Here is a 72089-nt window from a genome sequence, read left to right on the forward strand (position 1 = left end):
CCTTCAGCATGGACTGTGTCCTTCCCATCACCACCACAACAGCCACAGAAATGCCAACAGCCCCATGAAGTGGGGCAGGAGAGCTATGTTTTTAACATTTTCTTTTAGTTTATCTGCTCTCTTTTAATCCCCTGTTCCATATTTTTTTCTTGTGAGACCCTTAGTGCTTCCCTTAACCTAATATGCAGGACAAAAAACAAAACAAAAACCCCAAACTACTGTATGCTGCCCTGGGCTCCTTCTATTGGGGAGGGGAAAAGTGGGATATAATTATTTTAGACAGACATAAAACATTGGCGTAAAACAAAAACAGGAAACCAGAGAGAAGTTTCTGCCAAATTTTAAAGATATACCTAACAATAAGGTTGTCTATTCTTGCGCATCTCTACAGCAAACTGCAGAAAATGTGCCACCTTCTCTATAACTTCATAAGAACAACCATTAAGGAGGTACTGCACTTTGACAGAATTGGAATATCCCCTCTTATTAGTTAGAATTGGCTCCAAATATTTGAAACAAATGCTGAGATAAATAGAGCAATGAAAAAGGGTCTCGATACATCCCTGACTGCATGGACAACATCTGGTTGAATAAGGGGTATTACTATATCTCCCAAGCAACACTTCAGAAGGCATCACATTAAACTTTGCCAAAGCATAGGCACAACCTTTCTCTGAGTTTTCCAGGGAATAAAAATATGAAGCGATCTGCCCTTATTTAACTGAGATTGAAAAATTCAGGGGAGAACAAACCTTGGTTTCCAGATGGTTTAAGTTCTAAGGTTCTATGTCTAAAAATCTCTGCTTTATCTTCCTATATGCCTCAGTGTGTGGATATATACTCAGCAAGTCCAGAGAGAGGCCAATAGGCTCTTTTTTCCCTCCTGACATAGGTTAACCAATTGGAAGACAGTCTCAGAGAGTATCTACTGAAGAAGACTGCCTGGCTCAGAGTGATAGTATACTAGCAGCGACTATTTAATTGTCATTAGCCGTGCCCTGGTATCCATTAACATCTGTCCTGTTTCTAAACAGTGGCAGTATTTTTCTAAGAAACTTAGATTGGGCACTTTCCAGGGAATAATTCATTCCTCCAATACAAATTGGAACACGTACCATACAAAAGTTGTGCAACAACATTAGCATTGACTACTTTTGGTAAAGGAAAGCAAGTCTCTATCTCCTTCTTGTGGGCTCCCTGAGGTAGCTGGTGGACCACAGTGGCTAACAGGATGCAGGACTGGATGGGCCTTTGGCTTGATCCAGCAGGGCTTTTCTTATGTAGTGTAGTTGAAAACAAAATTGCTAGAAGTAACTTAGCATGGCTTTTTGCAAGCAAGCAAGTCTAGGGGTAGCACAACCTGGAACGCTGCCTGATGCTATCTTGTTTCCTCAACTTCTACACTACAACCCCTTGCCCACCCCCACCCCGCAATGAGCTCCTTCATTAATTCTGCCCCTGTAAATAAGATTGGTAGTCCCACATTTCTGTGTTTGAGGACGTGAGAAGCACGATAAGAAGGGGAATGATCTGTTTCTCACTTGAGCAAGCAGGAAGCAGAACTCGGTAGTGGGTTGGAGGGAGGTGGTGGCAGCAGCAGATTCAAGGTGAAATGTACCCTGAATCTGCCATCCCGAGCCCCTTGCAATCTGCCACTGATGCAACCTTCATCAGCTGGCCTCATGGATGGGCCGACCCTGATCCAGTCCAACAAGGGCATCCAGATATTTCTTCGTTAATTCACATTGGTTGCTAGTGACTATTCTTTGCTGCCAGAAACCAATGAATGCATTTCATGGGCTATCCTGGGCCCACTATCTTGTGAGGAGGCCCTGTTCAAATCAATGGGGTTTATTTCTGAGCACACATGCAGAGGATCTGGCCAGAAGTTCCATCTTTTGGAAGGAGGAGAAGCAAAGATAATAGGACTGTTCTTTTGAAGTCACTTACCGTTCTGTAGAGAAGAGCATCAGTCAGGTTTTCAAGTTTCACATACACAGAATGTGTTGCTTCATAATCTTCCCAGCAGCAGCTTTTATCAGCTGATATCAAGCACATTTTTGTGTTTTGCAGGAGGTGGTGAACAGCACTGTATTTAGTGGCTTCGGTAGGTGTGCTGTGCCTGGAGCTGGTTCCACAGAAAGCTATGGAGGAAGTTCTACAAGCACAATTGGGACCCTCATGAAGGCTGCCGCGGCATTTCTCTTTGCTAGTCTTGTATCAGCTTGGGAAAATGAACACTTCAGGTACATTGTCACTAAAGGTCTGATTCCTCTCAGCCTTACTTCGCACATTATGAAATCCCAACACAAAAGGCATATTGGAATGAATTAGCCTTATCTGCAAAATGTTGCTGTATGTATTTGACCATAAATTCAGTTTCTTGGATACATATTAAGCTATGAAACTGCTTTATATCAGTGAGACTGTGGGTCCATCAAGGCCCAGGTTGCTTATTTTGATTTGCAAAAGATCTTAAGCAGAGGTCTTTCTCCGCCTCTGACCCATGATCCTTAAAATGGAAAAGCCAAGGATTGAACCTGGGACCTTACATTCAATGCATGTACTCCACCCTTGAACTACAGGACATCCTGATAGCATATGTAAGTATAGGATCATACATATTACATGTCATATTTTAACAGATTCACTTGTACACATATGCAAGATATTCTATGTAGGAATTTTGTAACATGAAGTGGACTCGCTAACTAGATTCAGACAAATTTTCTAGCAAGCAGAACTGATGTTCTCAAGAGTAATAACTAAGTTTAAATCCTAGCTGTCAACATAAGAGATTTAAAGTCCACTTTATGTTGTTTTCTTTGACAATCCGGGTATATATGCTTCATCTAGCAAAGCTTTATGAAACAACTTGAATTGGGATGTTTTGCACCAAGACTACACACGAAAGAAACAGTTTCTCTTGCAGCCAACTGGTGTTTCCAAAATAATTTGTTTTGCATTCTCCAAAGACAGATAGGAAATTATTCATTTTTACTCAACAATTTATTGTATAACACACTAAGGGCACAATCTTAATTTGCACTGGAACAGGCAGGCTGACTGGCCTGCACTGAATCCAGCGCAAGGTAGGTGCGGGCTGGGGCACAACTAGGAGTAAAGGGATTTTATTTTCCTTACCCCATGTTGTGCACCAGCCAGCCATATGGGACTACTCAGATCTGCACCCACAATTTTGTGGGCTCAAATACAAGTGGCCCATGTAATGCTGGGGCCAGGGGACAGAGTCATGGCCTGTGCTGCCATGGCCAGTCCCACCCACCTCCCAGGCCCAATCAACCTCTCAGTTTGCCCTCCCCCATACAAAAGCCCCCTCCCCGTTCCACCCTCCTACCACCTTCTCCATCCTTCTGTGCCAGCCTGCCTTGGCCAGCACAAACTTATGTTCTCCAGGCACAGGTCCGGCGCTGTTAGGCCAGTGCATGTCCTTGCACTGGCCTAACCTGCTCTCGAGTAGCCACGAGCATGCTTTACGGCACATTTGCAACACTCAGCCAGTGCAAGAAACATGCACTAGCTCAGGGGTATGCTAGGATTGCTCTGCTTCTCAAATGGGCTAAAGCAGTGCTTCCCAAACATTATAGTGACTGGACCCACTTTTTAAAATGACATTTTATTGCAACCCACTAGACAAGAGAGAGAGAGAGCGTTATTAATACAATGCATTACAATACAATACAATACAATACAGGTATTTATATACCGCCTTTCTATGTCCTCAGATTTCTCCTCGGACTTTATTCAAGGTGGTTTACATGGGCAGGTAATTTAAATCCCCGAAGGGATTTTTACAATTTGAAAGGTTCTGTCTTTCAAGAAACCACAACAATCAGATGTTTCTTTCTTGATCTGGCTGCACATTCTGGCCTCCATCCTCCCACGCTCAGAGCAGATGGAATAACTCGGCTCAGCTTGTCAGCTGCTTCAAGGTTGCACGGTGCTGGTGGCTTCAAACTGGCGACCTTTGGATGTTATCTTCAGGCAAATGGAGGCTCAACCCTCTAGACCTTATTAAGTTATCCAGGTCCTGTGCTCTCAAGGCTGCTAGAGATGTTACATATAGCATGTGTATGTAGAAATTTGCTAGATTCTTCCCTAGAAAGGACTGTTCCTCCAAACCTTCCCAGTCATTCCAGGCTACTCAAAAGGCTGAACTGAAGTGCAAAATGTGCAGTTAGGGACTTTCAGGTCAGACAAAACGCTGAAACTGGGTTCACACATGATTACAGCACACCAATTACTAGAGAAAATTAGAAAATGTGACATTTAATTTGGGGGTAGAGTATGAAGATTACCTCATACCATCGGTTAGAATTTCAGCTAATTTTCTTCTGCATTCCAGGCAAGGGTTTTTGAAAAGTATTTTTTTTTATGTTTCAAAAACTTTTTCCAGCCTACCAAAAAGTGATCCACTGGTTGGTCCAGACCCACAGTTTGGGAAAGAAACTGAACAAACAAGAGACCAAGAGATCTAGAACAATTAGATAATCATAAATTGGACAAACAAGAAAGTGAATGCTGTTAACAATGTCAAGGAGAGTCTGATACATTTAGATCAAAATTTCAATAACCAAAGTTTGGTTAATTGAGTTTCTAAAGAGGTCGATACAGGTGACTCAAGAGGTTCTGAGAAATCTCCTTGCGGTTCTGCTTTGGTGTGGTGAACAAATTTGGTGGACTGTAGGGACATTTTCAAGATCAGCTATGAATGAGCTGCTATTACATGTCATGGAACTGAAAGCTTCTTCACATTTCACTTACAGAAAAAGGCCCTTCTGGAGCTTATCCTGAAATCTACATAGGGGTGTTTTTAGATAACAAACAGGCCGTGGGAGGAGGGGAGGAAGAGAACTGTTTCCCAGGGTTAAAGCGCCCTTGACGGAAGCAATAAGACAAGGGCCTGTTCTGCCAGGGTTGCATAGGAATCCTACCCCAAATTCTAGAACAAATCCAATCGTCTTTGCTTTACACTTGCTTTCAGTTCTTCATAATTCCATAAGCATTCCTTCTAATTAGGTTAGATTTTTAAATAAGCCGAATGGAAGTTGTTGCTCTCTTATTATTTGCACTTTCTCCAATTTGATTCATTGATGACATAGTAAGAGTCGCTTCCAGGGAAGAGACACCCCTATCTTGCAAATAATGGCTGGTCAGAACACTACTAAGATGCCAGCCACAAGTCAAACAAGTCTGCAACACTGCTCCAGATATAGGGAAGGTGAGACAAGCTGTTCACCTCATTAGTCTTCTGGTACTAGACACATACATTAAGATACAGCCATTGTATCCAGAAGCCTAGAGATCTGCAATCCCCCAAATGGTTGGCAGTTTCAGATCAAGTAGCTGTAACTGCCAAAATTACAGAAGCACCTATATTGAAGTGCCCATTTACCATACGGTGGTACAAGCATGACCTTGACTGCAACCCATCAATGGCTGTGCCTGTTCTTGTGTAGCCTGTGCAGAAGCCCTGAGGTGTAACAGTGCCCCACTGCCCAGGGCAGTGACATGATGTCACATGACACTGTGGTGCAACTTCCAGGTTCTCCCTGGAAGAGGAAGCACTTGCTCCAGTAGCTTCACAACGTCCCTTCCCCCCCCATTTCTTCTCCTGTGGAAGTTCCCTTTTGAAGAAGAAATGGTGGGGACACAAAGCCACCAGCACCTCCTCCATAGCTAAGGCAAAGCCTGAGGGGCAGTCATGCGCCCCTCCCTTGGCACAGCGCCCAAGGCAGGTGCCTCTCAGGCTCCACTTTAATTACCCCTTTGCAGAGGCCACTCAGCAGTGTGAACTGCAGAACTTCAAAGAAACAGTCAAACAGACTCCCTTTTCGCATGCAGCTTTCTCCATTGTCCTTGCAGCTGTAGAGCTTTCTAACTTAGAGAGTTTGGGGGTGCGGACCTTTTTGCCTCAAAATGCTTCTGTAAGACCCTCTTAGACTGAGTGATTGAAGACTGATAATACTTTTTTTCTTTTAATCTATGATTTTAATCTTGTTGTTGACATGCATTCTCTAATAAAATGTATATTGCTGTTCTTTGATTGAAGCCTTTCTGAGAATTTACTGAATACACACAGTTGGGGGGTCTTGGATTGGTCACTTACAGAAAACCTAGGTTCCCATGTTTCCACCATAGTAAGCTGCATAATTTCAGTAATTTCTGATGGACATTTAGACAAGTTCAATCAGATAAGTGAATGTCCTTCAAACAAAAAGAAACGTGATTAACATGCTGCAAAAATGCAAGATCCTGCCTTTTACTGTTAACATGTGACGCAACCTTTGGGAATGCAAGTATGTTTCGAGATCTTAACCTGAATCTCATCCACTGCACCAGAGTGACCCTAATGGCAAAGGGATACAGAAGAGCCCAGTGTTAACTCACCATCCAGATGATACTGGAGGTCCAATCAGGGGGGAAAGAGCAATAGTAAATAAAGAGCGCTGTGCATTAGTGTCACACAACAGAAAGTACGAATATTGATGTTCCCATAGGAGAATAAATCCAGAGCAGAATCAGAAGCTTAACAAAATCTAAGCATTAACACCATCCAAGTTGGTGGTGTTCAGTGACAGTGGTATTATTTGGCCCTGTAGGCACATCAAGAAAAATAAAAGGACCCACAGTGCAGCCTATGTTATGCAGAAAGCTAGAATCTTTTTGGAAAAGTGCACTTTAAAGGACAAGATAAATATCCTGTCCTTTCTAAGGACAACACAAGCACAGACAAAATGCTGAGTACTGCAGAATCCTTCTGGTAAGCAGAAGAGGGAACAAAGAGATGCAACTTAAATACAAACAGAAGAATTAAAGCTGTTGTTTTGGAGGTACACACCCTACCCTTGGGTTAGCTAGCTCCATTTGTCTACTTAAGAAATGCACCTCAGCATAGTGTGGACTCAAAGCATTTGTATTCCTAGCTCAGCATAATTATAATTTCAGCAAACAGCACACTTCACAAGTTTGTTGGTTGTCATTTCATTGACAAATTGATCAAACTGGAAGAAACCAACATCAGGTGCACAAGAGGTACAACATCCCTTGCTTTTAAAGGTCTACTATCGTATTTTAGGGCTGCAGTCCTACATGTATTTATCTGAAAGTCCTATTGAACTCAATTGTGCATAGGCAGGCCTAGGATTGTGCTGTAAGAGGCACAAAGTTCTTAGAAATCATGTGCGAGCTCCAGCAGCATAAACATGTAACATGACTCTACATGTCTGCTTTATTGTTTTGGTGATAAAGCGGGAGTCTGGGGATGGCGTCAGGTTATAAAATGGGCTGAATCAATATGGGGGTAGTGAAACTTTACTGCTTCACCTCTGCTCTGGCCCCACTCCCAATCAGGTCCTGCATGCATTCTTTTAAATCAGTGGTCTCCAAACTGGAGACTGCTGCGCAACAGGAAAGGTGTCCCTGGTACAACCGGCACTTACCGTTCTGCTGGGGAGCCATCCTTCCCTGCCTCCAATCTCCTCCAAACTGAGCTCCAGCTTGCTGCGCCTGGCCAGAAAACTGGGTGCAGTGGCTGCTGGAGCGACAGAACTTAGAAGTGGTGGACAGGAGCTCAGTTTGGGACAGATTGGCGTGAGGAAGGATGGCTCACCCACTGAACAGTAAGTGCTATTCACGGAAGGGAGGGAAAAGTCAGGGTTCCGGATCCAGCCCATAGGACAGGGGCTGGAGAGCCCTGTTTTAAATGAAACAAAACTTCCACTGGCTTTCAACTGAAGTTCCCACCCCATTAAAATCCCATGGGAAGGAGGCACAATTGGGATCAATACTGAAGCAAAGTACTACAACCATCCCACCTCCCCCTGAGGTTTTGGCCCTTTTTGCAGCTCCATCACACTCTATTTTACAGATTTAAAAATGACAACAAGCAGTGCCATGTTACACATTAATGTTAAGCCTGACCCTAAAAAGGAGCACAGCTAAATTCTTGGACCAGGATCTATACATGACTGTCAGCTTACAACCATGAAGAATGGACTACTTTAGGTACAAAAGGAAGCTGTGCCTGTAATTAAGTGTGCATCATGTTTCAAAAAGAGGCAAGTAATTAAGCACAAGCTTTTAAAATTTGATTCCTATAGTACCTCAGGTTTAGGCTGCATCTTTGAAAGAGGATACAGTTCAACTACACACTTTCAATTGGAAGTAGATACCTCTCTGCCTCATGGAACAGTCACTTCCACTTACAGTACACTTCCAGTAGCTTGCCACCAAGTAGCCAGGATTACACTAAGCAGCTAAACATCAACTTGATGCTTTTGTTTAAATTAAGGGCACAATCCTAACCCCTTTCCAGCACTGACACAAGGGCAATGCAGCTCTAAGGTAAGGGAACAAACATTCCCTTACTTTGAGAAGGCCTCCATGAGTGACATCCAACTGCAGGATGCAGCACATGTCCCATTGGCACTGCTATGCCAGTGCTGGAAAGCACTGACATAAGAGGTTTGGACTGCGCCCTAAAAGTTTAATTCAGAAGGCAGATTTAAATATTGTGGGTTGTCTACAAAGGTGCCTTGTGTGAGTCTAAAGGCATTTCCAATTGCACAAGTCAACCCTAAATTTCTGCCTATTTCGCTGTACTCCATACTACACTGCTGACACAGAAGAGTCAATTTTTTGTGTCCACAGGGGACATAAGTTGTACTGCACAAGTGGAGTTCTTCCTGTGCTATTTTGGACATAACACCTTTTAGAATTTATTTTGCAGCAATTTTAATAAGACTCTCTTTGTAATGAAAACAATTCAGAATATATACAATTAATATAAAATTGTGACAATATCAGGAGTACCACATAGAAAAAAAAGCATTGATCAGTGGGATCAGGATGTTGTCTTCTGTAAAATTCCCCTACACATATAAATGAACAAACTGCAGAGAGAGTGCATTTAACTTAATCCACTCATTTCAGTGATGTTCATGAAAAATGTGATTTGACTGCACAGGCTATTCAGTGACCCTGGGTGCTCTCCTCATTGGATAAGACAGTTCTTGGTCTTTTTTTAGTTTTGGGTATTTTGGATTTTTTATGGAGCTTTGAATAAAAGAGTTTGTGTTCTATTGCACACACTTCTTCATGAACGACAGAAGGCTGCACTCTTAGGAGGAAGGAGAATAGATTTAATACAAACTGGTAGGAACAGGGAAACTTGGACTCTTCATAGTGTGCCAGATGACCACATACTCTATAAAAAGGAAGAGAGAGAAAAGAAAACATCACAAAACTGTTCTGAATAAAAATGTTCAAAAAGAGAACCCCATTTAATCAATGCTAGTTAAAACTCACCTGGTCTCATGACTTTCACAACCAAATGTTAGCATATTTATACAGCACTTGTAACCTGCAAAGCGCTTTACAATCTTTGGCTATATGTGCCCTTCACAGAGTTGTTCTAACTTTGTGAAGCCATATTATCTCTGTTTTACAGATAGGTAAGTAACACCCAGCGACAGAAGCTTATGCAAAGTCATGGATGCGGGAGGCCAGCAACACAAGGGCGCAGTCCTAACCAACTTTCCAGCACTGACTTAGCTACAATGCAGCCCCCAAGGTAACAAATATGCCCTTACCTTGAGGAAGCCCCCCTGACTGCCTCCCCACTGCAGGATGCAATGTACACCACACTGGCACAGCTATGTCAGTGCTGGAAAGTTGGTTAGGATTGCGCCCTTAGTCACACAAAGCAGTGGAACAATAGCGTCTTCTAATCCAAGCTGCAAGTAGGCTGTTCTGTGCAACAAGGGATTTGTGTCCATTCACTTCTGCAGCAAGCCACCAGAATTACTCTGCTGCTACCAACTAAGTATGGTCTCTTGTAGTTTGGAGCAGCAAGATTAAAAAACCCCAAACCACACAGCCAGGTCCAAGTATAAGATTGTTTTGCATGAACAGCAGTCACCAAACCTTCAGGATTAAAAGAAGAAGCTTTCACCCCTTCCCAACTGTCTAGCCTCACGTGCACAGCAATCACCTTTAGTGCTTCTGATACATGTGATACCCAAGTCTAACATTTTCATATCAGACAATTAAGTTTATCTTAGGCACATTTCATGAGCCTGCAGATGTCTCTCAGTTCTTATTTATAAAAGGGAAATAATTAAGCAACAATGAAAACATATTTTTGAAAAGTTTATCTAGCACGACAATTGTTTTTAAGGAACAGCTTTCCTGTTTTCAGAGTCTTGGCTCTACTTCCAAATTTAAAACTTAGCTACAAATTATGGCTGATACTGTTAAACAAGTAGCAATTAAAATGCATATGCCTCAATTGAAGATGGTTATAGTGGCTTGTGATAGCATGTGAAACACATAAGACGAAATACATATTTGCAAGGGAAAGAGGTCTGTAATACACATTCAGTGCTTGAACTCAAGCAACAGAAGCAGCTTCAAAGTGTATTTGGTAGCAGCCCAAACCACATGGACAGGCAGTCTATAGCCTCTGGCCACAAGGTAAGTCTCGCATTACCATAAGAAGTCATGTGGCACAGAGTATGTGGTGCACGCAATGTCAGTATTCTTCTGTCCTTTCAGTTTTGTAAGATTTCGTAATAGAAATTCTCTCTTGCTCTTGAACACATTACCAAATTTTAGCACAATTTTTTTTACTTGAAAGTTCAAATTGTGGTATGTTTCTCTGAAGCACTAAATGAATCCAATGGATGTGCAAACATTTTAGCAAAATTAATAGATAGCAAAGCACAATAGACACAAGCCCGCACATTTTGCAATTTTTCTACACAACGTGCTTTAAGTATAAATTTGTTTTTAAAACCTATGCTCCAAGTACACATTTTCCACAAGAGTGTCAAATACTTACTTTTCCCTGCATAGTTTAGTTGTACACAACCAATACTTTCTGTTTAGAGTTGTAAGCACATTGCCTTTTTCTTGTAAAATTCCATCCAGACTGTGGTCATGAAAGCAACTGCTTTTGGTCCTTTCATCAGTCCAGCTGAATTGGAAACTTGAAGGTTTTGGCTTCTCAGTAGGTTCCACTAAGCCAGATAATGTACGAAATTGCCTCTGAAGGTCCACTACCATTTCTGTATAAAGGAAAACATAAACACACATAAGTACCAAGATGAAACTCACAAACACAGACACACACACACACAGGGGGAAAAAAGTTCCATAACACATACCCAAATGATGTTTAAGTTATTTATAAAAGATCTAGAACTGGTGGTAACAAAAGCCATAATAGTTTCTAAGGCAGCGGTTTTCAACTGTTGTGCCACGGCACACTAGTGTGCCGCGAGGCAGCCTCAGGTGTGCCGCGGGACCAGAGGAGGCAGGCAGCAGCCGAGCGCGGGAGAAGCAGTTGCTTTGACCTTCAGCAATAGCAACAGCAGCAGCGGAAAAAGGACTGGGCTGCTTGCATCTCCTGCTGTGAGCAAGGGGAAGGCTGCAACCCGATCCTCATTTACCTGGAAGTAAGTCCTGTTGACTATTATGGGGCTTACTTCTGAGTAGACACACCTAGGATTGAGTGCCCCGCATGCTGATTGGGCAACCAAAGGAGCCTGGAGGAGGTCTGGGCGGAGTGAGTGAGAAGGAGGGAGCCAGGGGCAGGCAAGTAGGTAGGAAGCCAGGGAGTCTGCTGAGGCCACCAGCCTAAGAATGGGCTGGCTTGGCTCAGGGTCCATGAAAGTCCCTTCTCCTTGCCACAGTTGCCTGCAGCTCCCCAAAGTGAGTAGACTTGCTTGGGATTGGGCTTTTGGTAACACTTTTTCTGAAATACAGGAGCAGGTGATTGGCAGTGGGGGGAGAGAATGTGAGACAAGTGATTCTGGACCTTGGGAAGGTGGGGATGAGTGAGGGGAGGGACAGTAGGAGAGGTGCTAACTGCAATTATGAGAGAAGGGGGGAATGTGCCTGTGGGGTGGGGGAGAGGAGGAGAGAGAAGTGCCAATTGTCTGCTCCTGTATTTGAGAAAAAAGAGTGCAACCAAAAGCCCAATCCTAGGCATGTCTACTCAGAAGTAAGTCCCACAGGCACATTCCCCCCCATGTCTCCCCCAGTCTTTGGCTGCAATCCTAACCACACTTTCCTGAGAGTAAGCCCCATTTAACAATATAGGACTTACTTCTGAGTAGACCTGGTTAGGATTGTGCCCTTTGTCATGTAATGATTTAATTGTATTAATTACATTAATTAAAAATTAATTGTAATGTAGTAATTTAATGTAAGTAAAAAAAACTGGGAGTGTGCCTTGACAATTTTAGTGCCTTGACAGTGTGCCGTGAGCTGAAAAAGGTTGAAAATGGCTGCTCTAAGGTATGTGTTTCATAACACACACTCCTAGACAGACTCTCTAGAAGAGTTACAATGAAGAAGAAATAGGAATATGGGCTCCTCTTAAGAGCATTACACCAACTCCTATTTCCTCTGTGTGCACATTACTTGGAGAATGGCATGATCTCTCCCTTTCCCAGGGTGTCACTGCTCACCTTCCTGCAGTAGTCTATAGGAAGCAAAGTCTGGAAGAACTCTAGAATAACCCAAAATGATTTCACCAGGTGCTATCCTCCTGGAGAAAGATATATGATATTACTACCACTATAATAAAAATTAGGGCAGGTGTACCATCTGAGGCCCCAATCCTATCTAAATTTCCAGCACTGGTGCAACCACAATGCAGCCCCCAGGTAAGGGAACAAATGTTCATATACCTAGAGGAGGCCTCTGTGCTGTACTGCCTTCCCACCACAGGATGCAATGCACTCCCCACTGGCACAGTTGCACCAGCACTGGAAAATTGGATAGGATTTGGCCCTGGGTGGAGTAATTTTACTCCTACTTTGCTGTCAAAAAGGGATTTGTTCCATTTTTCTCTCTTTACAAAACCAATTGCAGTTCATGCATTCCACTAAGCTGGTTCTAAAAAAAAACCTCTTTGTGGACAAGCTATTTTTAATTCAAATCATGTTAATTTTGCAGGGGGGGGGGGCGCGACAAAATACTTTACACTTACGTCTTTTCTTGAGAACATTAGACTTATCCCGGGCAGTAAACAACAGTGGCTTCTCACATCTCCATAAACGCCTAGAGATTAAAACATTGAAATGTGAGGAGGAGAGACACACCCGACAGCCAAATATTCCCCCTAAAGTAGTATCTTAGACTAGGATGCACAGATATAGAATGGCCTAACAAAGATGCTAGTTTGGTTTTTTCATTCCTTCAACAAATGCCAAAGGAGACATCTTTTCAATCAATACTACTTGTATTAACTGGTGAATAGTGGAGAAAGTACAGGCATGTTTCTCTACATGTTTTTACCCATTCAGAAGAACTGTTTGCTCATTCCATTTTAGAATATTTTAAAATACTTTTGGAATTTTAAAAATTAGTTTAAAATCTGTACAATTGTCCCTTCCTATCCACAGGGGATTGGTGCCAGTCCCCCCTCCCCCCACAGATACCAAATTCCACATATCCTAGAGGCCAGCACACAATCACCTACCTGATGGTTGCCCTCCAGAGATCACGGTGGCCTGTGGCCCACTCCATGGGCCTTCCCCAGCTTCAGAACACCTCCCAGATGCAACAGGAAGCTACTTCTGGTCCTGTCTATGTGGCCCTCTGAGCTGGGGCTTGGCATACATGGGTGCTGAGCCCATGGATAAGGAGGGCCCACTATATATTGTCTAAACAATTATCTTTATGCTGGGTTTGTTCACTAAGTGGCAGTAATTGGCATTATTAGAACTGATCCTATCAAAACCTGTTCAATTCACTGTTTCCTCATAGGATAAATGGGGAGCCTGTAGTCAAACCGATTCAGCAGGTAGAAGTCTCAAGGATAAAGGAAAAGAAGATCTCCTGTATTTCGCTGGTCATGCTGAACAGTGATGTCATAACTTTTACTGATATATTTTTTAAGCAGAATGGCATTACAGGGGGAAGAGCCCACCAGAATATATCAGAATGTTTACAAAACAAAAAAGAGACTTCTAAACACAAACTTCTGGTACATACTAGGGATGTTGCAACGGGCAGCCCAATCCTGAGCTGTCCCGGGTGCCCAGGCTCGGCGGCACCAAGAAGGGCTGCCACCAGATCCTGGACACCCCGGGCTGCCTTGGGAGAAGGGGACTTTCGAACACCTCCTTCCTGCCCCCGTTCCTTCCCTTGCCTACTGTGCCGGGGCTTGGCGGCCCTGGAGACTGTCGAGCCGTTGAAGCTGACCGACCGCTCCACGCTAGCCCAGCATTGGCCAACGCTGGGCTAGCATGGATGGGAGCCCGGCGGTGAGGCTCGCAAACGTGCTGTAACAGTGCTCGGTGGCATGGAGCCGTGCCGCCAAGCACAGGATTGGGCTCCGAGTTCACTGCCTGATGCTGCTTCTGTCCTGCTGTGCCTCTACAGTGGTTTGCACAAAAGTGCATCTCCCTCCAAAAAAAGCCCCTTACCTCCTTATCTCATTCCTTCCTTGCATGGTTCTTTTCCAAAAACAAAAATTGTGGGAGTTCCTGTTTTATTTAAAAGGATCATGCAACAAATGAACAAGATGAGAGGACGAGAAAGTAGATTGCTGCTGACCAGACAGTTTTTTCAGGGGTGTGAAATGTGGCTCCATTTCCCCATCTTGCTTTTCTTGCTCCTTCCTTGAATAGTCCTTTTAAGTACGTAAAACAGTAGTCCTGCACTTCCTGTGTTTGGGAAAAACTGCATAAGGAAGGAACAAGATAAGGAAGCAGATTAAGGGCACAATCCTAACCAGTTCTACTAGGCAGTAAGTCCTATTTTGTTCAATGGGGCTTACTCTTAGGAAAGTGTGGTTAGGATTGCAGTGTACAGCAGTTATGTCTGTGGTGGACTGGAAGGAGATAGCAGCACACTCAGGAGGAAGGGCACCTTTCATCTACCATTCTCCTACTACCCACACTCAATGTAAGCTGCATCTTCGTACATGGGCCAGCCTGGACCATACCTTTTAATTCAGATAAGTTTAAAGGGTATAAATGTGCTTATTAAATAAATAAATAAATAAATAAATAAATAAATAAATAAATACTATTCCTTCCATTAACTATTCCTTCCTTCATTAATATTTCTTTTTGGAAGCTGCTTTGAGTCTAACTAGAGCAAGGCAGAACACAAATTTTTAGAATAAATTTCGTTTCCTTTTTCCAAGCAAGCACAGAAGAGGCCAATCTCTGAACACCGTACCTGATTCTTTCTTCATTCAACTTCTTTTGCTCCACATCCAGTGCACTCTTTACAACCATGTACCATTTTTTGATATCAAAAAGTGGACAGCCTGAAATAACAGTATTTGTTTATTGTATGTTAATTTGTACCCCTTGCATGGGACTTAAAGCAGCATTTTAGCTTCATAATAACCATGCAAGAGTGTTGAGGCTGAAAGGTAATGGCTAACCCAGGGTATCAAAGTGAGCCCAATACCCAATACTCCAGGCATTACATCACTGTTCTTCAGCCTTGGGGTCAGGACCCCAATGGGGTCAAGAAGCCTCAGTTGTGGGGTCATGGCAGCTTACAGGAGTGAAAAAGACCGAAGATCACTGGACTAGAGCTGGTAAAGGGGGGGGGGTTAGCTGGTGTACCCCTCCAGGTACCAGGAGATTGTGTCCCAGCCCTGCTCATGTTCTTAGCAAATGTGCTAAAAGAGCTTTCACTAGTGCCAGGCTTCATGGTAACTTTTTCTGCTTTCTTATAGGGAACAGTGCTAGGAGGACATTATGGGGGTGGAGTGGGGCAGGGATGGGTGGGTGGTCCTGAGAGGGGGCCAGGATCTACAGTCGGGTCCCCAGTCTCACATTTAGGGCACAATCCTAACCAACTTTTCAGCACTGACATAGTTGTGCCAGTGTGGTGTGCAGTGGATTCTGCCATGGGAGGCAGTCAAGGAGGACTCCTCAAGGTAAGGGCATGTTTGTTATCTTACTTTGGGGCTGCATTGCGGCTAGGTCAGTGTTGGAAAGTAGGTTAGGATTGCTCCCTTACTTACTTACATTATTTATTTATTTGGGTTGTGGCATGAACAAAGTAGAATACCACTGCATTACACCATACTCCACAGCCTCTATTAAAACAGTGATTAAAGCTCAGCATTTACTTCACAGTATGCTCCATGATATATAGAATGCTTCAATGATATCAAGCACTAAAGGTATATTTGTGTGGGCAGCAACTAATGAATCGTATTTATTCTAGCTCTTCTCTCGGTGAGGATTCAGCTCATATGATCTGAATTGTGCACTGCACCAAGCCATTTCATCTGCTGTATTACAATGTGATAAGATGCCCTACCCCACCCTAGGGTACCCCTTGGAGGGAGAAGGGCTACTACAGGCCCAAATCTGGAAGACAGTGGTGTTGGTGAAGAGAAAACCCAATTAGCTGTATCCATAGTTAAGGCCAGGAGGAATCTGTGCCAGATTACCAAATAAAAAAATGAATGGAGAGGGGAAGTGGCATGATCTGGGCCTATTCTAGATCCCTTTACTTTTACTGTGACTGAGGAATAGGTCGCATTACATTTCCACTGGCCTACCTGAATCTCTCTTATATGGGTGCCAATGGGGGCTCCCCCCCAGCGTAAATAACTGCAGGGAGGGAAGAATTTGGAATGGAACTGTGGTGGAGCCATAGAATTAAAAAACCCCTCTCCCCATGCTGGACTAGATGGGCTCTTGTCTTGAACCAGCAGGGCTCTCCTTATAATGCTACAATCCCAATCTGTGCACTATCTAGTTTTAGAAAAGCAAACATGTTACCTTAGCACTAAGCAAGTGCTTAATATAACATGCAATTTGACCCACAATCTTTGTCAGCTTGCTGTCATTTAACTTCACACCATTTTGTGTCTGTCTAAACCTAAGAAACTACGGTCATTCCAACAGCGCTTGAGAGTCATATCCAATGTTCCATTTCATGCACATACCATTTGCACTTCCTTTCATTCATTTTTATGACTCAACAGTTGTTCATAAATTCCTATAGTTTCCTAAACTAGCCTTTATAAGATTAAAAGACAGTAGATGCTATGCAGTCTATTCTAGGGTTCAGCTAAAATATTGGGTACCTTTGTTGCTTTTGTTTCTCTCTTCAACATAGTTTGATAGAAACCTGAAAATATAGAGTTGTTTGAGTCACTGTTTACTGAAATCAAAATCTACATGTTTAATTTTCAACACTGTTTAAAATATGAACTATTCTAATAAATACATTCAGAGGCCTTATTTCTAACCTCAAAAATTCAATGGGCCAATTCAAACATCCCTCCTGGAGGTCACCCAAGACAACTTCCTAAATTTGCACTGAGAATGAATCAATTAACTCACATGAAATGTCCCCATACCAGCACCTGCTGCCATCAAAATGTGACACTGGCAAGGAAAGTCACGTGATTGGTCCCATGCAACCATTACAACCTGCCATGGAACACTGACCCAAAGAAGCAGTCAGACTCTTTATAGGGAAAAGTAGTACTCTTATACTTAACAAAGTCAGGGCCAAACTAGACAATATGACTGTTATGTGACTGGGGCCTGCAAATTTGCTTTTCCTAAATTAAATGGTAGCCACATAGGGCCCAACATGGATCAGAAGATAATGCAACAGGGAAGAGGAAGGTTTAACCACTTTGTCCCCTGCATAATCCTGATGTGAATCAGTCTCCTCCCCTCCCGTCACTATCTGTCCAGGAGGAAAGCCTCTGCTTGTGCTATCTGCCACTCCGGAGGCAAACAGAAGCCACAGGGTCCCTGATTCAGATCTGAAGCATGAGGGGAAAAGGCTTAAGGTTTCCTACTGTGGTTCCAATCCAGATCAGTGCCTCACTTGTCAGCTATTTCTGATTATAAAGAAAACCATACAGACCTCAAGATATACTGATTATCTAATAGCCTTTTCAGCCTTAAGTTGCAGTGCATTAGTAAACTTTCTTTACCAACATAGTAATGAATGCTTACCATTCATATTCGTCATCCAGCATGAAGAAAAGTTTCAGCACCACTACAATAACAGCTACGGCAAGGACATCATATTTCACCTTCTGGGATGATTTCTTCCCAGGATGAAGTGTCAGAAAGTCTGTTTCACCAACGCCAATCTTCTTTACTACTCGGCAAGTCCAACTGTGCATATCATCTGGATAAAGACAGGACAGTAAGTTGAGGGCCAATTCAACTGTTAGGAAATTCCTCTATAAACAGCATTCACTGCAAAGTAATGACAATATTTGCATGAGGATCACCACCTATTACTATCTGCATACAGATTATACCATGTGTAACTTCCACACTAACTTCCACGTGGAACTGCATTCTGTGTTGGAATTTTGTCATGCTTAAAGCTGCTCTAATGATGCAATGGAGGCAAATCCAACTGAAAGAAAATGAGCACATGCAAGTAAACATGTTTAGGCCACTTCTGCCCAATGTTGCAGATACGCAACAGGGACTAAATGTGTACACCTGTCGGCCGGGCAAAAATGGGTTAAGATAAGATTGCAAAAAACATGTCAAACAAGATGGAGGACTACAATCCAACGTCTTGGAGTACAGTACAGTTTAGGTCAGCAAAAGGATTGCTCAGTCTGCTCTTTGAAGCACAGTGCCAATTCATGCTCCAATGAAACAGATGGGGCTTGGCACAGAGCTCCCCCACAAAACTGAAATTGCTTTAAGAAGTATCACCTGACCATCTTGCAGCATATACCGAAGGCAATTTATTATTTTAAAGATACATTTGAAACAGAACAAAGTGACCCTTTATGCAGCAGACACCGTCTCTTCAGTGATGAAACTTTGGTTTCATCACTGCAATATTATATGCACTTAAGAAAGAATAGGTTCCACTGAACTCAATGGGAATGGATTTGCATTTTAAGTAGATGTGCATAGAGACTGGCCTGCTAATTACTTTGGACAGGATCAAGTCAAGCACTACAAAACCCTGTTGATTACAATGGGAGAAATTTAAGCATATGCTTAATGTTCCTGTTGAAATCAACAAGAATTAAAAGTGCTTTGCTTTGGCTGAATGGCATCCTTCATGCATAGCAGAAATAAGGCTGACCAGTACTAGTGCCTGTATTTTAACAGTAAGCTTCCTTTTAAAGAAAAACATTTTCATTTTTACTTTTACACCAATTCAACAGTGGATGCATCCCTCACAATGCTGTATAGGTGTTTTCAAATAAGTAAGAACACAATTTCTCACTTTTCCAGTTTAGCAAGGTTGTCATGAATCAACTACCTCATCAGATTCCACAGACGTTATCACTAAATATATCCTGAAAAAATGTATAGTGTTCACCTGCCTATGTTTTAGTATAGGAGGCACCCCCTCACACATGACCCCATTTAAACTTTCATTCTTTACCCCTACCCATATACAGAATTTTGAGCATGAAATACATTTACTCAAACCACTACAACCATTCGAGCAAACTACTATGAAAAGGGTTTAAAGACTAGTATAAGTAGCCATGAATTCAGTGAATTTTGGGGCCACATGTAATGCAGTATTCCCATTTCAAATTTCACAACACTTTTCCTTTTGCTGTTCATGAAAATATTTGTTGCTACATATTTTGAAGAGTCTGATTTATATCTGCTAAATACTTGTAAATGGCTGTTACAGATTTATTTGACTAAATTTATCCAACTAATGAAGGTTAAAATGATAGACGAAAATACATTAATATATTGCAACATGGAGGGTTAATTTAGAGAAGAATGGCTAAATATACATAGTAAAAAGTGTTTATACAGTAAGGTAATAAACTCTAAAATCAGAAGACAAAACACATTAAGCAGTACAGAAAACACAGTAGTACAGAAAATACCATTGTTCCAGACTACTGGGATTCATAAGTAAGTATCCCTACTTTTCTAAATGAAGCGATTAGATGGGTTCACAGGGGTCAGCTAAAAGTGATTTTTCTGCATATCTGCTAACATGACTGAGCACTGAAGAGGATCTCAGCCTTCTTCTGCATAGCTTGCTCTTAATCATCAGGCAGAGATGCATTTCACTGTAACACTAAGGGCCCAATCCTATCCAATTTTCCAGGGGTGGTGCAGTCATGCCAATGGGGCATATGCTGCATCTTGCAGTTGGGGGGCAGTCACAGAGGCCTCCTCAAGCAATGGGGGCATTTGTTCCTTTACTTTGGGGCTGCATTGTGGCTGCACTGGTGCTAGAAAATTGGATACGATTGGGCCCTAAGCAAGCAGGAAAAGTAACAACCTTTTTGTACGAAAAAGAAGGTGAGTGTTGGTCCCAATGAACATATACAAAAGCTGCAGTGAAATAAGTAATTGTGGACATCATCCAGAATAGGGGAGAAGCCATAGCTTAGTGGAATAGCATATATGTAAATTCTGCATCCAGTCCCTAGATATCTGCTGCTGAGGAATTTGAGTACATCAGAACTGCTTGAAGTCAACAAAGTACTTAGAACATCAGTTGCAAAGGAAATAAAAGTCTGCCTCCACCACCAGCATTTTGAAGACTAAGTACATAATTTTTTACTTGAAAACAAATCAGTGAAAACTGTTGGACACATCAAGGTTCGTCCCACCATACTATGGTTACCAGGCAAGTTGGCTTCCATCAAATACTTCATGCAGAGAATATTTGGATGAAGAAAGCTGCCCTCTGCTATATCTGGAAAACAAGGTAGCTCCACATGGATTGCCAGGGCATGTGCTTTTCCATGAACATCTGCATATGAAGGCCAAGACTGAAGAACAAAACAGGGAAGTGAATGTTAAATTAAGATTTAAAACTCTTGCTCCAATAATACTTTCGCTTCAAGACTATATCGCTGTTCACTAAAAACACATTTTAATGTATACAGAATTTTGAGTTCTCAGCAACTCCACAAAGCAACAAATATTATATGAGGCACAAAGAACATGTTGCACCTATGTGAAAGAGCTGACACATCTGCCTGTAACTTGGACACCCAGAGTAATACATGTTCGATTCATTATAGTTGCTTAAAAATATTAAGAACGTTTTTAGTGACCATATTAAGAATGTGGCTAGTTGCTTTGTGTTGGGGTTTAAAGAGGGAAAACATCATAACATGAAAGACCTCCTGCTGTTCTCTCCATCTGTTGAGAATGTGAGTGCATTTGCACATATTTTGCTGGGAACCATGCTCCCTAGGGCAGTGTTTCTCAAACTGTAGGTTGGGACCCACTAGGTGGGTCGCAAGCCAATTTCAGGTGGGTCCCCATTCATTTCAGTATTTTATTTTTAATATATTAGACTTGATGCTCCCATGGTATGGGACTGCATTTGGGGAAATGTGACAGACTGTACTTTTAACAAGCTACTATGTATATGCTTTTAACAATGATAGTCAATGGGACTCCTGGGTAAGTGTGGGTAGGATTGCAGCCTAGGATGGTGACAAATGTTCCTGCTTGATGATGTCACTTCCAGTCATGACATCACTTCCGGTGGGTCCTGGCAGATTCTCCTTCTAAAAAGTGGGTCCCAGTGCTAAATGTGTGAGAACCACTTCCCTAGAGGACCAGGAGCAAGCAGATTACAGGTGGGTGTCTGTAGCAAACACATGCTTAAGGTTGTAAGCTTGAACACACTTACCTAGGAGGAAGCCCCACTGAATACATAAGACTTACTTCTGAGTAAACATGCACAGAGCTTGGTATGACAGAAATAAGGAAGGGGTTGTAGCTCCTTATAAGGAAGAGTATTTGCTTTGCATGCAGAAAGTCTCGGGTTCAATCCTTGGCACCTTCAGGTAAGGCTGGAAGAGATTCCACCTGAAGCCCTGAAGAGCCACTGCTCAAGGTAGATACTCCTGTGCTACATGAACCAATGGTCTGACCTGGTATAAGGTATCTTCCTAGGTAAAGGACTATGAACACAGGTATTACTGAAAGAAGAAAATAATCTAGGAGCATGAGAAAACAAAGTAGTGCTACTTATAGCATCTCAGCATTATTCTCCTTTCTAAAAACTCATTGAGAATTCTGGCAATAAAGCATCCATATAACCAGAACAGTTTTATTTTCTTGTCACTGCAATGAAACACAAATTCTTAGAGTCCAACAATAGTTCATGCTAAATGTAATTCCAGCAAATAGATGACTCATGCATGTCAATGTTAGTAAGCTGTGCTATGCTCACAATCCTTCAGAACAACAAGTTTCAAAAAAATTATCTTTCTGCCTGAAGGACTTTTCTTGAAAAACAAGAAATACATGCATTTCAGGACTGTTGCACATCACACTTTGCACAGACCTTCAGACAATTCAGGACAGTAGTTGGGAAGAATTTAAACACAAAAGCTAAAGGCTGAAAGCAATAGGCTTGCCTTGCTGTTTTATACATAGTAAAGGTCAGCATAAATTTTTACATATTAAAGAAAAATGACATTAAAAATTGCTTCCTCAAGCTGCAAATGAGACAGAGCACCCAACTAACCAATTGAACTGAATGTATGGGCAAGATTTCGTTCCTATAGGCACACCCCTGTATCCACAGGGGATAGATGCCTGCTGCTACCTTGGATATCTGAAAGTGAACCCTACGCAAATCCCTCCCATCATGCTCTTGATACACATCTTTTTTTTTTTTTCTTTTTTTTCGCAAATGCTTTGCAAAAGGAAGATTTCTCTTCCTTTTTCTTTGGAACAGGAAGCAGACAGCGAGAATCTAGTCTTATAAATGCTAAAGGTACACTACAGGACCTGATAGTGAGAACACTAACAGAAGTGGACAGCAGAGGAAAGCAGCAGAATTGGGCAGGGGGAGAGTGGTGACAGGGGTGGGTAAATCAGTTCCAGGAAGGAGGAAGGATCAGCAGTGGCAGCATGCGCTTCGCCCTTCCCAAGCCTGATCTGCCAACAAGGATCCACTCAGATATGCACCAGCTATTTAGCTCATGAAGGGTTCAAGTAGACCCACTGTGCAGGCTGGGGTTTACCCCAGGGCAAGGAGACGAATGTCCTCTTACCTTGAGGAGCCCAACAGCCTTCCAGCTTCCTCCATATGATGTAGCGTGGTCTGCAGTGAGGAGGGGGAGTTGGATAGGACTGGGCTGTTACTCCAAGGAAGATGTGTTTACAGCTACATTTTGCTGCAGGGACCTTCTTGATCTCTCAAATAGCAAACTTGGCAGTTTTCTAGCAACCAGCAGGACTGCCTATGGACAAGGTAAGAATTTCTACTGACTTGGGTGACTCTGCAGTTATGCAGAAAAAAACCATGATTTTGTAAATAAAAGAGAGAAAATAAGCTCCACACGCACACAATTGACAGTGACAAAGGGCAGCAAGCCTGCTTAAGAACCATTTAACTTAGAGGGGAAAAGAGACAGTGGTCTATCTGATAATCTGACCAAGGAAAGTAGCATGCAAACAGCAGAAGTATATTCATAACTATAGTTATGGCCCATAATTTATGGGTTATGTTTATCCCAAGACAAATATAGAACGCAACTGGTGCAATCAGTGTTTTTGAACTGTAGTGATGTGTGCTGAACATCATCTTGGTACTTTTTTTGAAGCATAGAGATGATTTGTATACAACAGAGAGAAACCGGCTCTAGATGGTCACTTTTCTCCCTTCACCACACAAGGTAAAGGAAGAACTCTTCTGGATATATAGGTCAAGGGAGAATTTCCCCATGCCCCACTGTCCTGCTCAGCTCCAGGACTAGCTGGGCAACTTGCTATGCAGCCAGCCTTGAACCTCTCCCCATCAATCCATAGGTCCAGGACTGGTTGCATAGGCCATTTCACCTTTAGCCTCAAACTCTCCAATACAGGGCAGGCAATAGGTTCTGTACTGTACCACTCAGACCGGGGGCTGACTCTCAGTTCATTGGGAAGTTCCCTAACCATTCTGATCCCCTATGAACCAGTCAATTAATAATTTCTAGCAAAGCATACAAGAGCTACTTGTTAAGGCAAATCTATCACATATGCAAGTGCACATACTCTATGGCAGTCATTTTCAACCACTGTGCCATGGCACACTAGTGCGCCGTGGATGTTCTGCAGTTGTGGGCCGTGGATGGTCTGCCATAGACGGTCTGCAGGTGTGCTGTGAGTTTGGGGGAGGGTCATTTGTTAGTAGGGCCACTGGGGGATGTGAGCCCCTGCTGTCAGTGGGTGTGCCTTGTCAACTGTCAAAAGACTGATGATGTGCCTTGACAATTTTAGTGCCTTGTCCATGTGCTGTGAAATGAAAAAGGTTGAAAATCGCTGCTCTATGGTATTAGAAGCAGCAGAAAAAGTAGCTAGATGTGTGATGCAACAATACAAGTGCAACCAGTTGCCCATGACATAAGGGAACTGACAATACTGCTAATGACTGTGCCAAACAAAATTTACAGCCAAACTGGTACATGAAACACAGGTGACCTACTGACTCAATATTTTGTTGATCAACATTTGTAAAATGCAAACCAGATTAAAATTTCTAAGTAATTTCTCAACTGTTTTGCATTTTGCTTCAGTTTGCTAGCATTTACATTCTTCCCCCCCCAGCTTACGCATCTGATGAAGCATAAAAATCCTCTCCCAACCATAAGCCAGGCCCTCTCATAGGATACCTAACTTCTTTATCTTTTTGTTACCACACACACAGCTGATTCTGAAATTCAGCATTTTTTCCTGCTAGCCTCTCGGTCTAGTAGCTCTTGCCTCACAGACATTCAAACTAGTTTCATTAGTTTCAAAAGACGCACATTTACTGACTGCTGAACTCATTCTGGCTGTCCAGTTATTTATCATGACATTTTTTCATCAGAGCCAAAATGGATAGGATCAGACAGCACATCTTTTAAATTGCACTTTAATGCAGGGATTTTATGAAGATGTTTGATACAATGTATTTTTCCCCAAATAATTGCTACTGTCATGCAGTCCTCCCATTGTATTCTCTTTTTGAAAAAGAACATAAGAACAGCCCCGTTGGATCAGGCCATAGGCCCATCTAGTCCAGCTTCTTGTATCTCACAGGGGCCCACCAAATGCCCCAGGGAGCACATCAGATAACAAGAGTCCTGCATCCTGGTGCCCTCCCTTGCATCTGGCATTCTGACATAGCCCATTTCTAAAATCAGGAGGCTGCACATACACATCATGGCTTGTACCCCATAATGGATTTTTCCTCCAGAAACTTGTCCAATCCCCTTTTAAAGGCAACCAGGCCATATGCCATCACCACATCCTATGGCAAGGAGTTCCACAGACCAACCACACGCTGAGTAAAGAAATATTTTCTTTTGTCTGTTCTAACTCTCCCAACACTCAATTTTAGTGGATTTACCCTGGTTCTGGTGTTATGAGAGAGTGTAAAGAGCATCTCTCTATCCACTCTGTCCACCCCCTGCATAATTTTGTATGTCTCAATCATGTCCCCCCCTCAGGCGTCTCTTTTCTAGGCTGAAGAAGCCCAAACGCCATAGCCTTTCCTCATAAGGAAGGTGCCCCAGCCCAGTAATCATCTTAGTCGCTCTCTTTTGCACCTTTTCCATTTCCACTATGTCCTTCTTGTGATGTGGCGATCAGAACTGGACACAATACTCCAGGTGTAGCCTTACCATCGATTTTTACAATGGCATTATAATATTAGCCATGTTGTTCTCAATACCTTTTCTAATGATCCCAAACATAGAATTGGCCTTCTTCACTGCCGCCGCACATTGGGTCAACACTTTCATCAACCTGTCCACCACCACCCCAAGATCTCTCTCCTGATCTGTCACAGACAGCTCAGAACCCATTAGTCTATGAGTGAAATTTTGATTTTTTGCCCCAATGTGCATAACCTTACACTTACTTACATTGAAGCGCATCTGCCATTTTGCTGCCCATTCTGCCAGTTTAGAGAGATCCTTCTGGAGCTCCTCACAATCACTTTTGGTCTTCACCACTCGGAAAAGTTTGATGTCGTCTGCAAACTTAGCCACCTCACTGCTCACCCCTGTCTCCAGGTCATTTATGAAGAGGTTGAAGAGCACCGGTTCCAGAAAAGATCCTTGGGGCACACCGCTTTTCACCTCTCTCCATTGTGAAAATTGCCCATTGACACTCACTCTCTGTTTCCTGGTCTTCAACCAGGTCTCAATCCAGAAGAGGACCTGTCCTCTAATTCCCTGACTGTGGAGTTTTTTCAGTAGCCTTTGGTGAGGGACCGTGTCAAACGCCTTCTGAAAGTCCAGATATATAATGTCCACGGGTTCTCCCACATCCACATGCCTGTTGACCTTTTCAAAGAATTCTAAAAGGTTTGTGAGGCAAGACTTACCCTTACAGAAGCCATGCTGATTCTCCCTCAGCAAGGCCTGTTCGTCTATGGGTTTTGAGAGTCTATCTTTGATGAGGGATTCCTCCATCTTACCCGGTATAGATGTTAGGCTGACCAGCCTATAGTTTCCCGGGTCCCCCCTCTTTCCCATTTTAAAGATTGGTGTGACATTTGCTATTCTCCAATCCTCTGGCACTGTGGCCGTTTTGAGGGACAAGTTGCATATTTTAGTCAAGAGATCAGCAACTTCATTCTTTAATTCCTTAATAACTCTTGGGTGGATGCCATCAGGGCCCAGTGACTTATTGAGCTTTAATTTATCAATGAGGTTTGAAACATCTTCTCTTTTAACCTCTATCTGACTTAATTCCTCGGTCAGGAGGGGCCGTTCGGCAAGGGTATCTGCCCGAGGTCTTCTGCCGTGAAGACAGATGCAAAGAACTCATTTAATTTCTCTGCCATCTCTAAGTCTCCTTTTATCTCCCCTTTCCCTCCCTCACCATCCAGTGGGCCAACCGCTTCTCTGGTGGGTTTCCTGCTTAACATACTTGAAGAAGCTTTTATTATTCCCCTTAATGATGCTGACCATGTGCTCCTCATAGTCTCTCTTGGCCTTCCGTATCACCTTCTTACATTTCTTTTGCCACAGTTTATGTTCCTTTTTATTCTCCTCATTAGGGCAAGACTTCCATTTACGGAAGGAAGCTTCCTTGCCCTTTATGGCCTCTCTAACTTGGCTGGTTAGCCATGCGGGCACCCTCCTGGACTTTGTAGTATACATTTCCACTGGGCCTCTATTACTGTTGTTTTAAGCAGCCTCCATGCACTCTGGAGAGATTGGACTCTTTTTACCTTCCCTTTCAACCTCCTTCTAACCAGCCTCCTCATTTGAGGGAAGTCCGCCCGTCGGAAGTCAAGGGTTTTTGTTAGAGAATTGCCTGGTATTCTTCCCCCAACGTGCACGTCAAAATGGATCGCAGCATGATCACTGTTCCCCAATGGCTCAGTAACATTGACATCTCTGACCAGGTCCCGTGTACTGCACAATATTAAATCCAGAGTCACCTGTCGTCTGGTGGGCTCCATGACTAGCTGCTCTAAGGCATAGTCATTTAACATGTCAAGAAATCTGGTCTCCTTTTCATGACCAGAACACAAATTGACCCAGTCTATATGAGGATAATTGAAGTCCCCCATGATTACAACCCCGTCCCTCCTTGTCACCTCCCTGATCTGTTTCCTCATTTCAAGGTCCCCTTCCGGTTTCTGGTCTGGAGGATGATAGTACGGCCCCAGTATTACATTGCTCCTCAGGCCTGGTAATTTAACCCACAGAGATTCTATGGTGGAGTCGGACCCGCCTTCAATTTCTACTTTGCTGGATTCTATCCCTTCCTTAACGTAAATGGCCACCCCACCTCCAACACACCCCTGCCTGTCCCTCCTGTAGAGTTTATAGCCCGGGATTGCAGTATCCCACTGATTTTCCGCATTCCATCAGGTTTCTGTTATGCCCACTATGTCAATGTTTTCTGTAGTCACCAGACATTCCAGTTCTCCCATCTTTGCTTAGAGACTTTGGGCATTTGCATAAAAGCATTTGTACATGGAATGCCCCAGGATGGCTGCTTATTAGCTCCTTTGCCCCTGCATCCTCTCACTGTGCCAAACCGTCTACCACATCCCATCATGCTACCATTCCCAATTTCTTCTCCTACTCTGGCTTTACCTTGTTGTTCTCTGGAAAAAGCATTCCAAAACCTTTTTTTCTCCAACAATATAGCTGCCAATTGATCATGGTCTGATAACAGTGCAATATTGCTATGTGAAGATGTACAGAAGGGAAAGAACCAGAGTGAGACAAATCTTTAAACACTACAAAACCTGGGAGCAATTAATTATTTAGATGTTAACCCAACTTTGCAATTAACACAAAAAAACAAAGGGCTGATGTCAAAAACCAATTTGCACTCATGCAAGGGAAGGGGACAAGTTTCAGTGACCCCATCCTTCTCTTGGCAGCCCTTCCCCCAGTGCTACATCCCATCCATCCCCAAGTAGTGTGTTTTCAGGGAGAACAAGAACTGCTTCACTATTCCCTTTTAAAGTGGATTGGTGTGCTATGTCCTGAGAACCAGTAGAACAGGAAAAAATGGGCCATACCAAGGGCAACAGTGGCTCTATCACACCACCTTCCACACTGTGGAAAAGAAAATGCATTCACGCCACTGTTCCCTGGAGCACATGCACATTTCTTCCTGCCCTAATACTGTCTCTGGTAGAACAGGTTGGGCAGATTTTTGGAGTGCTTCAAAAACACCTGCTGATCAATGATGAAAGCAAGAGAAAATAAATGAGTACATACATCCCAAGTACTGATAGTTCTATCATAACAACATTTTTCCCCTGCAAAGAAGAAAAAACCCACCCAAACTATCTGTCTCCAATCCACCCCCAACCTGGCCTGTTTCCAACTGAATAAGGTGAGTGTTTATTCTTTTAAAAATACTACATTTGTTTAAGGTGTATTTTTTTCCATGTCTTATACGTTGTTGAGTATTTTCATTGGTTTTAAACACAGAAAAAAGGGAACTTAACATGAACTGAATTGTTACTGTTCATCATCAGGCATTTTGGGGATCATATGCACTAGAATTTTCTTGCCTTCACTGTGAGCTCTTGAGAAATACATATGAGCAATAACATCTTGTTACAGTCTTACGTGACAATTTTAATAATACGATTGTCTCATCCCAATTATGCTTCTTGTGCTTTGACTCTGTTCTACATTTAGCTCAATGCTAAAATATTGTAGTTTTCTAACTGGACTAGTTTTTAAAGTTTCTCAAAATACAAAGACGAATACAAGGGAAGTAAGGAAAGCTTAGGAAACACAGAGTGATGCAAAGGGTGGACATGTATCTTCTAATTCTAATGCCCATGAAGCACATGCTCCTGGTGATGTAACAATGGAGGGTGTGCCTGGGATTACTAAAGGACAACAAATGGCAGGAAAGAACAAATATGTGGGTGAAACGCCTACAAGCTTAACTCGGAGAGCTGCTTAATATCCTGAGTTGCTGCAAGGAATAAACAATTCATGAAGACTGCAACACCCCACAATGCAGATAAGATACTGACAGTGGAAAAACTTCCCAGATCCTGTTAATACCAGAAGCAACCAAGACCTGCAATGCAGATGGAATTAAGTTCTCTTGGGAAGAGAAGCTTCAGCCATATACATCAACGTTTAGCTGGCACTAAGAAGATTTTCAGAAGTTCTGAATCTAGGACAGCAATTTGGACAGCGCAACATGAGCGGTTCAAATTGTCCTTGCCCCACTCCCTAACCACCCACACTTCAGCTTGGAACAGTTATTACATCCTGATCAGAGTGCATCATCATAAACATCCAATCATAAAACTGATAGATCCCAAAAGGTCATCAAGTTCAATTGCCAACCAGCAAGCATGGCCTTTCATGCGGACACCAGTCTCCCACAGATCACTTCATGTTGTTGCTAGGCCATAGTGTGCCATACATAGAGTCCATGTACTATAGAAAGGTGCCAATATAGAAACCAGGGAGACAGACCAGGGACAGATTGCACTTGCTCCCGGTGTGGAAGGGATTGTCACTCCCAGATTGGCCTTTTTAGCCACACTAGACGCTGTGCCAGAACCACCTTTCAGAGCGCGATACCAAAGTCTTTCTAGACTGAAGGTTGCCAATACAATATAGAAAATAGCTCTAGATTATTCAAGCAATTATATATGTACTCAATTTTGCTAGAGGATAAATGCAGCATTATTCAACATGAATAATACTTGGCCGAATAGAGCAAACCTTTGGTCACCACATAGTCCTGTGTGACAGATGTGGAAGAACAACATTATCAAAATGACAAATAGATGGGGAAGCATATATTACAATTATTAAAGCATTCTAATTCCATTTTCTCTCCCTCTCTCTCACACACAATATTAGAATACAGAGTCAAATAGTAAATTCAGTTTAAATTTGATCGACATTTCAGTAAGCCTCTTCTCTTTCTCTGTTAAGCAATGCTTCAACAGGTAAGGACAAGCCAGAGTTTCTGTTACACAACAACAGATTCCCCGATAGACCTGATTATAATAAATGTCAGAACTGAACTTCCTCCTCAGCTCTTTTTAAAGAGCCTCACCCTTGCTTACTGTCATTTCTGAAGTTGTTTCAGGAGTGAAACGAAAATGCTATGGGTACACCTGCTCATTTCATTATTTCTGGAAGCTATTAAAAAAAATGAGTGAATACAAGATGCTCAAGTGCCCCCAAATGTTAACCCGACAAACAAGAAAGTTATTTATAGAAGGAAAAATGGTGGTGGGAGGGGGGAATGAGAATGTACATGCTTTGTCTAATACAGGTAACACAGGTGCAACTGGTAAATAGACCTGCAAAAACATTAAAACAGTCTTGAAACCTTGATTGTCCTTCTGGTTAAATGAAAGCGAATGGTAGTATTTTTCAAAAAGGAAAAACGTTTTTAAAAACAGCCCCCACACACATTAATTTTTTTAATACCCCCTGCACCCATTACATATTTGCCTTCCTTTACTGTGGCACCAAACACTCCTGTCTCTTCCTTTGCAAATGCTAAGCTGCTTGTCATGTTCCTCTTCTGCAAAGGAATAAGTTCACAATAAGTTCTGCAAAGGAAGAGACAGGAGTGCTTGGAAACACAGTAAGTATAGGTTTCCCTTTTATCCATGGTTTTGGTATCTGGGGGGGGAGGGAACATATCCCTGGCAGATATGGGGGGGCACCTGTATACTGCTTTTCAACAGAGTTGTCAGAATAGTTCACAGAGTAGTTTACATAGTATAATAAATAAAATGATTCCCTGTTTCCATAGGTCTCACACTCTTTAAAAAATACAGAAGAGACACCAGCAACAGCCACAGGAAAAGACCCAATGCTGGGGTGAAGACGGACAGTTGCTGTCTCCCTGTTGAATATGACACCACTTTAAAAGATGCCTCTTTGCCCAGTTACCGGGGTGTGCCAGTTATCATGGGTGCAAACCTGATTCATTTGTTGACTCATTTTGTCTGTGGAGAACAGTTGAGGAGCACCCCACCACAACCTAAAATGCAGGAATGGGGTTCTTGCTGAGGGTGCAGAAGACTAGATGGGAGAGGCAGGTGGGAAGCAAATCACAGTTAAAGTAGGAGTCCAGGCATGGAAGGACCATGTGGCCCTATCTTCCTGGGAGTAAATCCAGGAGAAAGGAAGCACAAGGATACCAGACTATGGGCCACAATGCTCTCCTAGTCAGCAACAATGCCAAAAGCCTGTCTGGAAGTCACGACCTACTTGTGAACAAAGATGTACTCACATATGGTGGTGAAACAGAACAGGAAACAGGTGTGGCTTAGAGCACTGCTTATATGAGTCAGAAAACAAAGGCCAGAAAAAAACACAAGGAGAAGATGCTCGATGATAACTGACTCCCTTCCAACCTTCCAAAGCTTTAGGCAACTGGTTGGGGTAGTCAGCAAGGAGCATCGTAAGGGTACCACAAGTCATGCAGTATTTCCATTCTGTACATTCAAGAAGCTGGTGTGCTTTGGAACAGACCCCTTGGCCCATTTAAGTTATGAAAAGATTTCACTTAATAATGGACCATAAATAGGTATGCAAACAGATCTACTCAGGTCTTTTTACTCTCACGTTCAGTGAAAATTTTCAGAACTTGCAATTTCTTTCACAAGCAATCAGTGGGAATCTTTATTTTTCTTCACTAAGGAAGCAAAACTGAATGCCACCATGGAAGAATTTGTAATCAAAAATGAAAGGGTGAGGCACCTGAAAGAGATGACATCTAATTAATAAGCTGTCCTAACTTCTCCTTTTCCCAAACAACAACTGGGAAACACTGAAGGAAGCAACATCAAATGCTTTTAATTTTCACTACAATGTTTCTAGCCTACAGTTAAAGCATGAAGAAAACAGAGATGAAGGGAATATCTGCAAGACATAATATTCACTAGAGATGTTAAGCTGAAATTGCCAGACAAAACCTGCACTATATAAAACATTTCCAATGAAATTAAATGTCACTTTTGTAGTTCCAAAATTCTTAATATACAATAATAGAAAAGCTTAATTTAAAACAATGAGGCAGCTGGAATATCAATGGCAATGGACCAAACATGGCTAAAAATAAGGCAAATAATAAAAACTTCCCCAAATACTTCAAAAGCAGGAAACCTCAACATCTCCATACCTATTTGTACAGACACAGTATCTTAGAGCCCAATCCTGGGCTCAGCATGCCAGTTCACTGCCGGCACGCACTGTTGCTAATATGCCATAAGGCATGTTTGCGAGCCCTAGCACCGGTGCTCTGCCAGTGGTAGCCCAGTGCCAGTCAGTGCTGGACTACCACCAGACAAGCACCAGAGCTCCAACACTCGGCAGTTGCCTGGACTGCCGAGCAGTGGTGAGGTAAGTGGAGGCATGGAGTGGGCGGGGAGGAGGCATTCCAGGGCAGGGGGAGGCGGAGGGAGGGTGGGGAGAAGGCAGGGAGGAGGCATTCCCAGGGGAGGGAGCAGGACAGGAGGGAGGCGGGACCAGGGGAACTTTGCTCCACCAAATCCAGAGCCTCTGTGTCAGGCTCACCGCCGACACACAGTCTCTTGCTTCTCCACCAACCTTTGGGTTGGCAGAGAATCGAGTAGCCCCATTGTGGGGCTACTCACTTTACCTGGAGGAAGGGGAAAAAGGCCCCTTCTCCCAAGGACCGCCAGCAGGATGAGGCGGCAGCCATTTTCGGCGCTGCTGCAGCCCTGTGCCCCGGGCAGCTCAGGATTGGGCTGAAACATTGTTACATGCACAGAGGCAACCTCTGTTCCTCTCATTTACTCTAAACAGAACAACTTTTTCAGCAGCAAAAAAGAAGGTACCACTGCCACACCATTTAGAACAGGGGTGTCCAAACATTTTGGCAGGAGGGCCACATCATCTCTCTGATACTGTGTCAGGGGCCGGGAAAGAAATAATTAATTTACAATTTAATATTTGAATAAATTTACATAAATGAATATATTAGAGATGGCACTTATATGAATGAATGAAGGTCTTGGAATAGCTCAAGGCCTATAAAAGGCTTTGCACAAAGCAAGGCCAGCCTTTCCTTCGCTACCACTGCTGCATCACAGATATGAATCAGCAAGTAGTGGAGGGAGCCCTCGTCCCAAGTTGAACAGTTGTCCTCATGCTGAGAGCAGTTGCTTCGGGCCAGCACGGGCTCCAGCAAGTCTCTGGAGGGCCAGAGGCTCATTGAAAACTGGAGGCTCCCTGACGGCCTGATTGGAAGCGTCTGAGGGCCACAAGTGGCCCCCGGGCCGGGGTTTGGGCACCCCTGATTTAGAACTACTGATTGGTGGATGGAATTTGTTCCCATTCTTTCCAAACTAAAAAGGAAACTGAAGCAGCCTACATAATTAAAAACAAAAATAAAATGAAACTTCATATCAAAAAATAACTAAAGCAAAACATAATATAATAAGAATAGCCCAGAACAAAGAATAATATTAATCAAATCAGTCAGAGATCCCTGCCATTCCCTAACCTTCATGTCCAAATGAACAGCTTAGCTAGGATGTGTATTCAGAATACAAGGAGTTTGGCCATGACCTAGGTCAATGTTCTTCAACCTGCAGTTTGTGACACCAGTGGGGTCACAAAGTCTCATTTGGGGGGCCATTGCAACCTTTCAGAGTCTGTGCAAGAGAGGGCTTGAATCCAATCCAATAATGGCACTGCCTTATCAAAACAGAGTTCTGAATATAATTCTGCACAGCTTCTTCTCGCTGTTTTGCCCCACAGCTCCTAAGGCCTGCCTTGCTCAGGTTGCTACTTCACAGGATTGCTGGAAAGATGCAAGAGGTAGGGGGAAACACATCAGACAGGGACAGGGGATGGGCGGATCAGTTCCCAGGAAGGAGGCAGGATCAGTGATAAATCTCCGGTCTCATAGTTTATTTGTTTCGGTCATGGCCTAAAAAAGGTTGAAGGCCACTTGCCTAGGTGACATAAAGAGGCAAGTTATGAAATTTCTAGTACCCTGCTGACTCATGCCATGCTATTTGTCAAGACCATTCACGTGGCCATGGCCAAGGGTGGTTCAAGGGACTGACCCTGGGTTTCCCACCTTTGGATCAGCCAATCAGAATGGTTCAATCTGAAGGACATATAAGAAGCTGGTTCGCTTGAGTCAGTACACTTCATTCCATCACTTTCAGGATTAACTTCAACATTGTTGAAGCTGCCCCTTTGTGGAAGGTGAGTCATGAAGCACTGAAGAAGAATCCTATGTGACTCATGTGATCAGGAAGTAGCTCAGGAAAATGTTTTAGGATTTATTGTTTGTCATTTTAACTAAGGCAAGTTTTATCTAATTGCAAGTACATGTTTTTGTCTATTTTACCAAGACCCCTTTTGTCCCTTTGGTTTGATCCTTTTAATAAACTCTTAGTATTCCAATGAAGCACTTGTCAGGTTTTCTCTGACCAGAGCAAAGAGCTATTTCTCTTCACCCTTGATGGTCACAGATGGCTATCAAGTGATATGGGTGCTAAGGGATGGAGACCTGCCTGGTCAGTTGGCTCCCCAGGTTCCTCCTCTGGCTCCACTGGACTTTCACAGATGCTATTTGCACAGGCACCACAAATTTCAAGAACAGTTTATCACCATACTTATAGTACGTTGAACATGACAGCACAGCAGAAAAGTTATTGCGGCAGGTTAAGAGGTGGGGGCACTGGAGAGACAGCATAGAGTAACAGCACACACAAGACAATGTCTGAAGGGCTGCTAAGTGGACCAGTGGACCCTTCTCCACCAAATAACCTACTTCTGAGATACAGACCTAACCATAAAAATTGTTTCCAGCTCAAACAGAACCCAGTTCTCTTTGCTTGCGTGCTTTTCTTAGAGGAGAAAACAAAGTGATAGTAAATAATTGTTCCAAATCAAAACTATTCTTCAGATTAATTAATTAGTAAGCAGTGAAAGACATCTGACCACCACTATTTTAAAAATGGTAAAATCAATACCATAGGGCACAATCCTAACCAGCTTTCCAGTATTTACAGAGTTGTGCAAATGTGGCGTGCACTGCATCCTGCAGTGCGAGGTAGTCAAGGGGGGGGCCTCCGCAAGGTAAGGGCATGTTTGTTACCTTACCTTGGGCCTGCATTGCGGCTAGGTCAGTGCTGGAATATTGGTTAGGACTGCACCCTTAGTTGACAAAACCATCATATATACAAGTTATGCAAAACCATCTTCACATTAAAAAGAGTAAATGAATAAAATGAATAAAAATCACCTCTACATGAAATATCTTTAAGTCTTCCCCACACACCTTCATCTCCTCTGGGAAATCTTTATAAGCATTCAGGTAAGGAATGTGACCATCCATCACTAGCCTGAATTAAAGTAAAATCAATATGAATTTAGAGATTTAGTTTAATATGCAGGAAAAAACTGCAAAGCTAATACAACATAAGAAATGACTGGTTGGCAACCTTCAGTCTCGAAAGACTATGGTATAAGCCTACAGCACCTGGTATTCCCAGGCGGTCTCCCATCCAAGTACTAACCAGGCCTGACCCTGCTTAGCTTCCAAGATCAGATGAGATTGGGCATGTGTAGGGTAACAGTAAAGAGCCAAGAAATGACTGAAGAGTCTAATACCTGCTAAAAGTTATTTATTTAAATAGTGCATTTGAAAGTGATCTTTATTTTATGGAACTATAAAGATATAAACAACTGGGTACAGTCACGCACCCTTATTGTACAACACAGTGATTTGGACAAGCTGTTGGAAGTGGGCAGGACTATGCAGACATATCCATTGTTATCCAGCCATGCTTACTATCCACAGCAAGCTCTGTCCACTTTGCAGAATGAGATCATGCCATGTTAAAGCATGGAGAGAATTCAACAGAGCAGGTTTATGGTCTATATCTGTGTTTCTCAAACTGTGTGTTGGGACCCACTAGGTCCCCATAGTGGACCATAGTGGACCAAAATAAAGCTCCCCATCTTGTTCCTGTTAATTTCTGGAGTATGTTGTTCCTGGTATTGATTTTTGTGGCTGTGTTCTTGAGGTGTGCCTTATAAGAGAGAGTCCGGTCCAGAGTTACTCCAAGGTATTTTGAATGAGGATTGTAAGGGAGTAGGTTGTTATTTAGATAGACCTTCGGGGCTGCATTGGCTAATTTATTATTACAGTGGATTCATGTAGTCACCGTTTTACCAATACTGGGTATTAACCTCCAGTCAGCAAAATATTTTCCCAGGATCTTGAGGTCTTCTGAGAGGAGGCCATCCAGCACCTCCATGTTTTTTTCCTGCACTGCTAGAGCCAAGTTGTCTGCATATCTAAATTTACGTCCAAGTCTGAGACTTGTTACTGGCAAGTCTGAGATGCACAGGTTAAATAGTGTGGGTGCCATTACCGAGCCTTGTGGGAGGCCATTGTTTAGCCTTCTTACCTTACTTGCATTGTCCCCCATTATGATCTGGAAAGATCACTCACTTAGCATATTGTTGACTAATTGATACAGTTTTTTTACAGGGGATGATGTGACAATTTATATTGCAGATCCTCCCTTCACATGATGTCATATGCCACAGTTAGGTCAATAAACACAACTGTAGTTTTTAAACCTTGTTGAAAGCCAGCCTTGATATAGCTTGTCAAGCTCAACATCTGGTCAACACAGCTAAGAATTTGTTGAAAGCCCGCTTGTTCTACAGGCAGCTGTTCATCTATTATAGGGCCAATTCTATTTATGATTAGTTTCTCCAAAAGTTTGTAACATGAGCTCAGAAGGGCAATTGGGCAATAACTGTTTACTCTGTCTTGCGGTTTACTGGGTTGCAGAACCGATATTACTTTAGCTTTTTAAAATTCCAGTGGAAGATGTCCACTAGAAAGTATGTCCAAGAAGAATTTGCCAAGCCACTTCCTTGTGCGTCTCCCAGAATGTATGAAAAACTCAGGATGGATGGCATCAAAGCCAAGGGCTTCGCTACACTTCAGACTGTTAATAGCTGCGTTGATTTCGTCGATTTAAAATGGGTGGGAAAATTTGGGAGACATCTGGGGCCGCCAAAAAGCTGTAAGAGCTCTCTTGATGGTAGTAGAGTGCTCTTCCCCCCTTGGGGCTTTGGAAAGGGATACAGCTTGAGAGGCTACTTGATCAGGGGCTACACTGGATATTTGTCATGCGGGTTGACTGGCACCACCCAGTTTCCTTAAAAGGTTCTAGGCTTTCCTGCTTGATTTGCTGAAATTTAATGATGAAGTAAGTTGTTCCCATTTCTTGCGTCCGGCTGCATCCAGACTGTGTAGAACAGGGGTGTCAAATTCATTTCATACAGTGGGCCGAACAGCATTCATGATGCCTGCTGAGGGCCAGGGCTAGTTCAGAAACGACTTCATGTATATTATTGTTTGTGGAGGTTGACAGTAGAGAGGTGTTTTCTTTTTTTCTTCTAATACATGTAGCTGCGCCATAACTGTGATGGTACGTGGTCCCTTGTAGGTCATAACCTTGGATCTTGCCTCTGCTGGATTGTTGTTCTTTGTTTTCTATGTGTGTCTCTTGAAGGATTGCCATTTCTATATTCCTTTCTAACAGAAATATAGAGATGTATTGGCTCTTAGATCTACTGAGCCCTTCAACATTGATTTGGCAGATTCTAATGATGTTCCCAATCTGTCTCATCATTTGGGCCTGAAAAGGCCCGTTTTGCTTTTCCTTTGCCATATTTTAGAAAGCCAGGAAATGTACTATGTCATCTGGCTGCCAGCTGATTGCTAGTGATTTAGCTCACACTTTCATGCTATCCAGGATGCACCACGAGGAGGCGAACTAGCATCACACCCCAGAATTAACACATATTCTGCTTTACCCAGTTTTAATGTTTGTATTACAGCAAAATCCTAACCTGCACCTGTACATCCAGGCTACATGGCCTGCACTATATCCTGCACAGGTTAGAAGCAGGTTGGAAGTCACCTCGGGGTAAGGGGATATTTTTCCCCAGCCTGCACTATGGGGCTACTCTGATCCATGGGGCTACTCAAATCCGAGAAGCCTGGTATAACACTGGATCGGCTGGGAGGGGTTTAGGGTAAGGTATGTGCTGCCGATTCCATCTCCTCTTGGGTCCAATCCTCCCTCATTCTGCCCTCCCCATCTCTGAACCACCCTCCTGCCACCCTCTCCCAGCCCCCATGCTGCATTTAATTATGCTGGCCAGTGCAGGGTCAGGATCCAGCCTGTCTGAGTCAGCACGGGCAACTGCAATGGCCCAACAGCTCACAAGTAAGCACAAATGCACCTGTTCAATGGGGGGGGGTAGGATTGGGCTATTAATTGTTGGGGCCTCTTTATCGGTGGATTTGCCCCATCATGAAAGCCAGACCCTTGGATGGCCCCCTGCAGCCCTTCCAGACGCAACTAGAACCTCATACCAGTCGCATCTGGGAAGACTTATGAGCCTTGGAGAGACCATGCGAGATGGTATGCGGCCTCTCTGAGCCTCAAAAAGTCACCTGGAGCAGTTTTTGGGCAACTTCCAGAAGTCACCCAAAAATCACTCCTGGGGCCATGCTAAGCCGTGGAGAGGCTGCATGCCACCTTGCGCAACCTCTTCAAGGCACAGAAAGCCACCCAGAGCAGTTTTCAGGTGACTTCCAATAAAACCAGAGCCTTGGAGAGGCTGCACATGGCCTCTCCGAGGCTCAGAACGGCTGAGCATGGGTGGGCTCTGAAAATGATAGATTTCATTATCCACTAAAGGATAAAGAGGCTCCACCTGCATAGCCAATCGTACTATACTCTGCCAAGTACAAAATACTATAACAATGCAAAATTGAAAGGAGGCTTCATTATACATTGTTTATACCTTAAGAGATCTGACAGCGTAATTGATTCTCTCAACCAGAGCAATGCCAAATAGCAGAAAGCCAGGGTCATTGGCATTGACATTCTTAGCTCATCTTTCTTCGTTCTCAGTAAATAGGAACTTCCATCCACAGATCCAGACCAGGTAGATTTTCCTGCAGGAAAAGTGACACATGATACTGACTGTCTTATCAATATTGACACATATGCACATGGCAAGCACACTAGCATAATATGCTTTGCTCCTAGTGGGAACTCTGTTATCCTGATCAGTCTGTCACAGGCAGAGGACAAAAATACACAATGTTAAAGCAACTGACCTAAGTTATGCAATACAGGAGAAAGGAACAACGGAAGAAAATGCAGCTTGTGCTCGTGAAAACTTTATCTTGTTAGGAATTTTCTATATTAGCCAATATTGCCACACTAATGTAGGTGTATCCTAACCAGTCAGATGGAAAATTGAGGATGAAAGAATACATAAAGCTGCCAAAACCACAAATTAGAACTGGCTCAAAAAGTGTGTGAGCATATCAGCAGATTACACCTCTATAAAAGATTTCACTTCTCAGCATCGCCAGAAGGATAGTAAGAGAACTGATGTAATCTTTAAAGATTACAACAAATTATAAAGTGCACAAGTAGCTTCACTTAAAGTACAACCATTCTACACCAGTTAAGCTGGTTTTTAACTAAAAATGTAACTCAAAATACTGGCCCAACAAGGAAGAACGAATCATAAATCTTATAGTAAATGAATGGGAGAGGAAAAATGCACGCCCAAAAGATCACTTAACACAGGTGTTTAGAAAAGTGATTTAGGAAAAGATTAATCTGAAGTGAGAAAATTCAAGCCCCAAGAAGAGTGGGAGAGAAAGTAACAACTACTTCTTTCTTCTTTAGCAAGGGCATAACAAAAGACACTGTAAATTGACATCTATCTTTATAGAGGGAATGAGATTTTATGTTGTAAACCTAGTAGATGTGGGCTATTGTATACATTTTGAGGCACATTTTCAAGCCCTAACGCAAGTAAGTATAATCCGTATAATCCGGTCCGTTCTCTAAGGTCATCAGAAGGGGTCCTGTTGGTTGTGCCGTCATTGAGAGTGGTGAAGGGCTTTTCGGTGGTGGCACCTGCACTGTGGAATTCCCTCCCCTTTGAATTGAGAGCAGTTTCCTCATCACTAGCGTTCTGGCGGGGCCTGAAGACTTTTTTATTCAGGAAAGCCTTCAAGGCATCATAAGGGCTGTTTTTATAAATTTATAATTTATGCTGCCATCTATCTTACTGTGTTTTTAATTGTTTTTAAATGTTTTGTATTTTTAATGTCTATCTGTATTTTTTAACTTGACTGTTAGCCGCCTTAGGTGCCCTTCGGGGAGAAAGGCGGAATACAAATCAAATCAAATCAAATCAATAAATAAATAAGTCCAAAAATGTGGCCTTTTAATATAAGCAACATAAAGAAAGCCTAATTTTTTCTGTTGTTACTACTACTATACTACTAACCCTGCGCCCCCCCCCAAATCTAACTCTAATGATTAGGTACTATCCAAATTTCCTACAAATTGATTAGTTACTGCATACCTTTTCACTTTTTTAAATTTTACATAGTTCAAACAATCAAAAACAGCAGTTCTATCAGTTTACTACATTTACTTTACTACCTCTCAAAGCAGCTGAAAATGTTTTCTCAGAAAATACCCTCTAGTGCATGGCTTCTAAAAGCCTAGAAGGAAAACACAAGAGGTGTTTTGAATGGCCATTGTGTATATGTGAGTCACAGAGTAAAAAGTATGAACCTCAGTTAATCCTTTCAATCATCAGTTCTGTCTTGCTCATGTACAGGCTGCGTCTCAAGAGCTCTGATGACTGAAACTCTATTGCATACTTCACATTCAGCCTGCCTTACAATAAGCCTTGTGTTCTATTTGTAGCCATAATGTTAACGCAGCAGCTTTTATTTTATTTGTTCTAGATTATGCAGGGCATATTAGACAGTCAGCACTAAACCTGGCACAACATACAATTTAAGACATGTCATAACAACCTACAAATTTAATAGGCTTCCCAAACAATGTCTATATATTGCACCAAATGGAGGGTTTCAACCTACCAGCTTGGAGAACAATAACCCAACAGTTAGTACTTCAAGATAAACATAAAAAAAACCAAAGCATCACATAAAGCCTAATTGTTACAGAAGCAGACTTTAAGGTTCCATTCATCAGCCATTAGTAAAATGGTGAAAAGAAGTTAAGATGCTGCTTTGAAGGTTAAGGAATCAAGATTTATAGTTTCTGATCCACTACCACTCACTGACACAACTCTGTTTTGGCCAGAGGTGCTCTTAAAATAATTTACTCAAAGAACACGTTGCAAGTAAGGATGATCACAGATGATCATTGAAACCTTTAGTATTACAAGAATGCATGGCCTCCCATTTCCCCTCCTTTACATACAAGAGGAGGAACATATAGGTTTCCACAGATTGATATTTGTTTCAACTAATTAGAGTTAAAACAAACCACAATTCCCAGCATGATACAAAATGGGAAATTTTAGTTTAGACAAAACAATTCCTCTTGCACACAAAGAAAGAGAGGGGAGCAGAGCACATGTGTGTAGGCTTGTCATGGTTCTTTCCTGTAGGGCTCAACCATGGTTTGCCTGAAATCTGAAGTGAATCCCTATATCAGTGTCTCTCACAGAGAGTATTGCTAGAACCTCAAGATAAAGATAGAACAGCAATTTCCATATTTGCTGACTCATCAATGAACACTTGTTAATCCTACTGATGATTTAAGTGCAGTCTAGTTTAATAACACACACTAATAGCACAATCTTAGGCAAGTCTACTCAGAAGTAAACACCATTAAGTTCAATGGGACTTACTCCCAGGGAAGGGTGTATAGGATTATAAGGCTGTATGCCAGCCTTATTAGAACATCCATTTTTACTAGTTTTTTTTTTTAAATCAAGATTAATATTCCACACATCCAGGTATCATGTATCATGCCATGCTACTAAAATCCACCCTTCCTAGAGGTTGCTGCTAAAATCCGCCCTTCCTAAAGGTAGGTTGCTCCCAGATCTTAAGCTTTAGCATTGGTTCAGACACTGAACGGACACCTCATCTGATCTTTATGAAATACTCATTGTCTGTACTAAATGCACACATACCCAATCTCCCACAAATAAAAAAGCCACCTGCTCCTATGCAATCTAATTGGCCCTCACCATTCATGTACGTTTTAGCTCAGTGGTGCTCATACTGTGGGTCATGACCTGATTTTTGGTGGGTTTTGAAACTGACAAGCTGATAGCTGACAAGGAAAATGTATTCAGCCCTATGGAAACAGAAATAGAGCAGCATATGTGTATTTTTTCCTCAGGAGTAGACAACCATGCTTCAGTCCACTTTGAAGGGCAGGCCAAGCGAAACACAAAGTTTGGTGCAGAAACTTTTAAACACCTAGAATAAGGAAAATGGCATTTCCTTATCTAAACTGATGACAAAGAAAATAACTATCCAAAGTATTTCTCTTACCTGATGATTTGCTAAGAGAAGAAACACCTCCAATGCTAGAGTCAGACATGGGATCTGTATCACTTGCAGAGCAAGGTAACCCAAGAAGTCTAGTAATATCTTGGTCCCTGCCCCCATCAGTATCGCTGTCAGATGTCTGTTTTTAAAATAAATGAAATAACAGAGATGTAAGATTCCAACTACACTGCTTTAATCCATGGCTCAAAGTTAAATCCTCTGAAAATATATATCTTTCTTAAAACAAAACAATTCAGTGGTTATGGGATTAATTTCACTTTGCCAAATAAATATCCAGTTTCCAATATGCAGCAGTATAAACATTCAAGAATTATGCATCTTGCATCAAGACAAACTGTATTCTGTGAAGAAATTATTTCTACAAAAAAATGGCATGAAAGCAAAGGTTACATCATCCAGCACATGAATCATTCATAAGTAAGGTTTGTCTTATTCTAGCAAACTTGGATACAATGTATGTCTGCCATCCCCAGGGTAACAATTGTCTTTGGACATGAAGCCAATACCAGCATTCTCATACAGTCACAAGGACAAACTTCTTACACAGTCTCACATACAACTCACTGGTTTGCGTAAGACATTATTTGTTACATAATGACAGGACACAGAAGACCAGCTCAGGATCATGCATGCCTTCATTCAGTTCATGTTCACCCTCCACATGCCCCCTGCACTGGAGCTGGTCTGAAATAACCTTCTCTGAGCCAGTCAGTACTAAGTGGAAACTGGGTTAAACCCATTTTTGCCCAGCCCACAGGTGTACACATTTGATCCCTGTTGCGTATATGCAACATTGGGTAGAAGAGGTGTAAGATAGTAGCAATAAAATAACAATACAGTACAGATAATGTAAACTCAGTATTGTGCCAGATTGGATCTTACTTTTCTGTGGGCAAGACAGGTCACATAATCATGAAGCCCGCTCCCACTCCCTGTGATGAAATTAGAAAATTCAATCCCACCTGAGCCACTGTGAGTCTAAGGCTGCAATTCCATACCTGCTTTACTGGGAGTAAGCTACATTATACATAATGGGACTTACTTCTGAGTAGACATGGTTAGGATTGCACTGTAATATAATTTGGTATTTTGCTTTGTACTTTCAGAATATATTTGCTGAAGAATAGCATATTTGGCTCCCTCTGCTGGATTCAAGGTCCCCAAAAAGACAGCTAGAAAATGGACAACTTGCCAGGATTACATTTATACATGTAAAACAGCAAATATTTATAACTGACAAGAAAGTTAAGGTACAGTACTTGCATGTTTTACTTATCCTTCATCCATGAGTGTCAGTAAAGCATAAAAGAAAGGTGTGGTTTATTTTAGGAGCCAAAGAGCTTCTGACATAAGAGCTCTTGACAAAAAAAAACCCTTTTGCTGGGTTTTGAGCACAGCCATATTGCAAGTTTGAATTTGTAAGGAAGGTACGTTATATAAAATTCTTGGACCATGTGGGTGTGGAAAAAAATGGCTATGTGCAAGTTCTGAATCTCATACTTACTTCATGCACAACATGATTGTCATCATTAACAGGTCTGTCACAATATACCTCCTTGCTCTTCTGCAGGTAGCGTTTCCATATATTACATAAAACTTCATCCTAATAAGAATACAAGAAGTTATTAGCCCAAGCTTTCTAAAGTGACTATGCTTTGTGTATGTGTGTATGAGATATATGCCTATGAGAAAATGAGCTTGTTCTGTGACTAAAGTGAAATGGAAACTGTTTCAGTCACTAGCCATTTGAAAGTTTCCTGGTATGTTGACTATATAACCCAATATTTGAATATTTCATGAGGGATAAACCTAGAAGTTGGCTTCCTAAGGTTTCTTTCTTCCTTTAGAAGAAATTCTTGCTCCAAAAGAAAATTATTCCTGCAGAAGGAAGGAAACCAAAGCATACAAACATATTTCCTATTTTTTAAAAGTTAAAAATATGTCAATTCTAAAAGGCACAGAAAATTCACTAATGTATTTCCATTTGATGGACAGCTGAAGTCAGGCATAATACCACATGATTAAAAAATGCATAATATACCTTATAAAGAAGTGTTTTAAAATGGTGTTATTTATTTTACTCAGAAGTGTTCAATAAGTGTTACTCCATTGTGTTCAATAAGACTTAGGGCACAGTCCTATCCAACCTGTGAGCACTGATGCAGCCATGACACAGAGTACAAGCAACACCCTGCACGGGGGGAGGGGGGCAGTCATGGAGGCCTCCTCAAAGAACGGAAATACTTGTTCCCTTACCTTGGAGCTGCATTGACACTGGAAAGTTGGAAAGAATTGGGCCCTTGCGCTGTAATCCTACCTTACTCACCGGAAACAAACATCTCCACTTACATAATCTGTTTGGATATACATTAGTTATTCATCTACACACACAGGTCACCATTCCTCAAGTTTATAATAAAGGTACTCAAGTGACAGACACCTCCTTCCCTTGCCTCACTTCCACCTGGCCAAATCAGGCAATTTTTAATCCAGTGTCACTCTATTTGTAGCTCCACCTACACTGCTCTATGATATCAGGTTGCATTACAAAGAGCAGAATGTGCTCTTGAAGATAAGCATGGGGAAGTCACAGATGCCTTAGCATCATGATATAGTATGCACATATCTCAAGTAAGGAACGTCATCGCTGCCAATATTTAGATATTACATTTAGCTGTTCAACATTTAGATAACAAAAGTAACACAGTGGGCCCTTGGTATCTGCAGGGGACCCAATTCAGGACCCCCCACAGACACTGACTTCCACTGATAATGTAATCCATGGAAGTTCCTCACAGGACCTCCCAGATGTGACTGAAAGTGACTTACAGTCACATCAAAGAGGTGTTCTAAGGCGTGGGGAGGCCATGCACAACCTCCTCACACCTTAGAACACCTCCCTGAAGCAACCAGAAGGCAGTCCATGTGGAGTCAAATCCACAACTGGCCCTCCTTATCCATGAGTTTGACATCAGTATGCTTTTCAATACTATACACGTATGTGAACACAATGTTTCTATAATATTGCAGCCCACCTAAGCCAGTAACTCAGGGCAGATAACTGACATAGGAATTAATAAGAATTAAGAAGTCACTTCCACAGGGCATTCTGGGGACTGTGGAGGCCAAAGGAGTGGGTTGTGGGCCCAGCATGACCTAGAAGCAGCTCTGGGGGCTACCAATAAGGCACTGCAGCATAACAGGGAGAATCACGTTGTTAAAAAGTTTGGGAACTGCTGTCCTATATGCTCTACTCCATAAATCACTTTCCCTAACTCTGTCCTGCCACTCTGCTGCAGATATGTTATACACAAGGTGCCTTTCCTTCCAATATACATTGCCCATTCATCAGCCCCACACATGGAGGGGAAATGTGAGAATATAGGATCTTTATGAACTGGTTACAAAAAAGAGAAAGCTAAGTTTAAGCAGTTCCTGTGCAAATGAGATTTTCACAAAGATCAATATCCTTTCACTGATATCTACAAAGCAGCAATGAGAGTTAAAACATGAATTCCAGATTTAAATCTCAGTCATGACCATACTTAAGCAAATCTTTGTCTCTCCTGTACGCCCTGTTGCCCTGCTTTCATAAAACACAGAATATATGACACTTGTGCAGTCACGATAGCAACCAATGTGCTAGGAGGAAAAGTATTATGAATCTATGGTTCTACTGCATTTTGCCAAGTACAGAATGAGTGTTCAGAAAATGCAATATCCTAACAACAGAAGCAGAACCTAGAAGGCCCAGAGCACAGTGAAATGAGAAACAACAGTGCCTTCACTGAACAGCATGCAGCTCATAAACAAAATCCCTAAGTCACTTCCATGTCCATTGCAGTTTGCAGCATTTGCCAGACTGGACAAGCGAACTTGTACCTTCAACTTTGAAGGAACCCCTAAAGACTGGAGAGCCTCAGCTTGTTTCCAGAGTATGTATTGAAAGCCTTCACAGATGTACCATTCCCAGCCTTTATCTAAAGAACAAGCAGAAATGGAATGTTATGGTTAATAGCTTATATTTGCCCAACAGGAACATAAAGCGGGATATAAATTTGTTGTTGCTGTTAATAATAATAATAATACTTGCCATTCCTAATTTGTATATAATTATGGCAGTTAATCAATTAGTGTCTACCAAATCAAACATAAAAGATAATGGCAGTCTTATCCAAACAATTTGCCATCACATGCACTCCTCTTCCTGATGAGAATACAGTCCCATATCCAGAAAGATAATTTGTTCTAGTTATGGAACCTGCATTACCGGAAAAGAACACTGCTGAAACAATGACGGATGCTAAATCCCTGCAACCACTCATATAGACTGAATGCCCTTCTTAAAAACAAGATATTTGCTCTCTGTCCTTTCCTACTCCTTCCCATAGCTTACAAGCTGCAAACCCAATCCAGTCCTGGCAGTAATAAAAAATAAATAAATCTTGAAATAGTGTGTGATGTTCAAACTGATCAATGCAAGTGTTGGTGCTAGTCTTGTTTTAATTCCAGAACCAATATATACAAGGTGCTTGGGTTGCCCTGAGGTTAGAATTAGAGTTCTCCCTACACATTCCAGTGAACAAGCCTCCTGCTAACATTGCTTGCTATATCGTTAACACTATGAGAGTGCACTTGGTGAAACCAACACACACAACATGATGACAGAATTTTTGTGAGCATGTGTTTTAAATGCACAAACTAAGGCAAGATAGAAAGCTTGCTACTCAGTGCATAATCCCTTTTGCTTGTCCTTAAAAAGTGCACTTGAGTAAATAAACACTGGACATGCTAACACAGGTTGTGCAGCCATGAGAGTAACGTGATGGGCTTGGGCAAGTCTCAGCTCCACCTATTTGTAATATTGGCGTAAGGAAAGATTAGAGAGTTATAAAACACTTTGTGAGGTAGAAAGTGCTAAAACACCGAACAATAAGAACTGGGAAAACACATTTGGAGCCCAAATCCAGATCCAATCTCTCTCTTGGCCTTAAGAGTCATCATTAATTTGCATCTTCTGACTGAATCCTCTTACCATGCGTATGCAGTCATAACAGTTTGCAGGGTATCTTCACAAATGACAAACATCCACCCTGCCACAATGCAATTCTTCTACAACACTACACTGCATATCTGAAACCATCTTCCTCAATTGTGAAAAACTAGTCCGTTTCAAGTTTGGAAATCATGACTGCTGAAAAGCACAATAAAGATGTACTTGTTTTCCAAAGTGTCAATAGCATCCCATTAAGTAAATTAATTACCATCCCAAGAACCAATGAGGAACAGATTTAGAAAGAGCCTGCTCAGAAAGAGAGGTGAATATTCTGAGAAAAATGGGAGGAAGACCAAAAGATTCAAGGCAGCTTATGCGGGAGACAGAGGAAGAAGGGGTCCTGTTTTGTTAGCCAGTGAATTGATCATTGACTTTTTTAGGATGATACTTAAATCAGCCCTACCCCATTATGGACATGCATGTTCATTCTGGCCCCTCTCCTTACTTCCTGGTTTCTTTCTCTATGTATGGCAACCTGGTGAGTTAAGGACAGAGACAGGATTTGAATAAGGGAAGTCCTGGTCTCTTAGCCACTATGCTAAACATCTCAGCCTATCCACACTTCTACTACTAAACCTACATTGAAAGGTATGCACATACAATTATCATTGTGCAGGAGCAGCTAGAAACATTAACATGTCATCTGAATTGGCCCTATGAGTTATTAGGAGGGCTGGTGTAGCATGAAGGCCAAGAGACTGAAATAAATGACTCAGATACTGGGGGATAAGTGACCTGGTGTAAATCTTATCTCTGACACGAACTCACTCAGTGGCTTTAGGTAAGGTACGCCTTTTGAGTTTCAGCTCCCCAGCTGCAAAATGGAAAGAAAAATACTTCCCTTCCTGAAATGGTTGCTGAAAGGATATCAAGATAATACATGAGAGATGCTTTGCACGCTCAGAAAGTGCTATACAAATGTTAGATTTTAATATCAGCACTTGTTATAATTTATTCATTAACAGGACAATGCCTGCAGACTGAGGGTCCAATCCTAAGCTTTGTGCACCAGCTCACTGCCGGTGCGCACTGTCGCAAATGTGCCGTAAAGCACATTTGCAGGCCCTAGCACCAGAGCTCCGCTGCTTGGCAGTTCTGTGGACCACTGAGCAGCGGAGAGGTAGGTGGAGGCATGGAGGAAGGCGGGGTGTACTGGGGTGGGGGGGAGGCAGAGGGAGGGCAGGGAGGAGGCGTGCCAGGGGGGGAGAGAGCAGGGTAGGAGGGAGGTGAGACTGGTGGAGCTTTGCTCCACTGGATCCAGAGCCTCCGTGTCAGGCTGGCCATCTGACACTGAGGCTCTTGATTCTATGCCAGCCTTTAGGTTGCCGTGGAATCAAGCAGCCCCATTGCAGGGCTATGCATTTTACCCTTTTGTCCTCTTCTCCCCAAGGGATGTCCCCTTACAAATGTCCCCTTCTCCCAAGGAGCCACCGGCAGCTGCCTAGAGCATGCAGGATGCGGTGGCAGCCATCTTCAGAGCTGCTGCAGCCCCGTGGACCAGGCAGCTCAGGGTTGGGCTGCCCATCTTTTCAATAATTATTCACAAGTGTTTTCTTATAAGAACTTCATCTGTCTAGTTTATGACTCTAGAACATTCTTACTGAATCACCCTCAGGTTGGACAGCTGAAGCTAAAGGAGAATTAAGATCTGAGGCAGCTGACACCCAAAAGAAAAGGAAATCTGTAAGGGCTCCCAGAAATGTATTACATGTGGCACCTGTAATCTGCAGATTTTACATTTGCAGATCTGATTCAACCTGAAGCTACTGAAGGTGACTGGAGCTGCACTCTGGTCACCTCTGGTGGCTTTCTGAAGCCTGCAGACGTCGTGTGCATCTGCCCACAGCCTCTGCAGGTTTCACAATAGCCCTTAAGGCAAAACAAAACAGAACAAAAACAAACAAAAAGCTACTTCTGGTTTCCCTTGGGAAAATGGAAGTGAAATTTTTATGCTTTTAAAGGCATTTTGAGGCCCAGGAAAACCAGAAGTAACTTTTTTTTTTTTTTTTGCCTTGTGGGCCATTCTGAAGCCCACAGAGGATGCAGGTGGATGCGCATGGCCTCTGTGGGCTTCAGAAAGCCCTTCTGAAATTTTAAGGAACCAAAAGCCACAGATTTGCTTATCCACTGTTTTCAGTATCCGCAGGGGTCCAAGAACGGATCACTCAGGGATACCGAAGTCCCACCTGAACATATCTTCTTAATTCTAGAACTTTTTTGCCATCATACTTTCAAGCACTTCACTGAAGCCATTAGGCCCAGAAACTCCATTTGTAATTAAAGTCTTAGCGTCTAATATTATGCCTCCCTAGACAGTCTAGTTTACTCCTATTAAAGAACTGGCCACTAATGGGAATAGTATACTAAGCAAGTTGACCTTCACAGGCTGTTGTACTCTACAATCTTATGGTGGGAAATATATGATAGGGCATTTAGATAATTGTATTACATATATATTATAGTTGATATATGATATATGAATTATGGATGAAAAATGATATTGAGAGGTAAATTTAGAAGAGGAAATTTATTAAGATATGTAATGATTTATTAGTTTTAGTGATATATGATGGTGACGTATGATTTCCTGCACCCTTTGTTTTTGTTTTTTTGTGTAGTGATGGTTTTTGTGTTATGTGTTGTGTGGTTTTTGTTTGTAGTTGTTTTTGGAAAATAAAAATTTTTTAAAAAAATCTTAGGGTAGGAAAGATAAATATTCCCCATTTTTTGAAACAGGCTGATAAAATTTAAAGCTTACCCAATTTGCGTTTCTTTTTTAATCCTCTAGAGATAGACTGAGCCCTGGCATTTGTAATAGCCTCTCCAGTTACGACCTCTTTAGTCCTCTGCAAGACAGTTTTTAAAAGATAAAAGGTTAACCAAAAAGAAAAGTCACCCAGGTCCTTCCTGTCACATTATACATGTATTCAGCATGTATAACAGGCTTCTACATGTAGAACCACAGCTGGCCCTCGACCTCCTGAGGTAGCATGCCAAATCGGATGATGTGCCAGCCTCTGTTTCTCCAACTCTTCAATGTTCAGCACTCTCATCCCCTCCAAACCTTCTTCCTTTTTCAATCCAGGGAGTGGAAGGAGGAGGTGGAGCAGTGGAGGCAAGTAGGTGAAAAGAGATGCACACTTTTCACCAGTTTGCAGCCACTTCAGTTGGCCTCGTGGATGAGTCAGCCCTGGGTAGAACCAATACAGATCAGGTTCATGATTGGAAAAGAATCTACATCAGTATCTTCATATTCTTCTGGTTTCAAGCAAAGTAAATGGATGTTTCTTTCAACGATGGTGCACATCCGGGATCCCTATTTATACACAGGGCCACAATGCTAGAGACCAGTCCCACACCGTCTTTAGTACTGGATGTAAATTTTTCCACTAAAAACTAAGTGGAGTTGGGAAAGAGATGACAGTAAGGGTTATTACTTACTTCTATAACATTGTGGCAAGATCTGCAGTAAAATTTGCCTTCTTCTGTAAGGCCCCAGTTGACATCAGAACACTGCACACAGGGTTCATTGTAGTCTCTCTAAAAAGGAGAATTTTTCAGATAGGTACAAAATGGTAAAATCTTGTATATAAATAAATAAAACAATTCAGTACAGTTGAGACAACATGCTGTAGTAAAATATCTGGCTTAACTAAAGCAGATGGATCAAATAGTATGTTTTTTTAACAGCACATCTTAATTCTATGCTTGATTATTTGGAATGTACTTCCAAATAAATGTGCATAGGACCAGAATTCCCTCCAAGGAGTCTGCACTGGTGCACGGACTCCTCCAGCAGCTGTGTGGCATCCAACAAATTGCAACAACATTGCCAAACCTTTGGGATACCGAATGCCACACTACATGAAGCTTGGCTATAAGGAATGTGGCTACTTACCCATGTACCTTAGGGAATGCTGCATAGGTCTGTACTTAATTAAACAAACCTATGTATTTACTTGAGATTAAGCTCCACTGATCCTACTGGAGTCATAATATGACTTCAGCACTTAAATACTTTTTGTTGCTTATTGTAAGATCTAGCCCAGAGTTTCTCAAACTGTGGGTTGGGACCCACTAGCTGGGTCGCAAGTCAATTTCAGGTGGGTCCCCATTCATTTCAATATTTTATTTTTAATATATTAGACTTGATGCTACCATGGGAAGCAACTGCATTTGGGGAAATGTTACAGGCCTGTACTTTTAACAAGCTACTATGTATATTCTTTTAACAATGATAGTAAATGGGACTCCTGGGTAAGTGTGGGTAGGATTGCAGCCTAGGATTGTTAAAAATTTCCCTGCTGTCACTTCCGGTGGGTCCTGGCAGATTCTCATTCTAAAAAGTGGCTCCCGGTGCTTAATGTGTGAGAAGCACTGATCTAGCCCCATTTTCTTTGGACATACATAAAATGCTGCATATGCTGTTTTGCCTGATTGTTTAGAAACCCTAAGATGGAACAGAAAATTTAAAGCAGTACCCTTGAAAGAATTGCCACACATTCCTATGACCCCTCTCAAAGACGTTGGGGCAAAAAACCAAATGCACTTTGGGGAAAATACCAAAACTTCACATATAGGCTAATGGATTCTGAGTTGTCTGTGACAAATCAGGAGAGAGACTTGGGGTGCTGGTGGACAGCTTGATGAAAGTGTTGACCCAATGTGTGTCTGCAGCAAAAAAAAAAAAAAAAGGCTAATTCCATGCTCGGGATCATTAGAAAAGGTATTGAGAATAACGGTGCTATCCTAACCCAACTTTCCAGCACTGACATAAGGGCAATGCAACTCCAAGATAAGGGAACAAACATTGCCCTACCTTGAGAAGGCCTTAACTGCCCTCCAACTGCAGGATGTAGCACATGTCCCACTGGTACAGCTATTCCAGCGCTGGAAAGTTGGTTAGGACAGAGCCCTAAAACAACTAATATTATAATGCCATTGTACAAATCGATGGCAAGGCTACATCTGGCGTTCTGAGTCTAATTCCGGTCACCACATCTCAAAAAGAGATAAAGTGGAAATGCAAAAGGTACAAAAGAGAGTGACCAAAATGATTATTGGGCTGGGGCACCTCCCTTATAAGAAAAGGCTATAGTGTTCAGGGCTTTTCAGTTTAGAAAAAAGATGCCTGAGGGGGGACATGATTGAGACATACAACCCTTACTAACTGGGTAAGAGGCACTTTTTCAAGTGGGTGCTCCTCTTTTATTTAGCAGGGGGAGAGCAACTGGCCCTCCTTACCCCTTTAGTGTCTTTTCTCGTGTCTATCTGCTGGTGTTTTACATCTTTTAGATTGTGAGCCCTTTTGGGACAGGGAGACATTAGTTATATTTGATTTTTCTCTGTAAACTGCTTTGTGAACTCTTGTTGAAAAGCAGTATATAAATACTGTTAATAATAACAATAATACAAAATTACGCAAGGAACGGATAAAGCAGATTGCGGGTGTTCTTTTCGCTCTCACGCAGGGTGACCACATACAATGGAGGACACAGTGCCTATACCTTTAACTACTCTATAAAAGCAGTAATTTTGGCAGGTGCAGTTTTTTAAACTCTTCCATGCTGAGTTGCACCTGCCAAAATTCCCACTTGTATACAATGGTTAAAGGCTGAGGTATTCAATCTGTGCGTCCAGCCTCCCTAGTGAGGCGTGGCTAGCCTCCAGGGGCGTCACCAGTCATCTCAGGGAGAGAGGCTGGGTTAGGCTGGCCTGGGCAGCTCAGCTGCATGTGCTGCCTCCTGACTTGCTGCTTTTCTGCAGCTGTGAATCAGGTGGGTGGGGCAGCGTGAGGCTGGGAAGGCTGTGAAACATGGTGGGAGAGAAGGCTGGCCAGGCAGGGGTGCTGCATCTCATCATGGAGCTCTCTCCATGTACGACCTTGTCCCAAGGATTACATTTCCCGGTGTGCCCCTCACCCTGGGCATTCTGGGATTGGTCAAGGCTGGAGGAGAGCAGAGTGTGGAGGTACTACATCTCATCAGCACAGGGTGCACTCCTGGCAGGCTTCAAAGCGGGAGGAAAGAGTAAGTCCTCCACTTGGGGAGCCCAGCCTGCTCTTAGTGTCCAAATGCCCCAGCCTGCATCCCTCCGTCTTGCCTGGGGGGAACAGGGGTGGTATCTGCATGTTGGGTGTGTGTGTGTGTGAGCAGCCCCTATCTACTTTGGGGTGAGTTGTAATCTTGCTGGGTGTGGCTGCAATCCTTTCCACACTTTCCTGGGAGTAAGTGCCATTGACTCAAATGGGGCTTACTTCTTAGTAGACCTACAGAGGCTTGGGGGTCTGTGTTAGCTTAACCCAGGATCCTCACCTTTCTCTTTTCCCTCCCTCTTCAAAAAAGAAAAGTCACTCTTGATGGCTTTGTCTCCAAAAATTGATTAAGAATAGAAATACCCATTCCTTTTTAGCCATTCCCCTTTTACCTCCTGCCTCCTTGGGGGGGGGGGTACTCTGTTGGCTACTATTGTAAGACAAAAGGCACAAGCCTAGCTAGGTCTATTCAGAAGTAAGTCCTATTGTGTTCAATGGGACTTACTCCCAGGAAAGTGGGGTTAGGATTCCAGCCAAAGTCTCTAGGTCTGTTTGCATCAGTTTGCAATTAGCATATACACACAAAACAAAGTCTTCCCCTCCCCCAGCAAATTCATCACTTCCCCCCTCCCTTTCCAAAACCCTCCAGGTCTGCTGCTAACAAACTCAGGGCACAATCCTAACCAGGTCTACTCAGAAGTAAGTCCTATTTTGTTCAATTGGGCTTACTCTCAGGTAAGTGTGGTTAGGATTGCAGCCTCAGAGTGCTGGCAGCTGTTTTTTGTTTCTAGTGTATAACACCTTCACCCCCATTTTGGGGGTAACTGAGGTGAGGTGTTGTAATGGGGAGCCATGGCCAATGGCTACAAGGATCAGGGGAGGCGCCGGCTGGAAAAGTTCAAGAACCACTGGTTAAAGGTATAGGTACTGTGTCCTCCATTGTAGCGGGATGCCCTGCTATCACACACCACCAGGAGACATCCACTAAACTTGAGTGTTGGGAGGGTTAGGACAGACAAGAGAAAATATTTCTTTACTCAGTGTGTGGTTGGTCTGTGGAACTCCTTGCCACAGGATGTGGTGATGGCATCTGGCCTGGATGCCTTTAAAAGGGGATTGGAAAATTTCTGGAGGAAAAATCCATTTCGGGTTACAAGCCATGATGTGTATGTGTCACCTCCTGATTTTAGAAATGGGCTATGCCAGATGCAAGGGAGGGCACCAGGATGAGGTTATCTGGTGTGCTCCCTGGGGCATTTGGTGGGTCGCTGTGAGATACAGGAGGCTGGAGTAGATGGCCTGATCCAGAGGGACTCTTAACGTAAACAGCTATTTTTCCCCCATCCGAAAACGACTCCTGCTGTTGTAACAGTTGCATAGCTGGCTGGCAAAACATTCAACAGGTGAAGCGCAGCTGAGCATGTGGGGGAAAGAAAAGCCTGGTCTGTCAAAACGCCTTTCTGCCCAGCCCCCAGGTGTCCACATGTTGCAGGCCTGCAATGCCGGGCAGAAAGGGCTTCAGCTGCTACACAGCATCAGGCAGCAGAGGTCCCCCGCCTAGGAGGGCTGCTGGAAGGTCAGGGGGAGCCCTCCATCTCCCCAGCCCTGTTCAGTCCCCCCCCCCCATCTTCTCTGCACAGCCACCCAAAGCCAGGCACTCCCCGCCCCCAAGCCCAGCCGCGCTCTGGAACGCCCGCAGCCCCTTCCAAGCTGCCTCCCAGCCTTCCGGAGCGGGGGAGGGGCACGGACTGCGCGCACCCCGCACGCGCCCGCCTCACCGTCTCTTCCGCGTCCATCGCGCGTCCGCTGCGCATCACCAGCTACGCGCCTTAGCAACCGAGCAGCGAGGAGCTGCCGCCAACAGCTGCCGGCTGGGAAACGAGTCCGCCGGCTCTGGGGTTCCGAGGCTTCCAGTAGGACTGCCCGGGAAGGATTCTGCCTGGCCAAAGGAGATCCTGCAGTGCGCAAAGCCTTTCAGGCGCTTCTTGGTGGAAGGGCTCCATTAGGCACTTATTAGTGCCTAATAATAAGTACCTACTCACTTATTCGTGCCTAATTAGTGCCTAATAATTAACTATTCACTTATTAGTGCCTAATATTATTGCCTAATAATTACCTATTCACTTATTAGTGCCTAATAAGTGCCTAATAAATACCTATTCACTTATTAGTGCCCAGTAATTACCTATTCACTTATTCGTGCCTAATAATTAGTGCCTAATAATTACCTATTCACTTATTAGTGCCTAATATTAGTGCCTAATAAGCTGTTCACTTATTAGTGCCTAATAATAAGTGCCTAATAATTACCTATTCGCTTATTAGTGCCTAATAATTAGTGCCTAATAATCACCTACTCAGTTATTCATGCCTAATTAGTGCCTAATAATTACCTATTCACTTATTAGTGCCTAATAATAGGATAGGTTGGCATCCTTCAGTCTTGGAAGACTATGGTATCGCGCTCTGAATGGTGGTTCTGGAACAGAGTGTCCTCTCCAGTGCGTGAAGCCTGGGTAAAGTAGATATGGAGGATAGACTGTTTCCCATGCAATAAATCCCCCCCCCCTCCACGTCGCTGAAATGGTCCAATGGAAAGGCAGAAGCCAATACGGTTGGTTCCAGCGGCGTTGCAGGAGTTGCCAGAACGTGACTGTGTTCAGCCATGAACTGCCTCAGGGACTCCGGCTCCTGATTTTGCCTTGAGGTTGACTCCTGAAGCCTTTTCCATAACTGGATGTAGCCACAAGGCGGTAAGGTTTGGGATCAGAGTTTTCCTTCTCTCAGATGAGCTGCCTTCCCAGGCTAACGAGTCCCATCTACCCGGTGGCTGTTTAGTCGCCTCTTATGACAAGTACAGCCAAACTGAGGGCCTATTCTTATCCCCAGCCCCCAGGGGAAATAAGTGCCTAATAATAAGTGCCTAATAATAATTACCTAATCACCAATTCGTGCCTAATAATTAGTGCCTAATAATACTTATTGCCTACTCACTTACTAGTGCCTAATAAGTGAGTAGGTCATAAGTATCATTACTTATTAAGTATAATTAATAAGTAATATTATTAATATTGGTCACTAATAATGATTGGTTCCTAAAAAGTGAATAAGTAATAAGTAAAATAAAATAAGTAAATAAATAAAGTAAATAAAGAATAAGTGAAAAGTGAAGCTCCGATACAGGAAAATGTGCTCATCTGGGTGCCTGTGAAATGTCTTTCTTTAGCAAACAGTGGTGGCAGATCACCATAACTCAGAAGGGCTTACAGCCCAAGCATATGCCTATTCTACTCAGAAGTAAACTCCATTGACTTCAATGAGGCTTACTCCCAGGAAAGGGTGTACTGTTAAAGGATTGCAGCTTTAGCTGCGAATACACATGCACAGGATGGAAGCTAGCATGAAGAAGCAAACATTCCAGGAGTGATGACAACAGGATGGCCTCCGCCCCACCATCTCCTTTCTTTCTCTCTTAAACAAATTTTGTTCAGAAAGCAGTTTGTCTAAACAAAGTAGAAGAAATGAATGGGGAATGCAGGTAGCAGCAGGAGATGTTATCCAGTCCACAGATGAACATGCTGAGCTAAGCTAAGGGCTGAATAGATTCTACCAATATGATGGTGACATCTTACTGCACTTTTAGATGGTAGACATGGAAGGACGGAAGGAAGGAGGAGATTCTCAAGGCAATCAGTAGCTGGTATTAAGACTTTGTGAAGGAAAATCCAGCAGACTAGCCCGAGACCTCCTGGTACCTGAGGCAATACGTCAAACGCTGCCACCCCTTATTTAGCAATGTGCCAGTCTACTCCTCCAGTTCCCTGGATTGGAAAACAAAGGATAAAGAGGAAGTGCAAAGGAAGCCAACCACTTCTTCTCTGTGCTTCCTCTCAGTTCCCTCTTCCGGTCCAGGAAACACTGCCAATCTGATGTTTGAAGTGGTTCGGTTGGCCTCTTGGATGGGCAGCCCCTGAGTACACACTTTCTTTTTATATACTACACGAATAACAATTCACATTAATAATAAATCATTAGCTAATTTCTTAAAATAGGAATAGAAACTTTTGTTTAATCTACCCATTTACTTGATACAGACTTTAAAAAAATGTAATATTGTCAGATTGTGGTTTCTTATAAAGAAGGTACCTAAACTTTGATACCTACTACACTCCTTCAGAAAGAGGTCAATAGCAACATGCATTAGCCATTGTCGATAAAGGCTAATACATGGCTAAAGCATGAATTTCTTTTCCTTATTTCAGTACCATCAGTTTACCTAAACAAGCTTGGAATGCTGCTTTTTAAAATTGTTGCTTTTGAAAGATACCAAAGCCATTGATTTCTATAGTATGTTCATGCTTTTTATGCATTGAGCAATGGATGAATTTAGCAAATTTAGCAGTTTGTTGTTTTTAAATTTGCAAAGATTTGATTTCACTTACAACATATTAACATAAAATCAAAACACTAGTCACAGTCCCTTGCTTGTAGTTTTATATAACTGTTTTAACTAATGCCATTTTATTGTTATTATAGCTAACACTGTTCAGTTTCAATTTTGGTCATCAACCTTTTTTGTATTTTGATTTTTTAAATTGCATTAGGTTTGTTTTACTTTTTTGTTTTAGTTACTTTTTTGTAGAAAAAAGGGTTAAAATAGTCATTAGGTTAATTTGGCTTGTTGCAGTAACCTTATGTAATGGAAGATCAGAAGATCATCAGGTGGATGATGTGGTGTTGACAGTGATTCCCTGTTTTGACAGCTGTTTGACAGCTCTGGGAAGGGCAGGGCTGGCTCCACAGCTGTAATCAATCAAGGCAATGGAGAACTGGTTGGACACCTGAGCTTCATTTGACCTTGATGAGACTTTGAATGGATGTGGACTTATGAACTGAAGAGATGGCTCAGCTGAGCCTAACTTGGACTTAACAAGGTAGCTCACAGCTGAGCTGAATTTGGACTTAACAAGGGGCTGCAGGATAAAAGGCAGCTTCAGAAGGAGCAAAGGGCTGGCCAAGCAGGATGCTGATCCAGCTGGAAGCTGGACACTGACCAAGAGGGCTACCTGACCCAGACCTACAGGAAGAGAGGACGGCCAGGACCCTGCTGGAAGAGAGACACTGCTGGAGAGGAGGAACTCTACTGCAGAAGACTGGACTGTGTTTTGGAGACCGGCTTGGACTTGGACTGGAGGCTTCAGACGTTACCCCTGGAGTTAAGTGGAGTTTTGGGGAGGGAAAGCCTCTGGACAAGAGGACTTGCAGGGAGTGTCTGTGTTTGTAGCAATAAATTCTTGTTATTTGCTATAGATAAGGAGTTCTGTGTTCATTCCATTGCACACTGCAGCTGTTGTTCCTGGAAAAGGAGGGTGTTAATTAGCCAAAAAGCGGGCATTAGAAGGGAGTTGGGATATTTGGCAGAACACCTTAGAAGGCTGTTGCACCACAGCTCCTGCATATGGTATCATTAGTTCAAGAAATACTGTGTTCATGTACATGCCGTAGCCTTCTTATAACCATGTTAAAGTATTCAGGGAAGACAACATGCTGTAATTACTGTATTTCTATTTCTATTTCATTGCACTCAAAAGTGGTTAGGTAACTTCCGCCACTTCTCTTATGGCATTGGCTAGTTTATGTGAACTTTAAAATTGCTTGTAATTTAGAGTGAGCCAAATAAATATGACAGGAGATCAGTCAGGGGAAAAATTGTCCTTGTTACTCAGAAGTAAATATTTACTTTACCTAGGGCCCAATCCTATACAGCTTTCCAGCACTGATGCAGCTGCAATGCAGCCCCAAGGTAAGGAATAAATCAGGGATTTCAAACTCATTTCACACCAAAGATAGCATTCATGGTGCCTGCTGAGGGCCAGAAGTGACATCATTAAGCAGAAAGTGACACCATTAAGTGGATGATGGCCAGAAATAAGCACTTTGTTAGCACATAGAAACTCATTAGCTCAAATGACAGAAGACAAAATCTGCCAATCTTGTTCATATTTTCAAGATATGAGAGAGCTCAATTATCAAGCTGGAAGAGCCCAATTATAATGGGTGGGGGATGGATAAATGGCTTCCAGGGGCCGCATCCAGCCTGTGGCACTTATGTTTGACACCTCTGAAATAAACATCTTGAGCAGGCCTCCATAACTGTCCCACCACCTCAGGATGCTGCACATGCCCCATTGGCATAGCTGCATCACTGCTGGAAAGTTAGACAGGATCAGTCCTTTATTTAGTAAAAATGTAACCACTAAGAATTATGTAAGGAACTCTCTTTGCCCAGTAGGCAGAAGAAGAAGATGATGATGGTAGTAGTAGTATTTATTATTAATAGCACTTCAGATCACTGTATGTTAAAATGAAACAGATCCTGTCCTTTGGCTTAGAAAAGAGGCGTCAAAGATGTCCTCACAAATGGGAATGGCAGGAATTTAAACTCTTTTCTGAAGACTCAGGAGTAAGTCAGAAATGTTGGGGAATGGTGACAGAATATTTGGCCACATCTACATGCCAGGTCCCCACACTCCTGATTTGGTACTGTAGTAAGCCATCAAGATAATTGCTTCCCATAAGATTATTTTGTTATAGCACTCTTTATTCTGAGTGTAATGTTTACAGAATTGTGAAAAAAAAAAATGGTTAATGTCCATAAAGTCATTCAAAAGTGCAGTGAAGAAAAGTCTAGCTGTGTTGTGCTGTGTGTATTCTGGCTAGTATTGTGCCTATGAGAGCAGTGTATTCTGGCTAGCACAGGGCCAATGGCTTGCTGCCAGGAAACACTCTGGGAAAGGAAACAGCAAGCAAGTCAACCTTCCCTAGATGCCTTCTTCAACAAGAAGTTCCCAGGGCGGAGTCACAACCTGCCTTATCATCCTGGAAGTAGCTCCCTTCATCATCTTCCACAGGTGCCATGCAGGAGGAAAGACAGCAGTGATCGTCAGTTACACACCAGGCTCCAAGTTAATGCCTTGGTATCTGTGAACACATCTACATTAGGACACTGATATAATTACCACCATCCTATAGTATTGTTTCACACAGCATTCTGTTTCCCAAGAACAGCATTATAGGAAGTATTAACTATACTGTTACATGCTGGTGTTCCATTTTCACAAGTTGCAAAATGTTCTGGAGCATTTGTTCTGCAGCACTACCTGAGTTCTGGCTTCCTTTAGAGGAGAAATCACTGGAAAGCTAGAATTTTGAGCAAACCTTCCCAGTATGGCAGAGTCCCAAAACATGAGGGGTTCCCCAAGGCAAATAGTTCCCAGCCTGCAACTGGATTCTCCCCAATTCTTCTCCCCCCACCCATAAATTCCCCCTCCCTGTGTTCTGCCACCCTCCAAAATGCCCTCCTGCCATCCTTTGCCAGTCCCCGCGCCACCCAGCATAACCTTACCTGTGCCGGCTGGCACAGGGATGGGATGCAGCACCAGCAGGCCAGTGCAGGCCTTTGCACTGGCCCAGTCAGCTATTAAGTAGCCACAAACATGCCTTACAGCACATTTGTAGCACTCTGAGCCAGCACAGGTATGGCTGCACTGACTCAAGTACATGTTAGGATTGCATTGTTAGTTAATACTGTTTGGAATGAAAGAAGAAACATGCTATTTTAGCATAATTTAATATGTTGCTCTAGTCTTTAAGCCATGAATATAAACACGCAGTAGGATCTAGTCCCAATATTTCATTTTCAACTGTGGGAAGTATCTTCAGGGGTGTAAAAAATTTAGAAATAAGCTTAACTAAGCACAGATAAGTGGGCAGCACCATGGACAAGGAAAGGCAGGCAAAATGATATAGCCTAACACATTGTTTCTCAAACTGTGGGTCGGAACCGACTAGGTGGGTTGTAAGCCAATTTCAGGTGGGTCCCCATTCATTTCAATGTTTTATTTTTAATATATTAGAATTGATGCTACCATTGGTATGTGACTGCATTTGGGGAAATGTTACAGACCAGTACTTTTAACAAGCTACTATATATATTCTTTGAACAATTATAATAAATGGAACTTAATCCTGGTAGAATTTCAGCCTAAGATTGTAAAAAATTTTCCTGTTTGATGATTTCACTTCTGGCCATGACATCACTTCCAGTGAGTCTTGACAGATTCTCATTCTAGAAAGTGTGAGAACCACTGGCCTAACACAAACGATAGGTTCCCAAACGATAAGCCGTGACTCCCTGGGAAACCAGCCAGGGGAGCCATGAATCCTTGAAGAAGAAAAAAACCCACAGTGTATAAGATTATGGGTACAATTCTAACCAACTATTCAGCACTGATATTTGTGCCAATGTGGCGTGCACTGCATCCTGCAGTGGGGAGGCAGTCAAGGAGGCCTCCTCAAGGTAAGGGCATGTTTGTTACCTTGCCTTGGGGCTGCATTGCAGCTAAGACAGTACTGGAAAGTTGATTAGGATTGCACCCTAATAGGGAGCCACAGTCAAAGGCTCAAGTAGGTCAAGAGAGCCACTAGTCAAAAAAGTTTGGGAACCACTGGCCTAATATATGGTATATCCAGGTCCACTCAAACTTTGCTACTAAACCAGAATAGCCATCAAGAACTTAAGGGCAAAACAGTTCTTACATAGAAGCTGTGAGGAGGTCAGGGTTCTCATTTAAGGGTGTTCACACATTAATCTTACATATTTTGAAAAAAAAAGATTTGATCTTCATTCTCTGGAATGAGTTGCAGCTCCTCTTCTGTAATAATATCTTATCCTTGCATCTCCAGATCAGTTGCCTGTTCCCATATATATTAAAGTAACCACAACTGTTGCAAGAAGCTTTATTTGTTATTAAATCATTATCTTCCTATGTTTGCTGCCTTTTAAAACTTGGCTTCATAGTTACACACTTACCTGGAAGTTAGATCCTACTGAACTCAAACGGGCTTAGTTCTGAGTAGGCATGCATAGGATTTCACTGTTAATAAGCATATAGCTGCTTGTATAGCTACATTATAGCAAGAAGAAGAATCATTAGTAGTAACAGCTAGTGGATTTTGAGCATGGTTCTCCAGAGCACCAAGCTCAGGGCTTTACCATCCTTGCTACCTGAAGTCTGGACACTAGATTATGGCAGACCTCTCCCACAGTATGCCACTGACCATGCTGACTAGTAGCACAATCCTATGAGTGTCTTTTCAGAAGTAAGTTCCATGGGGCTTACTCCCAGGAAAGTAGGTATAGGATTGCAGCCTAGGGCTGTCACCAACCTTTCTGTAAAGACTGCTTCAGTGTCAACCAATTGACAATTTAAAATTGCATGCTTTAATGATATATAAATAGGCAGCAATGATTGTCTTCTTCCTTCTAGTTGAGCTAACAATCCTAATGCCAATCCTAATTCCATCAGAGGCGCTCCAGGGCATAGATGGTGCTCTCCTGTATACAGGATCTTTCATTCACTGCCTTGTTAGGCAGGACCCTATGCATATATTTCCATTACATGTGCAGAGCTGTCTCTTGTGCAATAAAATTGGGAAACCCATGCTGTCTGGGAGGCATTGGTGTGCCTGCCGAATTTTAGATCAGCAACCAGTCTGCAGTCTTCAAGTCTCTGACTCCACCATGTATGGTTTCCACTTGGATTACCTAGGGCTATCTATTGCCTTTTCTCTGGTAGCTCCTTATGTCTCTAACATTTGCATGATTGGCAGAATTTCAACATGTTCCCATCACTGTATCTCAGTACCAAGAAAAGAATGCATACATTATATTCCTGCTTGTTGTGTTGCTATTAAAAGTCCAGGAGTCCTGCCAGAAAAAAAAAAGATGGCAACCCGACCCTGCTAGGCCTTGGTATTTAAGTGTGTAATCTCTGACTTCTCAAATGGTTAATCTGTGGAATTTACAAGCTCGTATTTTGCATTGGGATTGAGCCTGTAAACATGATCAAGCTGTAAAACTGGAGAATATTTTTACTGAAGAAAGATGGCCTTTTACTGAACAAACCTGCTTGTTAACTGAAACCATTCTTTGAAGCTGTAGCTACTAGAGGGGTGCAAAACACTAAGTTTTGCAGGGCGCCTCACCTAGAGGTGTAAACTGCCTCTCCTCTTCTGAGCCATTCTGGGTTGCTAGAGCAAAATGGGCTCCTCCATTTTGCTCTAGCAGCCCAGAACAGCTCTGAAGGGGAGGGAGAGAGGCCACTAGTACACCAAGGTGAGATGCCAAGCAAAACTTAGTGTTTTGCATCCCCTCGAGCTACGCTACTGCTTTGATGTTCTGCAACATACACCCTCACCTTCCGAGATTGGGGGGTAGCAGCTGGCAATAAGCCTGGGGGACAAGCCACCACATCTGGAAACAGGAGAAAGGGCTACCAGGATAGAAGATATGGTTCCTGGTAGTCTTCATCTCCAGCCCTTCCCTTTATAAAAAATGCATGGGTAGTGAGCTGAGTTTGCCTTGCCAGTATTTTAACCACCAGACAGATTTTACTTTAAAATTCAGCATCATTCTGTATCTGTATCAATCTGTAGCTGTCATGCGTTTAAACTAATTAACCTATGCAGTCAAGAATAAACATCACACCAAAGTAAATATTATTTACAATTAAGTTAAACATGTATTTATTTATTCAGTTTATCATCCGACTGTTGCTCTTCAACAAAATGTTCTCCAAAGATTTACATAGGAATAAAAATGAAAATTTGCCCCAAAGGAGCATGTAGTCTAAAAAGAGGTACAAGGTAAACATCAGCCACTGGAGAGATGCTGGAACGAATAGGGCAGAGACTCTCCAGTGGAAAAAAAGTGAGACCCCAAAGTGATGTGTAATATGTATGACTGGAAAGAACTATACTGTTATAGTAGATATTAGTAGATACGTGATCCCCATAATAAATGTATTGTCTTCTTAGTTTTAGGGCCGCATTACATGTGCACTGAAGCATGTGCTATTAAAATGTGCTTCTAACTGGGATGTGGGATTTTTTCATTGTTAAAACTCACTGATTGAAGTTTGAGAAAAATAACCACTTCAAAGACAAATTGCCACTTTGGGGGAGGCATGATTTTTGCCTTTAAAACATTATGGGGCAGGGAGTGAACCCCTCCCCCCACATTCCAGTCCGGACTAGGGACATTCGATCAACCACTTTTAACAAAAAAAAGAGGTACTGCTTGAAAGCACATTTCAGTAGCAATCATTTATGTGCATGTCTAAATTGACCTTTATATTTACTTTGAGAAAGAATGCATCATCTCAAAACACTTCAGTCTACCATGTTGTAGCATTGCTGACTAATGGCGCTGCCCTACCATAGCTACACCCTCCTCCTCCTCCTCCTAGCAGCCAGTAGGATTCAACCAGATTAAAAAAAATGAGAACAGAGAAATTGAAAAGTGTGGATTGGTACTAGGGAAATTAGCACGGATCAGAAACCATAAGCTCAGTTTTATTCCAGCATCTCTATGCCTTAAGGATCAAGTCCCTCTGTACAAAGAAGTGATTCACATTACCCCAAAGGATTCCAGAACGTTCAGGTAGTGTGAATCATTTCCCAGCTCCACCTAATGCAGCAAAGAATAGCAACCAAACAAAAACTCTTACAGCACAATCTTATGTATGGGAGTGCACTTCTGATAAGTGAGATAAAGGCTCCAAAGCACCAAGTAGGCAAGGAAAGGTGATCCAGAGACCTCAGTCTCATTTCAGGCAAGGGGGGGGGGGGAATTCAGCGCACCTGGGCCATGACAAAGCAAACAATACAGTACAAAACAAGTTTAGGAAGGGAAGCCCAATTCAGGTATCTTCCCAGTTCAAAGCCAGCTCTCAGCAGCCTTGTCTTTTTTTTTGTTTTTCCCTTCTTCCAGAAGCGCTGGAAGGGGGGGGGGAGCTCCTTACTTCCAAACTGCACACTGTCCTCAACACAGATTTTCAAGTTTAAGGGAAAACATCCCTTTAAACTTTGAACACCACATAAATATGGAGTGAGGGGAGGGAGTAGTGGAGTAGCAAAGTGCTTCTTTCCCATGCAGTATTTAAAGTTTAAAAAGGCATGTTTCCTTTAAACTTTATACCCAGTGCGAGGATCGAGCATGGGGAGGGAAGATCCCATTCCTTCTCAGTGACTGGAGAGCAAATCCATGTTGCTTGTGTTCGCAGTGGACTGACGGACAGAAGGAAGGTGGTGACTGACTTGGAGCTAAGCGCAACCCAAATCCACAGCTCCTTCCTAGCCACCCTGATGCAAGCTGCATCACAAAACTTCATGGGTGGGCTGGCCATGTCTACACCTATAATTAAGTTTGTCAAGGAGCAACTGCTTTAAAATATTGGTACAGGGAGGCTTTGCTGCACCAAGGGCAAAATTAGACAAGACTTTGATTAAAAGTATTGTCCCTGCCCTTTTCCCCTTCTGCAATTATTAGCAGCTTTGGGTTGGGAAGGAGTTAGGTTGGGGCAAAGAGCATGGGCGGAGGGTTTGGTTCCCTTTCTCTCAGTCCTAAAGCACTGAACAAATTACCTTTCCAATATTTGCTTTACACCAAGGAAGACAGCCAGTCACAGATCTCCCATGTCACATCTCCTCTGGCCCAAAATCGGTGCATGGGAGAGTTGGAAACTTCTCAGCTCTGGAACACACAAATAGTTTTCATCTGAGTTTCATATGCAGAATGCATTTCTCTTACCATAGGGTAACCACCACAAGATTCAATACATTATTGGTGAGGATTATTTCAGTTCAAATCATGTGGCAAAATTATCCTCTATTCAGTCAATCAGTAAATCTATTAAAAATACACTAGTGTTTTCTTACCTCATGCAAGGTAAGAGATTAAGAGATTTGAGGATAATTTTGCCACAGTAAACCTATGAAAATACGTACATTAATGTTTTCTTACCTGGAACAGGGAGATTGCATCCAACCTCTGCGCTGAAGGAGGAAGGTAGGTCCACACCAGCTAGCACAGGGGCCAGGGGGGGGGCGTGGGAGGGCAGGAGGAAGGTGTTCTGGGTGGGGGTGGGTGGGAAGTGGACAGGCCTGTGGGCAGACAAGGGGTGGGGCCAGAACCCGGCACTTGTGCCAGATCCTGTTTCTGGGGCAGCCTCTTTAGGTGACGCAGATCTAAGTAGCCCCAATGGGACTGCAGCAGCTCTCCCCGGGGTAAGGAGAAGCGATTCCCCTTGCCCCAGGCTGAGTCGCTTTCAGCCCCAAATCTGTGTTGAGTATGTGGTAGGCCTGCTGGCTTCCCTGTTACAGTGCAAGTTAGGAATGCGCTGCCCATCACATAACTGTTTCTTGAGAACATCCATTCACTCATCTGACCTGATGGTGTAGTCAAACACATGGCAAATCCAACTGGGGAAAGCAAGCTCTGCTTTTAAATAATGACATGTACATAACTAGTTTTTCAACATATAAAATTATGTGTTAACCTTTGTCCCTAATTACAAGTTACCCAAGCATACTGAGACATTGATAGGAATATGATAATTTTAGAGGTAGGAGACAGACTGTCTTCTCACTTCAGTTCGCTTTTCTGATTAAGATCATTATACACAGTGCACTCAGGCTGATGCACAACTCAGATAAATATTATGCCCAGTGGATTCCATCAGCTTCATTTCTAATGAACAAGGTTCCACTGCTAACATTACAGTTTTAATTCCTGTTTCCCAAACCTGCAGAGCTGAATAAGCATATGTAATAACACTATAATGAAACCATTTATCTTCAACTATAATGAAGCTGTGCTCCTGAGTTATATATCGTTAAATGTCATGGCATTTGCTTTCAGGGCACAGGAAGCCTTTGCAAAATAAACTTTTAACAGAGCTGCTGCCAAGAGTCCCAAAGGAGCATGAACAATGATTGCCTGTCAATCACTTACTGAGAAGGGTCATATAATGAGTTTGCTTGGGCAGATATCTTTGATTTTCATTACAGACTTATATAGTTTGGACTAAAATATGGAGGAGGGGAGGAAACTCAACTAAATTCTTTGCCACTTTCTGAAATTGCAAAATTCTTCCCAGGCTGGTTTTGATTCCATTTTATACCATTCAGAGCTAATTCAGAGTTCACCACAGAAGTACAGGATTAATAATACAGAGGTAAATTTAATTGTGTAGGAGCTTGGCATGATGAGCCCATAGCCATGACCCATTCATAACAAAAAAATCTTCAAATTTCTTCATTAGAATATTTTCCCCTCCTGTCATCTATTTCTAGTTTAAAACTGATTAAACTTCATTTAAAGATCTTGCTCGTTTCATCCCACATTCTTGGAGTGGGTTGCAATAGTCTTAGACCAAATGTATAAAAACTGAAAAATGGGATTTAAAAAAATCCCAATATAAAAGCTATATTAAACTGCTAGCCTACACATGTTTACTCAGAAGTAATTCCCACTGTGTTCAGCAGGATTTACTTCCAAGTAAACATGCATAAGATTATAACCTTAATGTAAAATGAACTCCATGCTCTCTCTCTCTCTCTCTCTCTCTCTCTCTCTCTCTCTCTCTCAGATGGCCTTTGGGAAAGACACAACAAGACCTAGACATTAATATATATGCCCTTAGGTAAATTTACCTCCTGCTGAGCCATATACTTCTTGTTGAAGGTTCTCTGAAAAAAGTTTCAAAGGCAGCCTAGTCCTTGCCCTGATAATGCTACCACTCCTGTTGTGGGAGAAATGTTGGAGCTCTGGTCCCCATCAACTGCACCTTGCACAGCACAGAAATATTTCTGCCAGGCTCTGGCTCTTTGCCTCCTGATGCCTTGCTCCCATCTGTTACAAGGGTACTGCTTCTATAAAACTGTTAAGTATAGATACTGTTAATAATAATAATAATAAGTGTGCAGCAGAGGTAGCCTTCAAAGGTATTGATTGCAAGCGCTGATTATTCCTGGAGGTTTCTGAAGGAGGACTAGAACATGTGTGAAAAATAAGCACTAAATATATTGGAAAACTGAGTGGATCATTAAAGGTGTCATAACAAACAGTCCCAGGGGTCTTAAATCAGAGATGATACTTCTTAATGATTCCCAGAAAGAGGCTGCCTGTTGTATTCAGGACCTTTTAAGAACAACTTGTGGCAAAATGGATTGTGGCAAAATGCTGGAACAATAAAATGTGTCCCGGGTTTAAGACTACCCTAGCTTTTGGGGGAAAAAATGATAAAACTGCCATAGAAAAGCTAGTGGACCAAATTACAATAGCCCCAACACACAGAGAAGTAGCACTGTGTTCATTATTTCCAGCAACCGCAGGTTTGTGTGACCAGCTGTTAAGCCATCATTTCACTCCCCTATACTCAGCTAGCCAATAATACTGATGACATAACTCGGTGGCACTATTTTCATATCACAGTAAAACACCAATGGTCCTGTGTCCACTGCTGCTGCCTCTCTGGTGGTAGTCCGGTAATGGTCTGGAAGCATGCAGTTTCATGCACGGCTATATCACCATTTACAATGGCCACTGGTTCCAGCAGTGGTAGAGCCGAGTAGCTTTGTGCTGTTAGTACACTAGTAGGGGAGGGAAAGTACCCAGAGAACTCATGTCAGATTTTTGTTTTATTTGCACTTATATTGAAGTTGCAGACCTCTTGACTGCAGACCTCTTGACTAAGGTATGCAACTTGTCCCTCAAAACGGCCACGGTGCCAGAAGATTGGAGGATAGCAAATGTCACGCCTATTTTTAAAAAGGGAAAGAGGGGGGACCCGGGAAACTATAGGCCAGTCAGCCTAACATCCATACCGGGTAAGATGGTGGAATGCCTCATCAAAGATAGGATCTCAAAACACATAGACGAACAGGCCTTGCTGAGGGAGAGTCAGCATGGCTTCTGTAAGGGTAAGTCTTGCCTCATGAACCTTATAGAATTATTTGAAAAGGTCAACAGGCATGTGGATGTGGGAGAACCCGTGGACATTATATATCTGGACTTTCAGAAGGCGTTTGACACAGTCCCTCACCAAAGGCTACTGAAAAAACTCCACAGTCAGGGAATTAGAGGACAGGTCCTCTCGTGGATTGAGAACTGGTTGGAGGCCAGGAAGCAGAGAGTGGGTGTCAATGGGCAATTTTCACAATGGAGAGAGGTGAAAAGCGGTGTGCCCCAAGGATCTGTCCTGGGACTGGTGCTTTTCAACCTCTTCATAAATGACCTGGAGACAGGGTTGAGCAGTGAAGTGGCTAAGTTTGCAGACGACACCAAACTTTTCCGAGTGGTGAAGACCAGAAGTGATTGTGAGGAGCTCCAGAAGGATCTCTCCAGACTGGCAGAATGGGCAGCAAAATGGCAGATGCGCTTCAATGTCAGTAAGTGTAAAGTCATGCACATTGGGGCAAAAAATCAAAACTTTAGATATAGGCTGATGGGTTCTGAACTGTCTGTGACAGATCAGGAGAGAGATCTTGGGGTGGTGGTGGACAGGTCGATGAAAGTGTCGACCCAATGTGTGGCGGCAGTGAAGAAGGCCAATTCTATGCTTGGGATCATTAGGAAGGGTATTGAGAACAAAACGGCTAGTATTATAATGCCGTTGTACAAATCGATGGTAAGGCCACACCTGGAGTATTGTGTCCAGTTCTGGTCGCCGCATCTCAAAAAAGACATAGTGGAAATGGAAAAGGTGCAAAAGAGAGCGACTAAGATGATTACGGGGCTGGGGCACCTTCCTTATGAGGAAAGGCTACGGCGTTTGGGGCTCTTCAGCCTAGAAAAGAGACGCCTGAGGGGGGACATGATTGAGACATACAAAATTATGCAGGGGATGGACAGAGTGGATAGGGAGATGCTCTTTACACTCTCACATAATACCAGAACCAGGGGACATCCACTAAAATTGAGTGTTGGGCGGGTTAGGACAGACAAAAGAAAATATTTCTTTACTCAGCGTGTGGTCGGTCTGTGGAACTCCTTGCCACAGGATGTGGTGATGGCGTCTAGCCTAGACGCCTTTAAAAGGGGATTGGACAAGTTTCTGGAGGAAATATCCATTATGGGGTACAAGCCATGATGTGTATGCGCAACCTCCTGATTTTAGAAATGGGTTATGTCAGAAAGCCAGATGCAAGGGAGGGCACCAGGATGAGGTCTCTTGTTATCTGGTGTGCTCCCTGGGGCATTTGGTGGGCCGCTGTGAAATACAGGAAGCTGGACTAGATGGGCCTATGGCCTGATCCAGTGGAGCTGTTCTTATGTTCTTATTTTAGCATCATTCCTAACTTTTGCCACTGCTCTTTTACCCTTCTTCTGTTGGTTTATCAGTCCTCATCAGTTGTGCTGACATCTTCCTCTCCATTCCTTTGATATTTTAGAGGTTTTTAATAAACATTTTAAAATTTTTACTATTTTACCTGCCTGATCTCAGTTCACTCAGCAGGGAGCAGTTTGCCACAATTCCCAGATTTTAAAGGGATTTCCCAGATTTTGTGACTCTCTGTTTTTTGTGGATGGGGGAATTTTCCCAAGGCAACCTCCTTCTGCCTGGGCTCTCTAGCTTTGGGTGGTGGCAGTGAGAACTAACTTCTCCAAGTTCATTCCCAGTTTGCCCACTTAAAAAAAAGGGAGGCACTAGGAATTGCACCTGTCTTGTTCTCTATCTACCCTTTACCTTTACCCTTTACCTGTACCCTTTACCCTGTACCCTTTACCTTTACCCTTTACCTGTACATCTGCCCAGTGCTACAGTATGGTGGAGACGGTAGGAGTGCAGTCTTAGCTCTACAGCATTGCCAGGACTTTTGTTCCCATTTAGTCATATTGCCAGATCCTGGTACCTTGTAACATTTATACCCTGGGTTGAGCACGTGTACCAAACATAGTAAATACCTATGCATTTGTAATATACATTCTGGTTTATTTGAATCATCTTGTGTGCGACTTTCAGATACTGTCTGATAGAATTCATCAGGATTCCTTTGCATAGCTAGGTAACAGAGAATGAGCAAAGCAATAAGAGAAAAGTTGTTTGAAAAAGAGAATGTGTGCAGTGCATTGAAGGCCTCCAACAGGCCCCCTCATTCACTTTTTCCATTCCTCTACATATTATTGTTCTATCTAGACTATTTTTTAGTTATTCCACATTCTCTTTTCTTCACATGATCCTGGGAACAGTAATCTCTTACAGCGAACAGAATTGGTATAGAGTGAGTA

General features: G+C 42.7%; 1 protein-coding gene and 1 pseudogene across 2 annotated transcripts; both read right to left on the reverse strand.

The window, feature by feature from the left end:
• Window positions 1-8254: 8254 nt before the first annotated feature.
• On the reverse strand, window positions 8255-55789 carry TAF1B (TATA-box binding protein associated factor, RNA polymerase I subunit B). Of its 2 annotated transcripts, none has more exons than XM_066612077.1 (15): window positions 55735-55789; window positions 51364-51462; window positions 50681-50768; window positions 46749-46846; window positions 44371-44469; window positions 42849-42984; window positions 39296-39449; window positions 35736-35799; window positions 20623-20770; window positions 17991-18168; window positions 17102-17145; window positions 15223-15313; window positions 13022-13092; window positions 10865-11090; window positions 8255-9229 (listed from the first exon to the last, which is right to left on the reverse strand). In XM_066612077.1, the coding sequence occupies exons 1-15, from the start codon at window positions 55768-55770 to the stop codon at window positions 8995-8997; spliced, it is 1767 nt and encodes a 588-aa protein (XP_066468174.1). In that variant the 5' UTR covers window positions 55771-55789; the 3' UTR covers window positions 8255-8994. The 2 variants fall into 2 exon arrangements, with proteins under 2 accessions (XP_066468174.1, XP_066468165.1); XM_066612068.1 differs by having other exon boundaries at window positions 35700-35799.
• Window positions 35925-36038, reverse strand: LOC136637349 (5S ribosomal RNA; annotated as a pseudogene).
• Window positions 55790-72089: the final 16300 nt, after the last annotated feature.

The sequence above is a fragment of the Tiliqua scincoides genome, chromosome 1, assembly GCF_035046505.1.
Source record: "Tiliqua scincoides isolate rTilSci1 chromosome 1, rTilSci1.hap2, whole genome shotgun sequence".
Taxonomy (NCBI): domain Eukaryota; kingdom Metazoa; phylum Chordata; class Lepidosauria; order Squamata; family Scincidae; genus Tiliqua; species Tiliqua scincoides.

Coding starts and splice junctions, on each gene's coding strand:
- TAF1B (XM_066612068.1), bottom strand. CDS start 55,770: ATGCGCAGCGGACGCGCGATGGACGCGGAAGAGACG. Junction 20,771..35,699: donor TAAAGATATTTCATGTAGAG/GTGATTTTTATT, acceptor TTTGTTCTTCAG/TCTTGGCCTTCATATGCAGA. Junction 9,230..10,864: donor ACTAAACTATGCAGGGAAAA/GTAAGTATTTGA, acceptor TCCTTTTTATAG/AGTATGTGGTCATCTGGCAC.